Source organism: Piliocolobus tephrosceles, chromosome 3 (assembly GCF_002776525.5).
Source record: "Piliocolobus tephrosceles isolate RC106 chromosome 3, ASM277652v3, whole genome shotgun sequence".
Taxonomy (NCBI): domain Eukaryota; kingdom Metazoa; phylum Chordata; class Mammalia; order Primates; family Cercopithecidae; genus Piliocolobus; species Piliocolobus tephrosceles.
The window spans coordinates 31,860,474-31,932,562 of record NC_045436.1 but is presented as its reverse complement, the minus strand read 5'-3'; positions in this window follow the sequence as shown (position 1 = coordinate 31,932,562).

The window sequence follows — 72,089 nt, the reverse complement described above, 5'->3', positions numbered from 1 at the left end:
CCAAAGGCATTTTAGAAGTAGTTTAATTGTGTAGAAATGAATTATCTCCTTTGTGCTGCTTTAAGCATCTTGATTATCATCCTCTAAATTACTTTTGTGATTTCAAAACAGGAAAGAGATAGCTGAAAGTCAGATATGTTCCTTTTCCTGTTGATTTTTCTGTTTTGTGCAATTATACAAATATACGCAAACTTCATTTAATTTTAAACTATTTAAATGGCATCTAAATATATCAATATAAAATCCATGAGTTTAGCAAATATTTTCCATTAAAATAAACTAGTGTTCTACAATGACACTTAATTATCTTGGTCTATCAATATCTATGCTTCTAGAAAACCCCTAATTTATTGCTCTAGTCCAGTAGAAAGCTGGCAACATTGTTATTTACTCACTAAAAATTTTACAAAGAAAAAAAAGAAATCATATTAGTTTTTCTCTAAAAATTTTTAGCAATAAACCAATTGTTTATTTCCGTGATGATCTTGTTCACAGCAAATATTTATTGTGCTTCCGGTTTACTAATGTAACACCTTTCTTTCTTTCTCTCTCATTCCCCTCCCTCCCTCCCCACCTCCCTCCCTCCCTTCCTTCCTTCCTTCCTTCCTTCCTTCCTTCCTTCCTTCCTTCCTTTCTTCCTTCCTTCCTTCCTTCATCATTCTGTCTTTTAAAAGAGCCTCACTGTGTTGCCCAGGCTGGAGTGCGGTGGCTCCTTGCAACCTTTGTCTCCTGGGTTTGAGTGATCCTCCTGCCTCAGTCTCCCAAGCAGCTGGGACTACAGGCATGTGTCAACACACCCAGATAATTTTTGTACTTTTAGTAGAGACAGGGCTTCACCATGTTGGCCAGGCTGGCCTTGAACTCCTGACCTCAAAAGTTCCACCCACTTGGCTTCCCAAAGTGCTGGGAGTACAGGCGCGAGTCACTGCACCCGGCCTAATTTAACAGGTTTCTTAACTGACTAGTGTATAACAAAAATTTGACCAAAGTCTATGCCATGCAGCAGCTCACAGATTAGGCAGAGGGACATAAGGAGAGGCATAAATCCGACATTAGAGCAACAGAAAAATGATGAAATCAAAATATAGAAACAGGGGAGAGGGTTCTGACATGCTAGACAATGCCAGTAATGTTGTTTTTTGTTTTTAACGTTTGTTTGTTTGTTGTTTTTATTGTTTGTCTTTCATTTTTCCCCAGAGGAGAAAGGAGTTTACTGAGAAGCTTGGAAAGATGGAAGGAGGTGGGACAGAGGAATTTCCAGCAGAGGAAACAGAATGTGTAACAACATGATATACATGAAAGAGACTGACATGGGGCACATATTGGTGACTAATGACTCAGGCAGGCTGCACCAGAGTCCCAGCTCAGTGGCGAAGGATGAATCTTCCCTGATGGAGACAGAACAATAACATCTCATAGACTGCATTTAAGGCACTACAGTTTATCTTGAAACACATAGAAGGGACCATTTTTTAGAGGTCAATTAGGGTAGAATCAGGTAGTGAACTCTGTAAGAAAGTAGTAGAGTGGTCAACAGAATTAAATCTTACCAAAGCATCAGGCAAAAACTGAAACAAGGTTTTTTCATTGTTGTTGGCAATTGTTGTGGATTTTTCTTTCAAAACTAGAAAATGAACTCGATATAGGTTGGCGGCCTCTACTCTGATTCAACTCTAGAAATATCAGAGGAACAAAAGTGGGCATACTTCATCATAGAACTGTCTCTGATACACACAAACACACACACATTAAACTGTGGCAAACTGTTGGGGAGGCAGAGGTGGTGGTCTATCTGTCGTGTATGGGGTGGGAGGCCCAGAAGCAGAAGAAGGTCAGGGACTTTGGAAGGGGGGTAAATGGGGCCGAGTTTCTAGAGAGCCACTTTGCTGGTGACGGATCATTGCCTATTCTGAGCCAGCAGAACTTAGAACTAAGTAGTACCTGAATTTTCCTTCTCACTCCTGTCATTACCCCAAAGGTTAGATGATTTCAAAGACACAAAGATGAGTGAGGTAGAGTGTCAACCCGGTTTGTGTTCCTCTGTGTGTGTGGTGGTTGGAGAGTTGGGGAGAAGACAAACGATAAAGCAGCACAGGGCAAAATTATAAGAAAAGAAGCTCTCTGTCCTGAGGTGCATCTATCACAGCCATGTCGCCCCTCCTTAAGGTCATCTGGAAACTCAAAAGCTAGTGTTCAGGCTTTTAAACTTTACCACTTTACACACTTATGAATGTAAAAATTGATAGCCTCTCTTCATAGGCTTTTCTAGACCATCCGAATGTTCTAAACTGCATACTCACCTCAGTCTCTGTCTAGCCACCTTGCATTATTTACTGCTTAACCCCTTTCAGCATCGGAAAATTACATATTATCAAAAATAAAAAATAAATATAAATACATATAAATACATAAAATATAAATAAAATTTAAAAAATAAAATAACAGACTGGGTCTTGCGATGTTTCCCAGGTTAGTCTCAAACACCTAGGCTCAAACAAAATTCCCACCATGGCCTCCCAAAGTGCTGGGATTATAGGCACGAGCCACCATGCCTAGAATCCCTTTAACTATTTTAAATGAATGTATAAGTTAATTGAAGGCAAAGCCTTTGGAAAATGTGGGAGAATGACCCAGGAGGTTAATAGATAATAACAGTGGGAAAAGCTAGAAGGTGTTGTAGCTGGTTATCATTCATTAAAGGAGTAGAGAATTTTACAGAGGCCTAGAAAAGCAGTATTTTAGAGTGGGCTATATTGACTTTACTAAAACTATTCATAGCTGATTCCAGCCCCAAGGTACATGAGAAGTAGTGACAAGGCAAATAGGTAGAATAATTTTGTGAAGAGGTTAAGAGGATGAGAATATTTCTTGGAAATGCAAGTTAATGAGGACAAAGTGTTAAGGGTAAGTGGGGGGTTAGTGCTAGGAGGATGGTGGGTAGGAACGTTTGGAAATGTAAATGAAGGCACTGCAAAAGTGTGAAGGAACTTGCATGTGGGTTATAGCTTAAGGATGACAAGAATCATTCATTCAATGTAAAAGAAGCATTTATGGGGCACCTAGGAACTAAAAGCAAAATAGTGATATATTTTCAAATTTCAGGGGTCTGGCAAGCCAGTGGGAATGGGAAATTATTTCAAACATCACATTAACAAATGCTTACATACAAACTGAGATAAGTACCTGGCAAAATGAAGACCAAAAAAACATAAAAATACAAAATAAATGATGCTATAACAGCATAATGAGGAAGAGATTTTGACCTCAGACCTCAGAGTAAGAAGGAATTTCCTATGGGGAGAAAAGAGGCAATACATAAAACAACGTGCACATGGTGGTGTTGCAGGGAAAATGGCCCGTTCCATTTCACAGACGGACAATATGACTGGTGGCCAGAAGACCAGGAGGTGGAGTCATAGAAGAAAAAAGCCTAGATAGAAAGCAAGGACCAGGCCATTGAGAGATATTTTGTTTTGTTTTTAACTATATGTAAAGTTGTGGATGATTTCACTTTTTGTTTGTTTGCTTGTTTTTATTTTTAACTTTTTTGCTCCGCAATGAGAATGATTAAAGAGTCAGATCAAAAACGCCAAGTTGTATATTTTGAAAATGTACCTTGCCTGAGATATATACAAGAATGGAAAGGTGGGCAGGATGGATGAGGGAGGCCTGTCAGGACGCTAACATAGTCGTCCAGGATAGAGAGAGTTGGCTTGGACTAGGATGCATTCCTTAGAAATATACAAGTTGGCAGACTCAAAAAGGTATTTAGGAAGGAGAATCCACAGGATTCAGTGACAGATTCGACACAGGACAAGTGTGAGGAGGTGGGAGAGTGTCAAGGACCTGGTGTGGGCAGGAAGATTATGGGTTCAGTCACAGAGCTGCTGAGTTTGATAAACCTTTGAAGCATCCATGTGGAGACTGCATGTTTCGCTGAAGTCTTAGGTAGGGAGAATACGGAGGAAGAAAATATTGAGAGCTCAGAATAGACCTTTGAGAAATTCCAACATTTGCATTAATCAGTGAAAGGAACAAAGCAGCCAGTAAGATGGGAAAAAAACCAGACTGTGTGATATTTAAAGTTACGGGAAGAGACTTTCTTTTTCCTTTTTTAATCAGCTTTATTAAGGCATTGTTGATAAGTACAATTTATAAGTTTAAGGTGTATAGTGATGATTTCATATACAAATATATTGTGAAATGATTACCACTATCAAGTTACTTAATACATTTATCATTTCACCTAATTATCTTTTTTTGTTTACTTTGTAGTGAGAACATACAATATCTATTCTCTTAGCAAATTTCAGGTATTGTTAACTATAGTCACCATGCTATATCCTATAATATCTATTTCTCAGCAAATTCTATGTATTGTTAACTATAGTCACCATGCTATACATTTGATTTCAAAATGTATTCATCTTATAACTAAAAGATTATACCCTTTGAGCAATACCCAAACCACTAAGAGGTCTATTAAAATACCCAATATATACCCAAACCACTAAAATATACCCAAACCACTAAGAGGTCTATTAAAATAAGCCCTGGAAAATTTCCCATGCATTTTAGCCTCTTAAAAGCAACTGGTGCTATTAGAAGTTATAATGAAGTAGATTTAGGAGATAGTAGGAAATAGGGAAATAGAAACTGCACATACAAGTTTCAGGGATTTTACTATGAGAAGGTGATACATTGGAAGTAGTGGGAATGAAAGGATTGTTTTAAACACATGACACACTCGAGCATGTGTAAACGTCTTAGATAAATCTGGATGAGAGGTAGTGGATGAAAATCTGGGGGAAGGATCAATAATAAGTAGAGAGAGGATTGTGAAAGGTGAGAAGGATAGGTTTTAAAGTCCGGGGAGTTGCGGGGGGTGGGATTTGCTATGGGTAGAAGAGATGCTCCTTTACATACAGAGATGAGATTTTAGGGTTCATGTAAAGTTTGCTAGCAGGGAGTTAAAGAACATTTATATCAAATGAAAGCCCAGGTCAACCACTAAGAAGGTGATGTATGCAACCATGGGAATCTTCATGGTAGCCTGGTGTCCTCCAAGCTGCTCCTCCTAGAACATGGAAAAGATCTTTCCTAATACTCCACAGCACAACAGAGATCAGACTGTAGGTGGCATACTCTGAAAGTATAATACAAATTTAACATAAACACACACACGCAATCCTAAGGAAAAAAAATAACAAGTCACAAGCATGGCAGCTATAATCCATGTTTAGAAAAAAATCCAACCCTCTAGGTTCATATTTATGTTAATATGTATATGTTATGCAACATAACATCTCAGCCTTAAGCAACTGCATAATCAAATGAGCCTAACAGAGTTTCCCCGCTCCCTCTAGGCAACCTATTATATTACACAAAATATATTCATTTAATTAATAACATTCTATAATTGTTTAGTTTTCAAACACTGAAGTGACTCGGGCATTTGAGATCATTTAATTTTACTTACATTTGTTTAACTTAACATAGTTATTATTTTTTCATAGCATAAATGTTATGCAAATCCCATCTGTAGCAATATATATGAGATGATGAAATGCAACTGAGCATTTTGAAAAAATACTTTTATTTTAGGTTCAGGGGTACAGTTGCAGGTTTGTTGTACAGATTATTTTGTCATCCAGGTACTAAGTCTAGTACCCAATAGTTTTTTTCTAATCCTCTCCCTCTTCCCACCCTCCATCCTCAGGTAGGTCCCAGTGTGTGTTGCTCCCCTCTTCGTATCCATGTGTTCTTAACATTTATCTTCCACTTAAAAGTGAGAACATGTGGCATTTGGTTTCCTGTTCCTGCATTAGTTTGCTAAGAATAATGGCCTCCAGTTCCATCCATATTCCAAATGCAAAGGACATGGTTCTCATTCTTTTTTTTTTTTTGTGGGGTGTATACTATTCAATGCTGTATATGTACCACATTTTCTTTATCCAATCTACCATCGATGGGCATTTAGGTTGATTCCATGTCTTTGCTATTGTGAATAGAGCTGCAATGAACATACACATGCATATATCTTTATGGTAGAATGATTTGTATTCCCCTGGGTATATACCCAGTAATGGAATTGCTTAAAACAGACATTAAATGGCTATCTAACCAAAAATATTATTAACTACCATGCCTGGCTCAGCATAGTTGTTATTAACTGAATAAAACAAGTATTTTTAAATGCAACAAAATGTCCTAAAAGACTTTTAAAACAATGTAGAGATAGAAAATTTGGAAATAATGAATGACTGACAGAGTATAATACCAAAACTTGTATTTGCTTTGCTATTTTTAAACAAATGTTAAACATTTTTCAAATCCTAAAGGAAGATATACAACATATGGCGGGACTTGTAGTCCAGGAAAGACAATGGGATAGTAAGTGAGCACCTGGGTTAGCCCAAATGAATTCAGATCTAATCCCAGATGGAAAGCACTTTCAGGTAGAGAGGGAAATTTATTTTTATTATTATTTTTGTCCTCATAACAATTCTCTGAGAAAGATAAAACATGAACTGTCTCTCCAGCTCCAGCTCCTATAGTTAATCTCCACCTGTCCCTCAGTGCACTGCTCCCAGAACCACAGGACTCAGGGCTGGCAAGGGTCCTGCAGATCACTTTTATGAATTCTTCTGTTCCACAATGAAACTCTTCCTGGGAGTAAATGGAGTTGCTCAAGGACACCGCTTTATTTCAGTCAAAGTCACTGAAGAACCCAGATGTCCTGATATTAAATGAAGAAACGCTTTTAACTCCAACTTGGTGTTTACTTCTGAAAACTGATCATAATAAACCAAAGTATTTAATTTCTATTCCTCTATTTCTATAACAATTTGAGATAAGTGAAAACACTTGCTCGTGAACTAAAGCCTGGCAAATGTTGTCCATATATAATGTTGTTCACAGGTAAACATTAAGATTAGATTAGCATTCAGGTAACATTAAAATTACAACCAATCAATTTGATGAGACTAAGAGAAACATTTACTTGAAGAAATCACTACTGTCATTTTGCTTACCTAAAAAATTTACCAAACTTTACACAAAAATTATTAACAATGATATGAATTACTTATTGTTTTTTATTGTTGCTACACACATTTAGCACTTTTAAGCAACACAAATTTATGATCTCACAGTTCTGCAGGTCTGAAATTTATTGTTGACACAGTTGATTCCTCTATTTTGGATTTCACAAAGCTGAAGTCATGAGGTTGCCTTGCAGGGTTTTCCTCGAAAGGCTCTAGAGAAGAATCTGCTCCCTAGCTCATTCAGTTTGTTGACAAAAATCTAGTTCCTTATGGCTGTAGGACAGAGGTCCCCATCTTCTTGCGTCTGGCAGCTAGAGGTCTTTCTTTTCTCCTAGAAGAAGCATCCTTGCAAGTGGGTCCTGCATCTCAGAGCCAACATGTCAAATCATTTTCATTCTTGTAATTGCTCTGATTCTCTTTCTGCTGCATTTCTCTTCAGCCCTCTTCCAGGTGGAGACTGTTCTCTGAATTTCAAGTGTTCATGGGATTTGATTAAGCCAACCCAAATAATTTGGGATAATTTTCCTACTTTAAGTTTCATGGTTTTATTACATCTGCAAAGTCTTTCTTGCTATGTAAGGTAACATATTCACAGATACTAGGAATTGGAACAAGGACATCTTTGGAGGGCCATTATTCTTGTTACCACAATTACCTGATCCCAGAAGGAAATGTAATAACCCTTACCAAAATGTCACTGCTGTGTAATATCTTATGTATTGGAGCCTAAAGCCCAGGTTGCAGTCTTGCCTTATCCCACCTCTATTCCCTGCCTCTTCAGTTCTTACTGGTGGTCTTCTACTAGTATTACTGATTGGTTAGTCCACACACATGCACAAATACTGTGGAAGCATGCTGTGACTCTTCTAACATAAGTATGGATAAAATGGTGGGCAATCAATACAGTGTTAGGTGAAACTGAAACTCACTGGTCAACAAGCCCCAGTAAGAACTGGCTATTAACACCTAGTCAGCATGATTGGAAGTCTCTAGCAAAGTGTCACACACAGGGCTTGGACCTTTTCTGTGCTGGTACCATGAAGAGGGTGAAGACATTGTCCTCATATTTGCACGTGATCTAAAATTGGGCACAAAAATGATAGAACAATCCAGATTCAAGCTTATTTCACTAGGCTGGACTGATTGGACACCAAATTAATTAGGAATGAACATTATGTCACACATAATGCCACACTAATAACAAGACAGGATATGATTTGATAGGAAAACCTCTGAAAATCTTCAGAGAGTTTTAGTCTGCGCCATGTTTTCACTTTTAAAAGACTCTCTAAAATGGTTCCCGTGAAAATCTTCAACGGCTCCTCAGTAACCTATTTCTCTTTAAATAACTGAAATAGGGAAAGAGCATGTTACTTTATATTTCCAGAGTATTGGGGGTAGTGGACTCAAAGCATTTCCTTTCCTAAGAGGTTTAATATGTGTCTTATAATAATTAGAGAGAATTGAGCAGAGAGCTGTTCTTCACACCCTCTCTAATTACCAGTACTTGAAGCAAATTAGAATGAATCCAACTGTTTCTTACCTTGTCAAAGGCTATATTGAGGACAGGAATAATTAATTTTCAAATGGAATGGATTTCTAAAGCTTTCGTGTGGGTTGAATGCAAATTATATCTTGAAATACAATGTGCTATAACTTTGCTATCAAAAATGCCATTTTCATGACATTTTAGAGAAAATCAAATAATTTTATTACTTTTACATCACCTTCTTTACTTCTATATCCTAGAAATATAAATGATAAATTAATAATCAGTATGAAAACATGAAAAACTATTGTTAAAAAGATTCTCTTAGTTAGTATTTCCCATAGCATGTATGACCCACTCAAAATAAATGTTTACTGTATAAAATTTTTATTTATAAAGAATGAATTAGGGGATTATTTATATATCTATAATATGTATATAATACATACACACATTGTAGATAATAACATATATAATATAACAATATACATATTATAGATGTATATTTGCTTCACAAAGTGAATCTTGAGAAAACATTGTAACATAATTAGCTTCTCCAATGAATGTACTGTATGATTTGGTTTAAATTTAATTTGTACCATTTTAAGGCAAGATGCTAATTTTTAACTAATATATATCTCTTGGGGCATACTGTCCAAATACAAAGATAACACAATAAAGCAAAATTTGTGATTAATTATTTTTAGGAATATATATTCACACTTAACTACAGAAGCAATTAACGATCATTCAAAATTTGGGATTTTTTTTTCTGGAAATGTGGTCGAGTTAAACTATGGATAAACTATGCTTCACTTACATTTGATGAAGTCTCCTGTTTTTTCCTGTCAATGGCTATTTTAAAATACTGCTATTTCTTTAAGTCCCTGAACTCCCCACTTCCAACCTATATATTTCTCCTTATTAGTTTTACCTGATACCTACACATTGAGCTCTAATAACAATGGTATATGTGCGCATTCCAGTTTCCAGAAGTGGAGAACTCTCCCTGTACCTATTTTCATACTTGGCTCATCATCATTAATTGTAGTGATAAACACCAGTTTCTGGACATAGAAGACCACAATTTTAGATTTTGATAAACTCATCAAAATCACATTGTTCAGTCAATTCTCTATAAAACAAACTGAAGTTTTCTTGGAAATAACCTCAGTCTCACTGGATACATACGATCTTCAACCTAAAGTGACCAAACACATCCATTTAGCCTTATGCTTAAAATATTCCCACTGTGCCTGGCCCCTGTGGCTTCCAGACCTTGTTTTTACTCCAATCTGTAATCCACCTCCTCGTCTCTTTTTATTTTCCACTGCTATCTAATCTCCCCAGAGCATCACCTCTACTTTTTTGTCATGGCCTTAGCATTCTTATCTCCTGGCTTTCATGAATTGTTAACAGCACTATACTATTATGTCCTTCTCTTATTTCTGTAGAGGAGTATTCTTTTTTCTACCAAAAACCCAACGATACTATTAATGTCACTCCTTTAATAGTATGGTTTCTGAAATTCAGATCCATTTTGACTCCCAATTACCCTCTCTCTTATGTACTTTAAATTTTCCCTTCTTCCCTTTCATTCTGACTTCTTCCTAAGAATTTAACACACTCAAGTCTAACTGACCTTAAAAGAAGAAGCAAATCAAATTAACAACGTCAGCAACAGCTTGCTTATCTCCAGATACTGTGTCGGGTTTCCCATCCCTTGACAACCAACCTTTCCCAGGTGATAATTCTTCAGTTCTCTACCTACCAGAATGAAAAAGGCATTACCACGACTCCAACAAAGCCACCTTTCCTTTTCTGAAGATACCTACACCTCACAATCATCAAATTTAAAGTATGTTCTTAAGCCCTTAACGTTATGGAAAATGTCAGAAAAAGCTAATACTGCAAGGTTGAAACAGGGCCAAAACCCTGGCTGTGCCACTCACTATGGATGTAACTTGAGCAAGTGATTTATATTTCTGAGCTTACTTTCCCCATCAGTAAAGTGTACATGAAAAAGATGCCTCATAGTGTTGTTGTGGAGTTACGATATTCAAATAGTGGCACATCATCACCTAATGCTATTGTTGAATTCCTTCTTCCTAATACATGCATTAAAATATGTATTGTACCATGTGTCAAACTGTTGTATGTATTACATGTGACTTGTGGGGGGAATGGTAGATGAAATATGTATATGGGCAAAAAAGAATGTGTTCCTTCTGCCTTCTCCTGACTGGCCGCCTACTGTCACCTATTTTCTGATTAAATGTTGAAATGCCTTGTGTTATAGACCCATGTATCTTTTTCTCTTGCTTCTTATACAGCAGTTTATTATTTCATTCAATAGGTTTTTATGGCATGCTCATCAAGTACCAATAATTTTACCATCTGTTAGAAATAATGGTAAAAGAAAGACAAGATTCTTTACCTCACAGCTATCACATGCTAGTGTGAGGAGAGAGTAAATAAATAAGCAAAAAAAAAAAGGAAAAAATAATATCATATTATAAGTGCTATGAAGCAAATAAACCAACACGTTGTTATGTCACAGTGACAAGAGAAGGCTGGTCACTCTCCAAGAAAAAGGCTGCACTGAGCTGACACTTTCATGATAAGTAATCGTTGACCAGGAGAAGAGAAGAAAGGGAGGCAAAGCATTCCAGGTAAAGGAAACACCAAATACATAAGTCTTAACGGAGCTATGAACTTGAAATGTTGAGAAACAGAAAGCTGAAGAGTTGGAATTTGTAGATAGGGGGAATGGTAGATGAAATATATAACTCAGATTTGTGAGTGTGTAATGAGAAGATGAAAGAAGTTTAGATCATGTAAATGTTTATGATTATATGTGTTTTGACATTACACTTGCCTGCTCACTGAAGAATAGACTGTAAAAGGGCAAGAGTAAGAGCTAGAAGTTCTTGGGGAAGGATATGGCAATGATTCAGGAAAGAAGAGGTGTTTACTTGGAATTGAGAAGTAACAATGAAGATAGCGAAAAATGGACAGGCACTGAATCTATTTTTTAAATAGAGATGAAATGTTTTGCTAATAGCTTGGATATGGGAGATTAGTAAGTGGAAGGAATCAAAGACAAGTCTAGGGTTTGCAGTTTGAGCATCTGGGGAAATGCTATTGCTTGGAGGAATATATTGAAGTAGTGGTCATTAAGAATTTTGTTTTGGCCATGTTAAATATGCAGTGCATATGAGACGCCCAATCGGAAAATCAAAGACAGCAAGCATGTGAGTTTGGAAATCAGTGGAGTTATCACGATGGAAGTACATATTTGAGAATCATCAGCTTAAAAACCTGTGTGACAGATAATATCAAAGATTGAAAAGCATAGTACTGAGTCCTAGGGCACTTCATCATTTATCAGAGCCAGCCAAGAAGACAGGGCTCTAATAGTCAATGTTGTAAGAAGGCAATTCAGTCCAGATGCCTCCTCTGAAGTTCAGATCCATTTTGACCTCAATCTATCCTAAAAGTAAATACATGTTCCTCTGAACCAAACCAGAGAGTCGTCCTTAATAATGTCCTCTCTCTGACAATTCACATTCAATCTATTTCCTAGTCCAATCAATTCTACCTCCCAAATATCTATTGAGTATAGTGTTTCTGTCTCTCTCTCATTTCAATGATTCTGTTTTGGTTTCTACCCTCTTAATGCATCATTTGCATCAATTCTAAGTGATTATTGTCTTCAGTCTGTTGGTTTCAGTCTGTCCTTCCTCTGTTCTTAAGGGTATTTCAAAGTGTAAAATTTATTTTTATCATTCCCTTCTTAAAAGACTTTAATGAATCTATTGCCTTTAAGATTTCAAATTTCAAACTCTCTTGCATAGTTTTATGATCCTGTATAATTTGAATAATGCCTCTCTTCTTTATTTGTCAAATAGGAAGTTAATTAATATGTCTTGAGGCTTCTTTATATTTTTCTCGTATAAAATAGATTGTTCAAAAAGATGTAAAATAATAAAGAAAGTTTTAAAAGAAAAAGTCAAAGATGGAAAATAGAATGTTTATTTTTAGTTTTTTTCAAATTCACTGGAAATGACAGCATGGAGTTTATAATGGTATGAAATAATAAATGGTAGTCGAAGTCTGAAGTACTTATTTAAGACAACAGAGAAAAGATCCCATGGAAAGGCAGTTGAGCTTACAGTGACAGACTCACCATTTGAGAATCAGTTAGAAGGAAGCCAAACAAAGAGCCTGATTAGACACCTGCCATAAGTCTTTAACAGGTCATATCTTGGTACAGTCAATTTAAATAATCTGCTTAATTAAGTCCATTATGAAATTATAACTATAATAATGTAGATAATATAAAGTTAAAATTATTTTGAAAATAGTATACTATTAAAGACATAAATATTAATAACGTTTTGTAGACATTTTAATAAATATTTGACATTGAAAACATGCAATAAAAATACTTAGTGAATTAAGGGCCGGGCGTGGTGGCTCAAGCCTGTAATCCCAGCACTTTGGGAGGCCGAGATGGGCGGATCAGGAGGTCAGGAGATCGAGACCATCCTGGCTACCACGATGAAACCCCGTCTCTACTAAAAAATACAAAAAACGAGCCGGGCGAGGTGGCGGGCGCCTGTAGTCCCAGCTACTCGGGAGGCTGAGGCAGGAGAATGGCGTAAACCCGGGGGGCGGAGCTTGCAGTGAGCTGAGATCTGGCCACTGCACTCCAGCCTGGGCGACAGAGCGAGACTCCGTCTCAAAAAAAAAAAAAGAATATTTAGTGAATTAGAAATATTATACATGTACAAAAATGAAAATAAAATAATTTTTTTTTTACTTATTATCTTTTGAACTTTGAAGATGTGGAACACATCATGTCTAGACATATTATTTCCATAGGCTTTTCATTTTGACTATATAACCCAAAATATAACTAGATTATCTGGGGAGCTTTCAATGGGCTATTCTTAAACATGTCGTATCAATCTGTAAATTTTTTTTTTTTTTTTTGACGGAGTCTCGCTCTGTCGCCAGGCTGGAGTGCAGTGGCGCGATCTCGGCTCACTGTGACCTCCGCCTCCCGGGTTTACACCATTCTCCTGCCTCAGCCTCCCGAGTAGCTGGGACTAGAGGCACCCGCCACCGCACCCGGCTAATCTCTAAGTTTTTGAAAGTTTTTACAGGATTCTCAAGGATTTTCAAGGATTCCTTAAACAAGGAAGCCATTCAATATCTATCACAAAATGCCTGGAGGAAGGTCATTTCAGGTTTAATTCATTCACTCAAGACCCTAGAGCTTTTTTTTTTTCACTGATAAAGTTGACAATGCCTTCACTCATGGCCTCAAAATGCCTGCTGCAATTTCAGACATCATGTCTTCATAGAGCAGTACTTCAGGTGGGAATGAATGGCATGAGTGAAAAAGTTCTCCATACATGAATTACTTTCACAGAAGCAGACACATTTTCACAGAAACAGATTATTTCTTATATCCTATTTGCCTGAAGAGAAACTAAATGCTCATAAGATTTTCATCACTAAAAACATGAAAATGAATTAGTCTGATTAACTTAGACTGATTATGATTTATCCTTTGGGATGGGCCACATTGCCATCCAAACAAAATTAGGATTCTGAGAGCAAGAATGGAGAAATAACTATTGTACCGACAACCAAAAGGTTTTCCATAGTCATAAAAAGCTTAAAACAAAACCATGGAGATTATTCAAACTGATATTGGTTATACGTGTAGGTATTGTGAGAAATGCTCCTGGGTTTTAAAATAAAAAGGAAACAAAATACCCTATTTTTCTTCTTGTATTTGCAGCACTTCTCAACCATTTTTCAATGCACTTACATCTTCATGATGAATTTTACCACTATGAAGTATCACTCATTATCTTTGGTTATAATACACTTTCTCTTGAAATCTGTTTTATCTGATATTAATATAGCTATTCCAGGTGTCTTAAGATTAGGCTCCATGATATATATATTTTCCATTCTTTTAATGTGTGCTTTTGTGTTTAAAGTACTTCTCTTGTAACAGGTTATGGAAGGACTGATTTCTTTTATCTAGCCTGTAGTCTTTGCCTTTTAATTAAAGTATGTAACCTATTTATATTGTATGTAATTACTGACATAATTGGGTTGAAGTCTATCATCTTGCTATTCGTTTTCTTCTTATCTCATCTTTTTATTTATTTGTTCCTCCTTTTCTGCCTTCTTTTGGGTGCATGGAATATGTGTTGGTGTTTCATTTGACCACTTCTGTTGGAAATGTGTTACAGGGTTTCTCTAGGAATAATAATATGCAAGCTTAACTTGTGACACAATATTCTGTCATACCACTTTATGTATAATATGAGAACATTACAACATTATACTTCCATTTATTTCTTTTTCCATTTTCCTACTATTGTCATATTTTCTATATGTATTATAAACTCTACAATACTATATTTTGTGAAAAAGTTTATTATTTTGAAGGCATTAATAAAAGAAAGAAAATTGGTTTCATATATGCCCACGTATTTGCCATTTTTTTGTGATTTTTATTTTTATTTTTTGGTAGGTATGAGTTTTCACCTAGTGTAATTTTTCTTCAGCCCAGAGACCTTCATTTAACATTTTATTACCAGTAGTGCAGATTTGCTGGTAACAAATTCTAAAAATGTTTTTATTTTGCCTTTATTTTTGAAGAATATTTTTTATAGATATAGAATTCTAATTGAAACTTGTTTTCTTTTAGCACTTAACAAATATTATTCCACTGTCATCTGACATGCACTGTTTTCAGTGAGAAGTCAATTGATTTGTTGTTGTTTCTTTGTATGAAATGATTTTTTTCCTCTAGCTGCCTCAAGAACTTTTCTTTACTTTTGTTTTCCAACAATTTGACTATGATGTAGTTTAGTGTTTTTAAAAAAAAAAAAAAATCCTGCTTGGGAGGATATTCAGCATATCTTCCACCATATTTGGAAACATTTTGGCTAGCATTTCTCACATAAGTTTTGTTTCTCAACTTCTCTCTCCTCTCCTTCTGAGACTATAATTACATAATGGTAGACCTCTTGACATTAATCCACATGGTACTGAGGTTTTCTTTTTAAAATATCGCTCCATTTCAGTTGGATAGTTTCTACTGGTCAGTCTTTAAGTTCCCGGATCTTTTCTTCTGCATTATTAGGCCTATCTTGTGATTTTATAAAATCATATGTTGTTGTTTTGTAGTTTTAGAATTTCCATTTAGGTGTTTTTCTATTAGTCCTATATCACAAATGAAATCTCCCAGTTTTTTCTTCACCTATGGTAGCCATCTTTCCCATTAAATTATGAAAATATTTATAATGTTCTTTTCACATTCTTATCATTTCTGAGTTTATTTCTAACAACTGTATCTTTCTCCACGTTATACATTATATTTTCTTGTTTTTTTTATTTTGTATATGTTTGCAACTTTTTATGGTAAATTGAAGTTGTGGGTACTACTCTGCTGAGAATTCATTTTTTTTTTTTTTTTCATTAGAAAGTTGAGATTTGTTCTGGTAGTGGGTGAATTTACTAACGGCTTTTTGCTAATGTTTATTTCAAATATGAAAAAAAGTCACACATATATTATTCAATCACATAGACAAATCAAGATTGAGGAATAATTCTGTTGAAGTGCTCCAAAAAAGTATGCTATTTGATTTTTATTTATACTAAAATGATTGTCTTTACTGTTCATATGTAAATTGGATTGTATTCATTGAAAAGAAAGTATTTTGCTTTTTTAAAAAACTAAAATTATACTAGAAACAGTCTTTGTACATAAGTTATTTAACTATAAAGGGAATTATGACTTGACTTATTAGAAATGTACTCAAACTATAAATCTTTTTAAAAAATTAAAACATATAACTAAGAAAAAACAAAGCTTGGTTTTAAGCTTTGTAGGGCAAATCTATGATAGCATTTACCCTAAGACTAAGGTAGCTCTAGTCTTAGGATACTTCCTGGTTCTCATTTGAATATATGAAATATTCTGCCACAATCTCTTCATTCTGGCTGGCCAGAAACCCCATGTATTCCAGTGCTATTGGACTTCTGAGATGTCTGTTCATCTCACAGCCTTCTGCAGGGTAAGGCTTTTCTTCTGCTAGTACTTATGGAATCTCATCCTGGGCACATACAGCTTATTATTTGGCTGACACTTAAGGCAACTTTTTTTTTTTTTTTTTTTACAGGTTTCTCGTCCCCACCCCCCCTCCCTTTTTTTTTTTTTTTCCAATGCTAACTCATTTTTGTTACCCTACCCGATAAATCCCATAAATCCCGGACCTTAGCAACCCCGGCCTCTGATCTTTGCTTCCTCTTCCCAGAAAAACTGCTGCTCTCTGTTTGGCCTCCACTTCCCTGTGTCAAGGTTGGAAAGGTGCTCCAGGCAATAAGCTAGGGTGACCGTGGAGATCAACTCATATTCTCCCTCTCTCAAGGATCCAGTCCCTGTGTTGTCAGTTTACTCATGCTCAAAATGAATTGCTTCATTTATTTTATCAAGTATTATAGCTGCTTACTGTAGAAGGGTAAGTATAATATCTTTAGTTGGTAATAGCCGGTCCAGAGTTTTCTGATGATCTTATAAATAATATAAATCCTTTGTTTCACTTTTAGCAGTTTGTCCCAGACCTATCACCCCAATTTAGTGCAAGAAAATTCTACTTTTCGTTGTACTCTAGCCATTCACATCTAACTTACTTTTATTTTAAAATAATAAACTTAAAATCAAAAAGATTTATAGGATCTACACTTAAAATTTCTTTGGGGAATTATCTTCCCAAGAAAAAAGCCACACGAAATAAATGCAAGATATAGATTCCTGCCATTGTCTTTAGTTTTATCATTTCTAAATACTATAGCTCCACCAGGATTTGAGACTCCCCACTGACAAATGTACTAAGTTAAAATAATTGCATTTATTTACTGGGGAGCTATGAATTTTGTTCAGCTATAATCCCTATGGTCATTACATCTCAAGGTGCCCTCTTTTGCCTCATTTACATTCTGAAACCTCTCCTGTTCCATAGAGACAGAGTTCAGCTCAGCCCTCCGCAGTTGGTGTTCAACAGCAAACAGTGAGTACAATGAACTGCTAACTTATAATTATTCTAAAAGAATACCACTTGCCACCGAGATAATGGGAGAGAACAATGACATTCAGGAACTTATATAATATATTACTCCTTATTTTAACCTACAATTCTAGTTAGACTGCCTTTGGTTATATATTTATTTGTGGTTATAATGTAGTTACCCAGCATGATTGACAAGGAGAAAAAAAGGAGGGAAATTGGTAGAGAAAAAGTAGCCATTATAAAATAGTCCTAAGACCAGTTACCTTCATATTTCTTTTTTATCACCCAACGGCGCAACACATATTTCTTTTGTTTTTGTACCTATAATTCATTTTCCAGCGGGTGACTGGATGAGTGAAAGTGGCTTCGATTTATTTCTTCCCTGCTTGCCATATCACTATGTATTTATTTGGCTTGTTGTTAAGGTTCACAGTTATACTTTCAAAAACTTTAACAGAAATTCTGACTGAATGAAAACAGCTTGGAAGATATTAGAAAATACAATTTAGAGGAAATATTTTCAATTAAATGATTACTTTCCATTGTAGGGGGCTAGGAATTTAAACCATGAGAACCTGACAGATAACAGATTAATTACTATTAGTCCCATGTTTCAAAATATCAACTAAATAAATAATAGATTTATTTAAGCATTGTAGGTAGTTATGTATATATATTTATTGTTTATCAGATAGTCATAATATGGTGTATAAAAAATAAACGTACTGCTATTAAGTTTTTTCACTACATTTTCTTCATGTTATAAATATATTACCTCAACTTCATTCTAGTCTATGTTCTTTTTTATGCCAACCTATCATAATCACCTTTTTAATTCCTTGAGTACATACCAAAAATCACAATCTCCCTCTTTTTTTTAGTTTTTCCTTGCTTAGAAATCTTTCCACATAGCGATTGCCTACTCATTGCCAAGTATCAGTCTAAAAAAAACAGATTTTGTTCACAGAATCCTTTCTTGGCATCTCTACCAAGAACAGGTCTATTTTTAGTTGCTATATGCTCACATAGGATCATATACTGGGTTTTCTATATTTCTGCAATGTTCATCTTTTTATACATACTGAAAACTCTATGAAGCAGAAGCTAGATTTATTTTATTTGCTGCCATCTACCCTGTACCCGGTATCCAACACATTGCATTGAATGTAGTAGGCTCTCAATAAAAATAGAATACCTAGGGAACACATAAATGAATTTTAGGATTTCCTTAAAACAATAATTTAAAAATATTCACTCCAACCTTTATGCATGTGCACACACACACACACACACATGTGTACACTGAAAGTCCTTTACTGTAGAGCACCGGAAGCTCTAGGATACATGGTACTGAGCCAGAAGTTGTTGATTTGCTTATCTGTAATTGGTCAACAATAATAGTATACAAAATAGACATCAGCACATGACCATGTAACTGAATAAAATATGATAAATTTATTTAATCACCTGGATCCTGGTTCATATAATACTAGAAACAAATAAACTGTTTCCACCTCATGTATTTACTTAATTTATTGATTGTATTACTCAGAAAATTCAGTAAGAGTTTATATCCATTGCAAGTATATATTTAATTAAAACTAAATGGAAGAGACTGACCTCAACTATCAAAGAAGATTTTCATTGTAATGTAATGAGCTTTTTAACGCTCTTATACTAATTTACATCTTTAATTTATGTTAGTAAAATTCTGACATTATTACAGGCATTACTCCCTGAACACGTTTCCCCGTAAGTATAAATATCACACTGGGAGTTTTTCAGGAACCAGGCCTTGGTCAATATTTCTATGCTACCACATGCAGGGTGTTATAAAAGCTAACAGATGTTTAAAAATAGTCCTTAGTAATAACATTTAAATGGATCTTGATTCATGTTTTGATTATCATACTAGTCATTTGAGGGAATTTTGCCATTATTTTCACCAATATTAATAGTTCCATCTTTGCACTTTAAGTCTTACTTTCACTGAGGTAATAAAGATCTGAGAAGCATACTCCGGGCTTGGGTTAATCATAGTAGGACTGCAGGAATCTCAAGGTGGCCTGTTTCTACTGTAACACCTTGAATTTCCCCTCAATTTCCTTCTCTAAGACTGTGCCCTAAGACAAATGCTTATTTTTTCTTAAATATAATAAATTAATACTTTTCACATACTGTTTCATTTAAAAAAATATTTTCATTTATTGCTTCTTCAGTAAGAGTGAGATCAGAAATTACACAGATTAACTATCTCCTGGATACATCTGAGAAATATTTACAGATATTTAGGGAAAAATGAGTCAATCAAGTATTATATTTTTCACATGATGGATGAAAAGAAAATACAAACATTTTCTCTTGAAACAGAGCATATTAAATAATAGCTGTTATGTGTAAAATGAAACCTGCTGTATGAATTTTTTTCTCTTGTACTGAGGAATAATTAAATAAAGATGTCTTTTTAATTAAAATTAAATAAAGCCAAATGCTTCTAAGCAAAAATATTTATATTTAATTATTCTAACTCATTCACGGTATGTTGTAAGGTCCAGGCATCTCAAACTTTTTTATTGTACTGAATCTTGTAACATAGCTGCAAGTTTCTTCTAATGTTTAAGTAGATCAAATAAGGTAACATTGTCCAAATGATCTAGTTTAGTGAATGCAATCCAAACACATCAACCTGTTTTGTATCACGAATATAATCTGCCTTCCTAACTTCATTAAGAAGAAAAAATTTTCCCAATGTAATATTTTTCCCAGTTGCTTAGTTCAAAATGTTTTAACTATGCAAATGGAAAAATTGGAAACTCAAGTACTGGTGATTCTTCTTACATTAACTTTCAAATAGCCAATGTATTTACTATATTTAGTAAAATCAAGGTTTAATTGTTTACATTGGTCCAATTAAAATAACCTTTTCCAAAGATATACTGTCAATGGTAGGTGCATTAATTACAAATGCTGAGCATCACAGAACAGCATGATCTTTCATTTTAAAATCACAGCTCTTTGCCCAGTTAAATAACAAAGCAGCAGGGAAATTTTATGGTTCAGGGACTTAAGCAGTGAAGTAGACGCTCCAAGGTTTTAAAAACAAAAAAAAAAATCTCATCTTATCTGCAGAATGATCTTAGACAAGTCATCTAATACTAGTTAATTCCTCAAGTTTTATTAAGGGAACATGCTAGAAAATGGGAAAGCTTATTTAGCTATAGGTTGTGCAGAAGAATCAGATGTTAAATCTAACCATTACTGTTCAAATTGAATTCTGAGACTACATGCAAAATGAAACAACCATGTTATCTCATAGAAAAAAATCACTATTTTGTCTTTAAAAGAACAACAATACCTTTTCCACGGAAACAATTTTAGCTACAGGTTATTATTTTACTCATCTACATTGGCCTAATTTTATTGATTCAAAACATTTTAAAATATTTACAGATAATATCTATAATAATTAAAATATGCCATGAATTAGAGGAAAAATATACAAACAGTATGATGAAATGAGGAAAGTACAGTATTTGTAGAGGCAAGATCTTGCTTCAAACCCAGCCCTACAACTGGTTTGATGATTGAACATGGGCAGCTGATTGAACATCTTGATTTTATGTTTTTAAAGGGATGAATTGCAAAATAATCTGACTCTCTTACATCTCATGACTGAAAGAGTTCAATGAGAAAATACTCGTTAATGGCAAACCATGTTTGAAACTTATATTGCCATCATTATTATTCTCTATCATTACCTATAAATAATAATTAAAGGAAAGACTGGTCCAGTTACGCCTAAACCAAGGATTCAATCTAACTCTGGAAATTGCTTTTGTTACAGCCAATTATGAAATGTGCATAAGTGATTGTCTCACCCATGCTGGACAGAGATGGTTTGAGAAGTGGGTATGTAAGGAGGGGACTAGGACAGAGATAGAAAGGTTATTAATATTTTAAAATCTGAGATTAACATAGCATAGAAAAAGGACCGGTCCTTATCTGTTGGTGGCTCTAAGCATTCATGTGTTTGTGTGTGATTCTCTCAGAAGAGATATCATTTCATTTTAGAAACATTAGAATCATTAGTGCAGCATGGATCTCAAAGTGTTCAGAGCACCCTTTTGGTTTTTGTGATGGTTTCGATACAAGACACTTCTTGTTACCAGAACCAATTTGCCATAGACATAGGAATAATACCAGAAAAGAAAAGTTTATTTTTTTAGTCAAATGGATTCTTAAGAGAAAATTTACCAATATGTTAATAAGTGTTTTCTGAATGTTTTGTTTTTTGAGTCAAATTGATTCTTAAGAGAACATTTACCAACACGTGAATAAATATTTTCTAAATTAGACTAAACTACTATGGCAGAGCAAAAATTAATACAGTTTCATCTTACTTCTATTGCATTTCAAAAGAAATGTTCACAATTAGAGTGAAAGGGCATAATTCAGTCATCCAGCACCTGCTTTTATTCCCCAGCACAATGTAGAGACCATTGCAAGGGTTCACCCCAACAGAGAGAGTCAGCCATTAATTGAAATTCAATCTTTGATTTTTTTTCTGTATATTTAAGTAATGCAGATTTATGGGTCTTATTTATTGACACAAATTTAAAATTCACCTCATGGATTTCTTCCACAAAATTATATCCTAATATTTGTGTCAAATCTCCATATTCTAGACACCTCCTCTGAACTTTTTAAGCTGTTTATAGTCTTACATTTTTTGACCATGAACACTTTCATACTTGTACTATAGATAATATATGCTAGTACATTATATCCACCAGCAGATTTAATGTTTTTGAAAACAAGTCACTGTATCTACAACACTAGGCAACATGTCAGAGATTTGGCACATGGCAGATTGTCAATAAATGTTTTTTAAAAGAGTAAATGGATGGATGGATAAAACCAGTCATTTAATAATTATTTTTAGATGTGAGGGCATTTCTAAAAGGTTTTAGGTACACATCAAAATAAGCCTTTTTGTGTGTAAGCTTTTATGCATGAAAAAATCAAAAACTTGTTTTGGGAAAAAACAGAATTTCAGTTTATAAAACTTGCCATAAAATTTTCTTGCATAAAGATGTGTTATTTGTGAAATAAATAGTAAACAACATGTTTACAGACAGGTTTAAAGTCAGTTCATAGAAATAGTTAAATGTTACTATTAACAATAATGCCTTTTTATGAAAGAAAATGTTCTTTATAGTAATACAAATTAAACCAGTTGTTTTTTCCAGATCTAATATGCACCTATTTTGTATTATTTTTAATTTTTGTTGTCCTTCTTATATATAAGAGAAAAATAAAGTACAAACCTTCAATATAGAAGAATTCAACTATCTACATTCAAAAAAGAGAAATAAAAGGAAGAAAAATATTTTAAAAAGAAAGAAAAGGAAAAAGGAAGGAAAGATGGAAGGAAGGAAGGAAAGAAGGAAGGAAGGAAGGAAGGAAGGAAGGAAGGAAGGAAGGAAGGAAGGAAGGAAGGAAGGAAGGAAAGAAGAAAGGGAGGGAGGGAGGAGGAAAGAAGGAACAGAAAGGAAAGGAAGAAGGAAAATGATAAATAGGTAGATAGATAATGTAGATAGCTAACCAGGTAGGTAGGTAGGTAGGTAGGTAGGTAGGTAGGTAGGTAGGTAAGTAGATAGATAGATAGATAGATAGATAGATAGATAGATAGATAGATAGATAGATAGATAGATAGATAGAGACTGAGAGAGAGAGAAGACAAATAGAGAGAGAAAAAAGAAAATATTTCCAGGAGGAGTAGTGGCAACATGCCCTAATTCTGACTCCCCATTAGAAAACAAGAAACTCTCCCACAAACAAAGTAATTCTCAATCCTGACTTATCTGATTTTAGTGGAAAAAGACTTCAGTTTTACCAGTGTCTATCACAGACTGGGTATGACCCAATTCTGCTATTCAGAAACAGTCCTCAGAATTTAATATTGCCATCTATTGCAGTCATAGTCTGTATATGTAAATACAAAGGAGAAAATAATTCTGAAAAAGAAAATGCTGTATTTAATTAATGCCCAAGGGAAGCCATGAAAAAGGAAAAAATTGTAGTTGTCATGTCCTAATTTTAAACACTGTTTACCAGATTTATTTACATGTACTGTTCTAGCCACCCACTCAGTAGTTTGATGAGAGCAGAGCAGTTCCATGCAGAACAGATCCTTTGCTTCCAGAACTCAGAGTGAGTAATAGAATAAAAAGACATCTGAAGGAGCTGCATCTTAATACAGCTAAATTTTATGGCTTATGGCAGACCCTTGGTTATAAACACCTGCTCATACACAAGCAGATGTAAAGGATACCATGTGCTTACATTGCCATATCAACTATATTCTTGCAAGGTAATGAAACATTTGGTTAATATAATATAGCCTATACAGGCCTTCCCAGAATTTTTTTGTCAAGTCCATCTTAGTGGAACAGTTTATACATTTATTTTTCTATTCTAAGGACACATTTCTAGGAGAAAAAAATAGAAAAATCAGGTAATTTCTCTTTCAATCTTACCACATGGCTGAAAGAGGCAAGTCTTGTTTCTGACACAGATTGAATAAATGTTAACCTCTACTCACTGGAGGCAGAGATCCCTAACACTGAACCACACCAATGCATTGATATGCCCATATAAAACGAATAGGAAAGAATTACTGTGGGAATTTCTGGGCTGGATGCCTTACGTAAATGTTATCTCATTTGATATTCACAGTATTTAAATGGGGTAAAATTTTATTCCTAATTTATCCATGAAAATGTTTAAAGAATCAGCTTGCCAACCAGAATCCTAAATCAAGTCTCCCTACTCTAAGCCTGTGTTGCTTCCATGCATAATGTGTCACCTAAGGTACAATGAAACTGTTAAATTTATTACTGCTTATGTCCCAAGTCTACCAGCCAGTCCACAATTATACAAATTGTGGTTCTATATTTTCATGGCATACTTCTTCCTCCAGGTCACTCTCTGATGTAATCCCTAACCTTTGGCTTGTACTCTGCAATGCCCCCAGCTCTTCCCAGTATTTTACCATATTACAGATAAGGTGTGGGTGTGTGGAAAAGAAAAACAGATGTACTAGACTGGACGCTATCCCTTCAAAATTCATGATCATCCTGAAATCTCAGAAATCTCAGAGTCTGACATGATCCAATATGACCGTGTCCTAATCAGGAAAGCAGAAGAGGCATAGAGTCAAGTTGATGCCGTGAAGAAGACAGAGGTAGAGGTTGATATGATGTCTCTACAAGCCAAGGAACATCAAGGATTGCTGTCATCCACCCGAAGCCAGGAAGAGACAAGGAAGAATTCTCCCGCAGAGCCTGTCTCTGCCAACACCTTTCTTTCAAACTTCTAGACTCCAAAATTGTCAGTCAACACATTTCTACTGTTTTAAGCCTTTTGCTGTTTGTGGTCATTTGTTAGGGCAATCCTAGGAAACTAATACACAGGGTAACTGGTTTTACAGACTGAGATGCTTATTCCAAATGTTTTTGCTTAATCTACACTGTTGTCTCTTCATGCTTATCCAAGAACAACAATTTTTCTGCTTTTTCATGGAGTCCTTGCTATGGTTTGAATATGTCCCCTCCAAAATTCCTATTGGAGCCTAATCTCTGTGGTGGAGGTGTTAAGTGGTGGGGCCTTTTGAGTTGTGATTAAGTCCTGAGGGCTCCACCCTTATAAATGGATTAGCACACACAAAGGGGCTGGAGCAAACTACCTTTGGCCCTTTTTGTTCTTTCTTTTACCATGTGAGGACACAGCATTTATCCCCTTTTACCCATTCTGCCTCTTCCATAACGTGGGGACAACAAGACAGTGCATTCTATGAGGAACAGGCCTTCGCCACTTCCTGCCACCTCCCTCATCTAGTACTCCCCAGCCTCCAGAACTGTGAAAAATAAATTTCTGTTCTTTATAAATTACCAGATCTGGAGTATTTTCCTATAGTAGCACAAACAAACTAAGACAGTCTTTCTCTGTTCTAGTCCAAGTTCAAATACTTTCTCCTGGATGCTTGAATTTCAAGCACCTTTCATCTTGCCTGCTCTTTGCCTTGTTTTCCCTCAAACCTCTTGAAGACATTGATCCGTAAATAATTTTTTATGAAATTTCAAATAATTTTGCATAATCAGAAGCGTTGGAAGAGAGGTGATGAGTTAAAGATTCCTTTGAAAGGGTGGACTCACTCTCACTATTGCAGTAGAAAGAGGGATGTGGCTTCAGCCCTGCCTGGCGTCTCTCTCACCAAGAGCCGTCAAATGAGGGATTTGACCTGGATGATCTCTCAAGACTAATCATTCTGATCTTAATTCTTCTTTCAGGACAGGCCGCACATAGCGTAGAGAGGGCCTTCCTTCATGATATTTTATGCCACAATGGCTGAAATATTCACAATTTGCAATACCAGACCTAATAGTAGGTGTTAAAACTGGACAATAAAACAAAGAGCTGACAGTCAATTATTTAGGTTTTGGACACCCTTCCCTTTTTGCCCTTTTCATGAAAATAAACAAGGAAAAGATGAACAAGAGCCACCTGCTGTCTTCTGAAGCTTCTTGTCAGGTCGGCTGGCATCATGGGACTTCGCCAGCGTGTTTTGCAGCAGCACAAGGACCCTGCTGAGGTGCCGTCTGCACTCTGAGACCTGGAATCTTGACTGGAATTACCTGCCAATGCCAAAGTCAGAGACAGTACAAGTCTCACGGTTACAGTGACAATATTTTTTACATAACAATCAGGACACAGTGTCTGACAGGTGCAGCTATACATATGGGAACAATGAAACAGGACATTTAAATTCAGAACTGTCCTAGAAAAGCTGACATATATCTCAGCCTAAAGTTATCTGATCTGCTGGGTGCCATAATAATTATGAGACAAAAGTAAAATTGGAGTTCTTTAGTCTAAGAACCAAAAAACCAATGGGTGATTAAAACAACCTTACATTAACTATTTTAACATTGATCTCAGAGTGCTGAAAAATTTTCATATGATATTATTATATAATAAATATTCTATAATTATATTTTATAAAGATCTTTAATTAGACTATAAAAATAATATTTTTAAATGAAAGTTTAAAAATGTTGAAGAGCTGTATATATGCTGATATCAGTAACTTTTTCATATACCGTTAGTATTCAAGTCAGACTCATGAAGGTGATAATACTAATGATGCTGGTCACTATTAACAATTGAGTGCATTCTATGTGCCAGGCATTGTTAGGTAAGGTAACATACACATGAAGCCTTCTACATGCATTGTCTCATCTAATTCTCACACCAATATGTAATGTATGCATTTTACTCCACTTTACAAATGATAACATCTAAGCCCAAAGTCACATAGCTAGAAAAATTGCAGAGCAGGATTTAAACCCAGTTCTATCTAAATACAAAGAATGTGCCCTTTAACACAATGGTAAATAAGCAATAAAGTTCACTAGAATATCACTTAAATGAAACTGTTGGCCTTTCTCTACGGGACAGATAATGTAAACACAGCAAGCATGTCCAACTTCACTCCCACCTTAAGAAGAACCATCAGAGAGTAGGTAAGTGATAATAAAGGGAATAACCAAGTCAACTCTGAATCTGCTCTAGTTTATGAGGGAATAAATGATTTATTTAACCGATTTGGTTAAAAGATTATCTGAAACAAAAGGATAAAAGAATTACTATGAAATTTAAAACATATGTAAAATAGTTGGACATTATTTTTATGAAAGACAAAGATAAAACAGATATGGATCATGACCATTTTCATTTTTAGTGATCAGAATTGTATTCAAATATAGTAAAATACACATAAAATGGAAATATTTTACAATATAGAGATATACTATGGATTGGCACATGTATGTACAGTGGGGGTTTTTATTTTACCAACAAGAAACTATGACTATGAAAACAGATTAATCAATTTTTGTTTTTGTGAGAATCTATTCTGCTTTATTTATTTATCATACTCTAAAATATATGTAATTATATTAGTAACAATATGTGTTGCTTTTTGACAAAGGACAATTTGACTGATTAAAAATTGGGGTGCTGCACTTAAATATGTAGCAGTTACCATGGAAACAATTTTACTTTGACTCAGAGCACATCTTGTTTTAAAGAGAGCAGCCTGTTGTTATGGCAATGGGAACTTGAGCATTTTTCCGAAAAGAAGACTAATGCAGGATAGATAATAGGGTTGCCAGTTATGAAGCATATATAAATACAATTGTGCTCACCTTTAATAACTTAGAGAAATCATGGCTGGTAAAGACAATAGGTACCATTCTAGACTTGTTAGAAAAAGCCCACGCCCTAGGTCCCTTCCTTGTTTTATTTTTAACGATAATGAATAATAATAATGTGTACTTATGCTTAAAATTTTACTCACTGAAGGCATGGATTCAAAATGCTATTTCTATAGCAACCATATATGATGTTTTATTAAAACGTTAACATGAAGTATATTTGAGATATTCAAAGAATCATTTGTCACTTATTTCATGAGATGATGGTGATGATAATGATGATGATGACGATGATGACCATAAAAATTTACAGAATGCTTACTATATGTCAAGCACTGTTCTCAGACATTTTGTTATATTATCACATTAAGATTCTCATACTACTTCTAAGAAGATGGCATTATTAATAGCTTAATTTTACAGAAAAGAAAACTGAAGCACAGAGAGGTTAATTTATTCACCCAAAGTCACACAGCAAAGAAGGGCCAGAGCCAGGAACCAAATCTGAGAAATCTATGCTCCTATTCCCTAATGCCAGCATTTTCAATTGCTTAATATTTTTGGGTTTATCTTATATTAATACTGAACCTCAATCACAACTTAAAATACTAAATTATACTCAGTCTCTAAGTTTTACAAAAACTAAATATAAATTTCATACAGGAATTAACAACATACACCTTAATTTAACTGAACCAAATAAAAACAAAGTAACTTTTCTCAAGAATAACCCTATAATGTTAGTATATTTAATTTGGAATTCATTAATATTTACATAATTTGGGGTCATTTCTGTAAATATTAAAGCCGTATTTGGAGTGAAGAGAGAAAGATTCCTTGAGGGATTAATCGAATATATTTGTAAGTCTGAAATATATATGCAAATACAAAATTGCAACTAAATGATTTACTGCAATTGGACTGTAATTAGAATTGCAAAATATTTTATTTCAGGGGCTTATGCCTTTTCTCATCAGAAATTTTCAACCTTTTAAACCCAAACTATTACTCTTAGTTGTTTATATGTTGCAGATGAATCATGAACTCATCTCATTTTGGTCTACAAGGCATTGATTACATAAGTATTTCAACAACACAAAATGTTCCTTCCATTTAGTGTTATTGAAAAACCTTACGTTGTTGAAAGAGAAAGTATTTCTTCTACTACTTTGTTTCCATGTAGGCAGGTGAATTTTTGATAAATAAGTAGTTTCTAAAAAAGACAATGGTTGACCTGACAAAGGTTATGGATACATTAAAAAAAAAAAAAACTGCAATAAATAGTCTAAATGCAGTCATATTGAAAATATTCCCTTTTAAATCAGGAATAAAACGAGAACGGTACTACTATCTCTATCACTCCTACCACGTTGCACTAGAGACCCTAGGCAGTGAACTAAGACAAGCAAGAGAGTGGTTAACAGAGAGTTAGCAATTGTTCCTTTTACATAAATATTCAAAACATTTAATAGTTCATATTAAGATGTTCTTAAATGAAGAGCACTGCAAACAGTAATTTGCTTACATAGCAATGTAATTTACTAAAAAGGCATTGCTTTCCCTCCTGGCTTTTCCAATGCAAGTGCCTTGGCTAACTCACCAGTGCTCACGTCACAAGCAGGTGTGGACATTTCTGCCTCGATCAGGGCCAGAATTTTCCACCCTCATCCTGCAACCCAACTTGCACCTCCATTACGAATGTTCACACAATTCTTGTTCTCTATTTTCACTCTGTTTTTTAGACTTACATTCACATATGATCAGATCAGATTCATTGATACAATATATGCAGCTTTAACCCAGGTGCTTCAAATTACGAGAGGGAACCAGGAGTTTACTTCTAAGCATGTCTCATGTTCATGGAGACTTTATCATAATTAGGGAGTTGGTAATAAGAACCTGGACCTCAGGGACAGGGCAAAGCTGGAGACATAAGTAGATAGGAATTATTCACAAATTTATACATGGGCATGTGTGTTAACACTATAGTGAGTATGTATGAGGTTGCAGTGTCTAATATAACTCTAGTGATGACTGCCATTTACTGATTATCTATTAGCACATATATTCCTACACCTGGAAACCAGTTTTGCAGGTAGAGAATATCCCCATTGAATAGATAATAACTGAGGTCAAGGGAGAAAAAATAACCTGCCCAAAAAAACACAATTTGTCAATTAGTAATGGAGCTGAGACACGAATATAGGTCTCATAAAAAAAAAAAAAAAAAAAAAAAAAAAAAAAAAAAAAAAAAAAAAACTATTAACTGCACTATAGCAAAACTCCTCTCAAAAAAGCTTTAAGACATTTTTAAAGGAGAATTCTTATATTGTGGAAAAAATGTTTTGCCTAATCAAATTGATTGTTATTTTAGAAACTATGTTTTTTTTTTCAATTTTCCTACAAGACAATCATAACATTCCATAGTAACTTTATAATTTCCAATACAGCCTAAGACTTACTCTTCCTTGCTTCATAATCTTATCTCTTAAATTGCATTCCTTTGTGCACATCAAATCTTCCCATGCTTTTTTCAAGGCTATTTCTGATGGAATCAATGGTTTTATTATAATCTTGAATATATTTACTCTATCTCTGTTCCTGTCCTTTCTTTTTTTGCTCATATTTCTCTCTCCCTTTCTCTCTCTCTGTCTGACTGTGTGTGTGTTTACTTCGCCATCACTGTGAGGAATGATAATAGATAAAATATTCTATGTATTAGGCACATGTAGTCTCTGCCTCCTAATAAATAATATTTTCCTCCTCCTCTTCTTTTAAAAAGTATGATCACCATTTTAACTAGATAAGCAGATTGATCAATTTTTGAATCAAACCTATTTGTCCTACAACAACCCTTTCTGCATATTCTATCTGATTAAAACATTGTATGCAACCATCTCAGAGTATATTTTTTGCAATCATTCCTTTGGTCATTTTACAAACATTTGTTTGAGCTTATTATGAGAAAGGCACTGAGCTAGACTTCGGGTATGGAAGACAATGACACAAGTCTATGCTCTTAAGAAGCTCATATCTTAAGGAGGCAAAGAAATAAATAATGAGTACTTATAATGGAGTATATATCACTTGCCATTATAAAGATATTCAGAGAGTTCTAAGGGAGCACAAATGCAAGTCAGTTTTCTCAGCTGAGAAAGAATTAAACCTGTAGATGAAGCTTAGGCTGAGTCTTTTTAAGAAGATAAAGACTCCACAAGGTACAGAGGAAGATGAGGACTCTTCATGGAAAGGGAACTATTTGCACAAAGACACAAAGTCATGACACAGCATGGGACATTCAGAAGGCCAGTCATTACCCACAGTGGCCGTGAGATTATGGTAAATGACAGTAAAGAAAATATTTACAAACTGGTTTAGAAAGTAAATTATGTACCTATTGAGTAATGAAACAAGGCAAAATTGATGAAATAGGAATGTGTGATTTTAGACCAACATCTCTTTTTAGAAACTTCTTTCGAAGGGAATGAAAAAGAAGATGGTTAGACAGATAGGCATGTTGGATCGGTGGTGTGTGTGTGTGTGTGTGTGTGTGTGTGTGTGTGTGTATGTGTGTGGAGGGGAGCGAGAGAAATTGATAATCAATGCTTCTATAACTGTGAGGGAATGAGATTTGGGTTACAGTAAGATATCTATTCCATTTTGAAGCAAGAATGGTGATGCAGACAATTAAAGTCGGTGGTAAACATTTCTCTGTAGGCTAAAGACAGAGTCACTCAGAGTTAGATATTAGATTATCTCTTCCAATATCACAAATACAGAAAAATTTGTACCTGTACAACTTCATGCAGCTCATAGTCTGAAGTGTTTAATTTGTTCATATTAGAGGATGCACACTTTACCGTCATCTGTTATGACTTATTTTAAAAACTAGCAAATATCTGATTTTATGCAGGAAATGCTTGACTATTTCAGATTCTAACAAGGAGGAGGAGGCAGGGAACGTTCTGCCTTGCTTATTGCTTTATCTGTTTGTATCTTAAACATTATGATTACTCCGTAGACATTGTTAATCAATGAATAAGCGAGTGATCGCATTGTTTAGGGGTATAACTTGTTCCCTGTTTCCTACATTTCGCATTTCCCTCCCATTTCACATAAGATCCCTGGTACCTCTCCACTCTTTCACTCTCTCCTCTATGAAGGCAGAGTGACTGAGTTAATATTATTAAAGAGATTTTAAGGAAAAACTTGACATGTGATGTCCAGCCCCTTTTCCTTTCTTCTAATGACCAGCGGGACTACATTTAGGGCTATTAAGTAAATCTTTCTGGTTCTGGAGTTAAATGAATAAGACCCCATTCATGAATTTCAAGTTTATCAGAAAAATTAAAAAAGATATTATGGTTTTCATCTGCCAATTCTCTATCCTGTTTCTCATTTGATTCAGAATTTGATCGAAAAACTTAGTATTATTTACTGACCTCTTTCAAAGTCTGCAGTAGATATAATTTGAGAAAGCTAAGAGAAAGTAGCTTAGCTTTGGTGGGTTCATAGGAAAATATATATTTCATTATTAGGGATCTATAGAAAAGCCTTTTTCAGAGCTGTTCCTTACTTGCTATCTGATCTTAAAAATCATTCACACTTTGCATAATTCAGTTTCCTCAACTATAATATGAAAATAACCCCTGTCTTACCTACTTCACATAAACATAGAAGTATTACAAGGAGATTTGACTTGGGCCTACTCTTGATAACTATACTGCCCCTTGCTTCCTGAAGGTCACTATTAGCCCGCTTATCAACACTGGGACTTAGTTTGGGCTGTTTTAGAACTTTACGTAAATAAGATCAAGGGAAAAAAATAGATTTTCTTTAAAAAAAAAAAAAAGTTTTATACAGCATTATACAAATGTAAGAGTTTTTTGTTTTTTGTTTTTTGTTTTATTTTTTTTTTAATAACCAGAGCCTGTGCTTTCTCCCAGTTGGTATTACCTTAACTTACTAATACCCTGATTGTATTTGCCCTGATCATACAATAGCTTCCAAAATGGTCTTGTCCTTCTAGAGTGATGTCGGTGCCCTTTGTCAGTGATACTCAAACTCAATAAAAAAGAGATTATCATTGAAGAAGACAGGTTTATCCTTAAAAGTGGAGCCTGAGAAGATGTGTGTTCAGGTAGCTTATCGAGGAAGAAATTCCAGAGAGCAGAAGCGGACAAAGGAGGAAAGACCAATGCAAAGATGCATTATCCAGCGGCCCACAGAACACATAGCAACTAGACGCCATCAGGAACCCACTGCAGAGCCTACAGAATGCTCTCGGAACCCACCCCTCAGATCAACAGGGAAAACACGTCGACCACGTGCTCCTCTTTTTCAGAGTTGTCCACAGGGAGGTTAGCTCCTCCACAGGATGAAAAACAAAAGACAACTGGCAGCTGGAGGGAGCCTGGAGCTGAGACATTGTCAGAGTGAAGTGACTCAAATCCCTAGAACCTTCAAGCAGAGTCAGAATCAGAGGTGAAGCAGAGAAGATATGAGACAGAGCAGCAGAGCTGCTTTGCCTGTCATTTTTATTCTATGGTTATCATGAAACATTTAGAGATGCATTTCAGCATACAAACTGGGGGATTTTTATGAGAAAAAAACATGAAATTTTATATTTTTCTGAGAAAATATAAAAACAAAACCACAGACATTACATATTTGCAAAAACTAAAGTTACAGACTAAGCATAAATGACTGTTCAGTTAATACAGTTTTTTTGTCAAATCGATACCACATGTGTTATTTATTTACGTCACTTACTGGGATTTGTGGCAAAATGAAAAAATAGAAATGTTAAAAATTGAAAATATGGAAGAAAATCTTATAGTTGAAGAAAGTACCAATTTTGAGTTTTTCCTGCTAAACTACTGTTAATTGATTTGAGTAGCTCTGACTACATCAGTCTTCGGGCATGCAGTCTGAGACTCACTAATCCAATCTCTGTTTTGTTGCCAGAGGGATTTTTCTAAACTTCTAATTTGATCAGGTGACTTTCCTCCTTAAAAACATATGCCTCTATCTCCCTGAACTTGCAGTTCCCTAAATATCCTTACCTTGTTCCAGCCGCTTTGCTTTAGTACATCATCCCCTTCCCTGGAAATGCTCACCATGTCCTCTGAGGAAATCTCCCCTTATCCTTCAAGCCCTTGCACAAACCTCCACCTTAGTACAACCCCTGCCCTAGTCCCTCTTGAGGTGGGTGTTCCTGCTGGGGTATTCATGGTTCTTTTGTAAATGCCTTCAGTGGACCATCGGTTTACATTCGTAGTGGGATAACCTCTCTGAATATTAACTGAACTCTAACCTCATCCCCAAATAGGCACATGTGTATTGACTGAAAGGTAATCCCATTCAGGCAGCAGCTGGGCCCATTTCTCTTCACTGACCCAGGGAAATGATTTGAAGTATCAGTTTTCCAACTTGTACTTTAAACCATCTTTAATTACCTTGAAACTAAAATTAATTATTAGAGATGTGGTACCAACTCCATATAATATGACATTCACTGTAGTAAAAGCATGATTTTGAATATAGAGCATTGTTTTTACCATTAATTATTAGGGGAAACTACAAAAGAGTGAAATCTTAAATCAGCAAACCTCGGACTATAACTTTGGCAGATGGTGTTGGGGGAATGAAGTGGAGGATCACATGCTATTTGTAAGCAAGAGAAAGCCAGTAAGTATTTTAGTTTTATAAGCTTCTCGTTGCCGTTTTTAATTCATCCATTGCAAGATTGTTCTTGATGTTGTCTTTGTAAAGCACCACCATTAAAATATTCATTGAGAAAGCTGGGGGGTGTGGATAAAGAAGGGAAACGAGAAAAAGAAAAGAGGGAGAACAATCGGTTTCTAGGCTGTCTGAGGCATAGAAAACTTGGATATAGTTTCAGCAGGGGTGCCATATGAAAGGAATGGAAGTGTTGCTTACCTGGAGGGACGTCATGACAATCAACACAGAAAAAAACAAATGCAGTAAGAAAAGAAAGAAAGCATTAAGCTAAAGTGACTGGAAACCTGAAGATAGATATATTTGATCTGATCAATGCCAAATGTGTAATAATCAAGTGTTATGATACCTGGAATCAACATAGTGACTATGTGTACCTTGGGCTACAGTAAAAATAAAATCTCGAAGATTGACAATCCTGAAAATAGAAATACATTTAAAAGAATTCAGTAATCCAATCATGAGTTAACAGGAGCCTGGACTAACATTAAAAAGAGGTATATGAAAAAAGCAGGCAGGAAAAGTTACAGAACTTATTATTACAGGATGAAGACTCTGATATATAGAGGAAAAATGGATTTGGGAAATTCCAGCAAGGATGATGTCATAACTACATAAATCAATCTGAGGAGAGGGACTAGATTAAAGATATCTACTTTTATGATGCTAAATTTCAGTGCTTTTGTTTTGAGATGACACCGACACAGAGAAAGATGATGGTCTGTATTGAAGGTGGGATACATTAAGGCTGCATGGGAACAAATAAGTAAATTTAATTGGGTATATACCCAAAGGATTATAAATTATGCTACTACAAAGACACATGCACACGTATGTTTATTGCGGCACTATTCACAATAGCAAAGACTTGGAATCAACCCAAATGTCCATCAGTGACAGACTGGATTAAGAAAATGTGGCACATATACACCATGGAATACTATGCAGCCATAAAAAAGGATGAGTTTGCGTCCTTTGTAGAGACATGGATGCAGCTGGAAACCATCATTCTTAGCAAATTATCACAAGAAGAGAAAACCAAACACCGCATGTTCTCACTCATAGGTGGGAACTGAACAATGAGCTCACTTGGACTCGGGAAGGGGAACATCACACACTGGGGCCTATCATGGGGAGGGGGGAGGGGGGAGGGATTGCATTGGGGAGTTATACCTGATATAAATGATGAATTGATGGGTGCTGACGAGTTGATGGGTGCAGCACACCAACATGGCACATGTATACATATGTAACCTGCACGTTATGCACATGTACCCTAGAACTTAAAGTATAATAAAAAAAAAAAAAAAAAAAAAGAATTTAATTCATAGCCTCATCCTTCATAGGAATTTTACAGTCATTTACCCTTCCAGGGATAATCATTATTTTCACTTGCAGAAGAGGTATATTTTTAAAATATCTATTCTATTATCAGGTAACATCCAAACACAGTTGACCAAGCTCTGGAAATATTTAAAATACTACACTAACAATAAACAGTGATTTGTTCCTCGGTAATTAAGTGTTCCTGACTATCATAGAAAGTTCCATCACTACTGACTTGATGCAATGTGAATCAAGCTGTGTTAATGAGGGCACTTGATTTAACAGAAAATTAGGCTGTTTTTTCTTTCTGCCTGTCACATCCAGGACTGTTTGAGGAGAGGGGACTCAAATAGTGTCAGATGCATCTTTGTTCTGTCTTGTATTTGTGGGGTGCTATCATATGGTATAGCACTTGGAGACTGGTCTCTGCAATGGGGGACAGTAGACAGGCTGAAACCAGCAGTGTTTTTAAATGTCAGGTTGAAAAGATTCTTTTGCCCAAAAGCCTAAGGGAGTTTTTACCTTGACAAATAATATGTGACTATCAGGCTGCACTCTTCAGACAACTTTGCTTGTCAACCCCAATCTGTGAAATACTGAGTTGGGAGTGTGGGAGGTATGTTAAAATGGAAAACTACTCAGTACACCTTCACTGGGCTTCATCCTCCACTGCTGCCGAGTCTTAGAGGCTCAGAGTCAATGATGTGGCTTATTGAGTCCCCAGGTAGCTTAACTGTTGTGTTTACTTCTGAGGAGAATTGAGATAATGAAATTAGTAAAATAATAATAATCATAAGAATCTGAAGCACATTCAACTATCTAATTGTCTGACTGTAAGTTTAGTACAGAACCGCCATAGAACAAACAAATTTTTTCTGCCTACACTTTCTCCCATAATCTTGCATATGATCTGGGCAAATCAAACCCAGGGTCACCTAGAATAATGCACACTTGACAAACCACAGACTGCTCCTTCTCAGCAGTCTTGAATGTTTGCTGCAAGAATAACTCTGGCTTACAAATCTTCTCATGCTGTGCAGCTGACAAGCTAAAGGATCTTGTAAATATCTGCCCTTGATCCCTGCCTCTAATACATAAGGAACTTTGCCCAGCGCCTCAATAGATATCTGAATGCTAAGCTTTTCCCTCCAAAAGTACTTATGGATTAGTCACCACAGAAAACTAAACCTAATTATTTTCTTTCTAAATAACTCTACCAATATATCTTTCACAGAACATCATCTCCAGCATTTTCAGAAACCCCTTCTGATGCCAGATCAATATCAGGCTTTTGTGTAGAACCATCAGTAAGCAAAGCACAGGCATGGTACGTTTCCTTCAAGCCTGTCTCAAGTGTCCTTATTAAAGCAGCCACTGGGGTAAAGCTAGAAAGGTTTTACACAACTTCACCACAATGCCACCGCATGTGGAGAGACTCCTAGGCAGTGCTTAACAATTGAAAAAGGAAATTCTTCTCTCCTTTCCTGGCTATGACATTTATGAATGCCCACACATGACAAAATGAGCCTTGTTTTATGAATTTGGTTTTCAAATGTCTCTATAATAGAGTGCTTGTTTTAAAAAGGAAGCCCGATCCATCAGCATATGAGTCACTCCACAATACTCAGGTTTAGTTATTTGTGAAAAAGCTCAAATTTATAAAAGAAAGAACTGGATTTGAACTTTGAAAAATGGTAACATTAAGGGAAATCTTTACAAAAGCTTTACTGATACAACATAAATTAAATGTGCCCGTGTGGTCCAGTAATGTTGTCGTCCCTTTAAAACAAAGCAGTAAGTAGCCTTTCAGTTTTGTGGGTTTTTTTTTTTTTTTTTTTGTCTTTTCTTCCAAGACACGATGATCAACTTGTGCTGATTCATCTCTACTGGCCCACTCAACCTCAGAATTCATGAAGGACCTCCATTTTGTCTAGATATGTTGGCTTTGGTTGTATATGCTGCATAAACTTGGGCAGTTTGTCTGCTGTAAAGGCCACTTGGCTGAAGTAGTGAGAGGAGGCTGAAATGCAGTAGTGAAATGCCCCTGCATGGGGCAGCCAGGGTCACTTTTTCTAAATAATAAAATGATGCTATATAGGCTAAGAGCTGCCCTAGATCCAAAGCAAGGTTGTCAAATGATACGTGTCCCAGGCAGGTTCACAGATTCAAGCTGTGTGGGCTGAGGAAGGAGGGAGGTGTCACGAAGAGCCATCAGAAGGGAGCAGCAGCCACTTTGCTCCAGCCGATTGATCCCAGATGGGGCGTGTGCATATCACTCAGACACAGCTTCTGGTTTCTTAAGTAAAATTAGAAACAGAGATGTTTCCGTTGCATGTTAGCAACAGTAAACATCTAAAAAGGTGGTCTAAATGAAACACTAAGGGTTAGATCTGACCTGTGGGCCACTGATTAGCAAACTCTGAGCTAGAGTTATGGATGAAATTGGGCACACAGTTACTAAGAGTGGAACTATAAAACTCACCAAGGGATGGATCTCACAGCATTGCTTGCCTCCAAGGTCACCGTGCTCTAAATAACTCTGAATTCTGCATATTTTATGGCATTCAAATCAATCTTCAAAATAGGAAAAACATTTAGGGCTCTTTGGCTTGTCTCTTCTGAGTCTTAGAGGTAAAAACTAATTAAAGGTATCTACTTCCATCTACCATGCTTTACAAATTTACAGGGAAGCTATAGTCATTTTGACAAAATGCCAGGGCTAAGCTGCTCTGGTATAATCTGTAAATGGCATAGTAGAACAACGAGGCTCAGGGAGGCAGACATTCATACCTTGGACCTACAGAACTCATGAGCCTGGCATGTTTGACAAGAAGAGGCTGATACGTTTTGATGTAAGACTTTTTTTGAAAAAAATCTTTAAAAGTATTATTTTTTAATTTTTTAATATTTCAATAGTGTTTTGGGTACAGGTGGTTTTTGGTTACATGGATAACTTCTGTAGTGGTGATTTTTGAGGTTTTAGTGCACCCATTACCCAAGCCATGTACACTATATCCAATATGTAGTCTTTTATCCCTCACCCACTTCCAGCCTTGCCTCTTAATATTTCAAAGTCCATTATATCATTCTTATACCTTTGCATCCTCATAGCTTAGCTACCAAATAAGTTAGAACATACAATATTTGATTTTCCATTCCTGAGTTACTTCACTTAGAATAATGGCCTCCAACTCCATCCAAGTTGCTGCAAAATACATTATTTTGTTCCATTTAATGTCTGAGTAGTATTTCATGGTATATTTATATATATAATACTACATTTTTTATCCAATCCTTGGTTGATTGGCATGTAGCTTGATTTCCTATTTCGCAACTGCGAATTGTGTTGCTATAAACATGCATGTGTGTGTGTCTTTTTCATATAATGACTTATTTTCCTCTAGGTAGATACCCAGTAGTGAGATTCCTGGATCAAATGGTAGTTCTGCTTTGAGTCCATTAAGGAATCTCTATGTTATTTTTCATAATGGTTGTACTAATTCATATTCCTTCCAGCAGTATAAAAGTATTCCCTTTTCACCACATCTATGTCAACATCCACTTTTTTTTTTTTATTATTTTTTAATTATGGCCATTCTTGGAGGAGTAAGATGGTATCTCATTGTGGTTTTAATTTGTATTTCCCTGATAATTAGTGATGTTGAGCATTTTTTCATGTGTTTGTTGGCCATTTGTAAATCTTCTTTTGAGAATTGCCTACTTATTCCCTTTGCCCACTTTTTGATGGGATTATTTGATTTTTACTTGCTGATTTGTTTCAGTTCCTTGTAGATTCTGGATGTTAGTCCTTTGTCAGATGCATAGTTTATGAGTATTTTCTCCCCCTCTGTGGGTTGTCTGTTTACTCTGCTGAATATTTCTTTTGCTGTGCAGAAGATTTTTAGCTTAATTAGGTCCCATTTACTTATTTTTGGTTCTGTTGGGGTCTTAGTCATTAATTCTTGGCCTAAGCCAATGACTACAAGAGATTTTTGACGCTATCTTCTAGAATCTTTATGGTTTCAGGTTTTAGATTTACATCTTTGATCCATCTTGAGTTGATTTTTTCATAAGGTGAGAGATGAGGATCAAGTTTCATTCTTCTACATGTGTGTGCCTTGCCGGTTTTCCTAGTACCATTTATGGAATAAAGTGTCGTTTTCCCAATTGATGCTTTTGTAAGTTTTGTTGAAGCTTAGTTGGCTGTAAGTATTTGGCTTTATTTAAGGGTTTTCTATCCTGTTCCATTGGTCTGCATGCCTATTTTTATACCAGTGCTATGCTGTTTGGGTAACTATATAGCCTTGTAGTGTAATTTTAAGTTGAGTAATGTGATGCCTCCAGATTTATTCTTTTCCTTAATATTGCTTTGGCTATTCTTTTTTGGCTCCATATAAATTTTAGAATTGTGTTTTCTAGTTCTATGAAGAATGATGGTGGTATTTTTATGGAAATTGTTTTGAATCTGTAGATTGCTTTGGGCAGTATGGACATTTTCACATTATTGCTTATTCCCATCCATGAGCATGGTATGTGTTTCTTTTTGTTTATGTCATCTATGATGTCTTAAAAAATATTATTTTTCAAAAAACTTTCAAGTTTATGAACAAAACAGAAAGCATCCTAAACCCATAATTCTACAGGCTTACTAAATGTCAAAAAGGTTTCCTATCAAATGGCTTGCAAATAATTATTTTTTAAATAAGTCATTTGTTTCTCTAGAATTGAAAAAGTTAAGTTTCTAAACAAGCAAACAAAAATATGTAGGGGAAATTATGAATATTTGAATTATCTAGTTTTGACCTTTTAATTTTTACAAAAAATACTAGTATAACAATAAAATTATGGACTTATTGAGTTGTAATACAATGGAGTGTAATATGTGAATTCACAAAGATAACCATGCCTCTCCAATATCAGTCAGATAATAAAATTAAAACATGATGAATTCCTATCTTCATTGTAATATATCTATTTTTACATTAAGAGTATTATAAAATGTTAAGTCTCCACACAGCTGTACACAGTAATTTTTTGACTGAGCATTTACAAAGCCAATAATGGGCCTAAACTCAAATTAGAAGCAATACTTTCCTATTTGACTTCCTACATGATTGTCTGTATTTACATGGGAATCTTTTTAACACTGTAGTCTAAATGAGTATGCATGATGTTAGCAAACTGTCTACTCAACAGTGAATCAGTACTGGAGGCAAGGAATATTGGAATGGGAACTAGTTCAAGAAAATTTCCCAATCCTTCCTTCCTTTCTTCCTTCCTCCTTTCTTTCCTTTCTATCTTCTTTCCCTGCTTCCCTCCTTCTTTCCATGAGATGTGTTCCTAGAAGTTGATTTCTGCTTTATTAGAGCTCTGTAAGGGAAATTCTGCTAATCCCTGTACAGTGATTAAGACACCTGTTCCCTCACAGAGAGAATAAACATAGCACAGTAGTATACACACTTGTAACCAAAAATGAACAAGCAAATAAAAATGCAGTGTAAGCTGGGCATGGTGGCTCACAGCAGTAATCCCAGCACTTTGGGAGGCTCAGGCGGGCAGATCACGAGATCAGGAGTTCAAGACCAGCCTGGCCAACATGGTGAAACGTGTTCTACTAAACATCTCTACTAAAAATACAAAAATTAACCAGTTGTAGTGGCACACACCTATAGTCCCAGCTACTTGGGAGGCTGGGGCTCAAGGATGGCTTGACCTACAAAGTGGAGGTTGCAGTGAGCTGAGATTACGCCACTACACTCCAGCCTAGGTAACAGGGCAAGACTCCATCTCAACAACAACAACAACAACAAAGAAGTCATATGAAGGAAAAAAATGCAGTTTATTTTAATTAGCAGTTGACAATTTAGCAAGGGACATTTCCCACTCCAGGCCTAGTAGTCTCAATTCCACTGTTTACAGTGCGTCTGGCTTCTGTAAAGATAATTTCTGGTCTCCAGCACACAGCAGCTTATATTACTAAATATTTTAGATGAGCTCTGTAATCTTGAGGTCATTTCCATCCACTTCAAGATGACTATTTCTCCTGAAAGCTTGTGAGAGGAAAGAGTAAATATAGTACAAACGTAAACCCTTCATATTCAAGCAATTTCTAAATAAATATTTGTATTTCTTAATTTGATAGTAATGACAATAGTGGCATAGGAAAGTGGTTATGAAAATGACATTTTCACTATAGTAAACTATGAATAAAAACATATTACTGTTTCTGTTTTTGGAACAGGAAGTTTAATGTGCAACTTGGGTTAAATTGGAATGTTCTGTTAATGTACAATAAAAAATTTAAAATGCCTCATATTCTAGTAATGGGAGAGACAATCATATCTCCCCAAACAACAATGCATTGGCTATCATTTCACACGTATATAGCCACTCAAATTTATTTCCTTGGATTTAATATATATACATCTGTCATGTTATTGCTATCAATTCGTAGGATTAAAAGTTTTTATTAAAAGTACAATTTCAACTTTCACAGAAGGAAAGGAATTAGAGAGAAAAGATAAACGTGAAAATGAGAAGTGAGAATCTGACTCAAACTTTTTTTCTCTCTCTTTTTTTTTTTTTTTTTTTTTTTTGTGGAAATGAGGCCTAGCTATGCTGCCCAGGCTGATCTCAAACTCCTGGGCTCAAACAATCCTCCCACCTCAATCTCCCAAATTGCTGGGATTACAGATGTGAGCCACCATCCATGGCTGGGAGAATTTGGAAATCAAAAGAAAGAAAAAAAAAAAAACAAAAAGGAAGTTGAGTCCACCTGTGTATGGTCCACTTAAAATCTGGGGAGGATCCAAAGATGGGAAAAAAAAAAAAAAAAAAGAAATTTGGTCCCAGTCAACAAGAACATAGTGACTAGAATTGCCAAGGCGAAGCCACAGCCATGGAAAACTCCAACATACAAAAGTAATAATGTATCTTTGAATTGGGCACGGTGAATGTTACTCCAGGCATACGAGATTTACAGAAATCTAAGCAGATTTCCAGCTGGAGGCCAGTAGCAGGACCCTGGTCTCTTTGAATTGGGCATGGTGAATGTTACTCCAGGCATATGAGATTTACAGAAATCTAAGCAGATTTCCAGCTGGAGGCCAGTAGCAGGACCCTGGTCCCTAGGAAGGTGAATGGAAGGGAAGCCATCTTCTAGAGGCACTCGAGTACCAGGCAGATTACCAAAATGGGTATTCAGTTGCCATAGTGATACATAAGGAGAGGAATCAATTTGGGGGAGTTTCATTACTAAACTAGAGGTGATTATAAGGTATTAAAGGTGTGAATTTCGCTCAACACCCTCCCAAAACATTACTAAATTGACAAGAAAGGAAGAGGAACAACTCTTTAAATCCACAAAGACAAAAGAATAGAAGAGAGGACAACAGTAACTGATTTATATCAGCAAATTTTGGAAAGCCTAAAGTATCTAATAAATCCAAACATTTATCTAGCACCTATTTACCTGCTGGATATTTTTGTAAATACTTTAATTGTTGTGCTAGTCCTGTGAGTGAGGCAATATTATTATCTACAATTGACTGGTGAGGAAGGCACTGAAAGGCTGAAGAAGTTATCCAAGATCATTTACTTCACAGGTGGCAATAAAGATTTGAACCAAGGCAGTTTATCCCCAGAGCCTGGACACCTAAACACTATTTGTCATGTTGCTCTGGGTGGTAAATGACTCACAAGGATGCAGAAAGTTCTCATCTACCTGCCTGTCTGGGGAGAAAACTGCAAGAGTTAATTTATTATGTTTGGGCCACAGAATCTCAGAAGGACTCAGGAATTGGAGGTATGTACTTTTGAAGCAGGTGAAATGGGTGTCTGTGGGATAGCAGGGAAGCAGAAAGCAGAGGACTGGTTAACTCCACAGCCCTCTCTGTGCATGAAGTAATTAGTCCTGCAGACCTGGAGACACACATTAAGGAGAGCTGATGTGCTGTACCACAAACTAGAGAAGTCTACAGACAGAATAACGAGATTTCTGGCCTCCTCAGAACTTTCAGCTTGCAAATTGCAACAACTAAACCAGAGACTTAGATGGAGAGACCAAGAGAAAACCACATATTCACACTTGGAAGTAGGTTTACTCATTGATATGCCTTAATACTTAAGCCTATTCAGGTACGCAATGCTTCCTTTTACTCTGTAATATGAATGAACAAGCAAATAAGAACAGAGAAAACTTTTGTAAGATTAGAGATAGAAACCAAAGAGAGAAAAAAAGGAATAATTTTATAGGAAGGAGAGACAATGTGGGGAACAGAAGAATTTTTCAGAAAACCTGCAACTACCATTCTCAGAAACATTAGGGGGAAATATTGCCTTCATGATGCAAGAACCTAAGAATGGATTGGGCTTTTAAGCAGAAAATGGCTCAGCTGGGAAGGGAGGAAGGCTGCGGAGAACAGAAGTCAGAAGGGCCTGATGAGAACTATTTGGAAAGAAGGGCAAAGGGCCACTAATGACGGTCAGAGGTGGAATGCAATAGCTCCGGTAATCGGAAGCTTTACTCCAAAGTCCACTATCTTTTGTGAAAATATATTTCTTCACATTATGTACCAAAAAAAAAAGGAAGCAAAACTATGTGTCTTTTCCCAATGCTGTTTCTGCAATGAAAAGAGAAGGGAAGGTGCTCACTATCACTTGAGAAACAGAAATGTTATGTGTAGGGAGGAGGATAGAAATTATAATTCTGCAGCATGTCTTAACAGAAGGAGCACCGATGATGGGAAGAGACATAACTTGGTTGAAATGACAGCTCTAGTTCAGTCATGTTGTTTTTGCTCTTTGTATTTGTGTCATCACTGGTAAATGGGGAGAATATCGTGTACCACATAGAGTAGGTTACATGAAATAGAAAATGTGAAATGCTTTTCGAATTCTAGTTATATAAGAAAGATGATCCCTCCTCCATGGATACTCTACATAGCAACCAAACAAAATCATGACAACTTGCTATTTCCTTGCTCGTTCATCAATGCACTCTTCAGTATATATTTTTGACTGCTGCTAATGACCAGGTACTTTTCTAGATACTGAGGGCACTGTAATGAATGGAACAATCAGAAATCTCAGACTTCACTTTCTTCTGGAGGGAGAGAATGAATCAATCATAAGACAGGTAGCATTTCAGACTGAGATAAATGCTATGGATTAAAACAGAGAACAAGAACAGGAAGAGCAAGGTGGAGCACTTACAAGTTTAACTAAGACGGTAAGGGAAAGCCTCACCAAAAAAGGTAATATTTAAGTAAAAGTTAAAGGAGTTGAGGAAGAGAAGTACATAAATATCTTAGGAAAGGAATTTTCAGGCAGAAGAAAAAGTAAGTGGCAATGCCCCGAGGCATGGTCTGGTCTAGCTGGCTAAAGGACCAACAAAGAAATCCGTGCAGTAAGAGAAGAATGAACCAGGGTGATAGTAATAAATAAAGTTGGAAGTGAAAGGGTGAGGGATAGAGCTTGTGGGCTTTAGCAGGGATTATAAGACCACTGGCTTCTACTCTTCATGAGAAGATATGCCAAAGTTGGGTTTTGAGCAGAGGAGTCGACAGTCGCAATTATTTGTTACAAGGATCACTATGGAAAATCTATTGAGAATAGACAGTTGGGAAACTAGTTAGACATTTAGTGCAATTATTCAAGTCAAAAGTGATAGTGACCTGGTAGTGATGGAGGCGATGAGGAGTAGTTGGATCGTGGATGTATTTTAAAGGTAGAGCCTACAGGAATTGTTGACTTCAAATGAGGTATGAGACAAAGGAAGGAGTCAAAGATAACATCAAGGGTTTGGGCCTCAGTCACTGGAAAAATAAAAGTTACTATCAACTGAAAGGAGCCAGGCTATGATAAGAACAAGTTTAGAAAGGGAGGTGAAATCAGGGGTCATATTTTGGACGTGTTAAGTTTGAGCTGCCAATTATAAATGCAAGCAGAGATACTAAACAGGTAGCTGGATATATGGGTCTGGAGTTCAGGGGAGAGGACCAGGCTAGAGATACAAATTTGCAGTTGTCAGCATATACAAAGAATTTATAGCCATGAGACTGGATGAGATCACTAATGGCATTAGTATAAAGGGAAGGAAAAAAAAAAAAAAAAAAACAGTTGGAAGGACTAAGCCCTGGACACTGCAATGTTACAACTAACTAAATCAATGGAGATAGAATCAAGGAAAGCAAAATTATAAAGATTTTCTTCCATGAATAAGCAGAGAAAAACTAGAACTGTGCCTGGACAAATTGTTTGCCTATGTTGAACAAGCAATTAATAGTATTAAATGTGTAAACACATCCAGTCTGCAGAGAGAAAAACAGAGATCTGCAAAGTCAGGTTAAGACAGAGAGAGGCAATTTTCCTGACAATTTTCCAATTCCTGTGTGACCCAGCTGTATTTTATGTCCTACATTTTTATGTTCTCCGTGGATTCTTTCGGTTAAATCTCTTATTACCCAAGCTAGTTTGAGTGGCCTTCTACTCTTTATAAACAAATTACCCCTGACAACAAATTATTTTACCTTCTGCACCCAAAAACCACTCTAGCTTAAATTGTTCTGTGTACAACTTCGATAATGGTATAAGCCGAATACACGCAGCCTCATCTTGCACTCAGGCTACAGCTGAACATCTGACCCAAAAGGAATCATAAATACTTTAAGCCAAACGTTCTGTCTCTGGAAAATTTAAATGAAGGTCACAGACAAGTAAATTAAGAGTCACAGTTCATGTGACCTATAAACTCACATGGCGCTATAGTGGAAATAAATCAGAACAAGCCAGAAGCATATGCAACAGGAAATTAAGGGAAGCAGAGAAGTCTTTTGTAAGCAGAGAAGTCTTTTGTAAGCAGAGAAACTAGGCAAGCACAGAGAAATTAGATGGCAACTATCTAGTCGGGTGGCATAGATGCACAGAGAGAAGCAGAGATAAAAGACTCCAAGACTTCACAGTTCTATGGCAAGGCAAGGGGATCCTCTTAGATTGGACTTCCAGCCTCAGCCTCAGAGGGCTGACTGTTCTTTGCATTTTGTTTTTGGATATTTACAAACTTTTGTCATTCTTTCAACAAACCTTTGGAGGGACTGCTGTTGCTTTCAATTACAGCCTTGACCAGCTGAGGAAGACTTCAAGGAGCTTCATGAGTTTGGACTTGAAGGATAAATTTTTGCTTGAAGGATGATTTTTTTTTTTTTTTTTTTTTTTTTTTTTTTTTTTTTGTATTTGGAAAGGTAAGGGAATGGCTAGCAATAATAGTTACCAGGTACTGAGTACCTCAATGTGTGCCTAGTGTTTACAAACATTCTCTCATTTAATTCTCACCACATCCCCATGGAAAAGGTATTATTATCTTCATTTGACAAATGAGGACTAGAAAGGTTTAATGAATCCCTAGATTATACAGTCAATAACCGGTATTGTCCGGGAGCCACCTCTGGTCTGTCATACTCCAAAATTCTCTTAAACATTCTGCTATAATGTTTCCAGTTTGGGGAAATAATAACAACAAAAATTGGAATCAGGCTTATGGGACAGCCAGTGACAAAGCTGGTCTAATCACAGGAACAATTATCTATGTGCTAGGAAGCAATGGAAAATAACATATGAATATGAATATGTCTGAAAAATGGTAAGACAGTAGATAATATGTGCTCTCACTACAAAAATGACAACCATGTGAAGTAATGCATTTGTTAATTAGCATGATATAACCATTCCACAATGTATATGAACTTCAAAACATAATGTTATACATGATAAATACATATATTTTACCCATTAAATAATCCATTTGAAGTAAATAAATAAAGCAATTGAAAAAAAATAAAAAATACTACAGGGTGCCATGAAAGCTCAGTAGATGAGCTTCTACTTAATATTGCATACTATTTAGTATAGCTATTTTAAGTTATTAAGTATGAAGATAATTGATACCATTAAAGCAAATTCTTAAATGTCTCAAATGGAAGCAATAAATGTAATGTCTTATTGGAAAAAGGGACAAGATGCCTCTGAAGCCATATTTATATCTCTACCATTGACTTTGCCCTTAAATTTTAGAATTAATTGAACTTGGCATCACCACTTAAATGTCTAATGGCTATATAAAATATAACATAACCAAAGGAGCTTTGATTATGTGGCCAAACACACGCCCACCCTCTACCTCGTCTCCCCATTCTCAATGTTCCCACCATCCACCCAGGCTCTCAATTCCCAAACATAAGAATTACTCTCATATCTTCCTTTCTCTTTCCCTCCTCCTTTTCCAGGCAAAAGAAATCTCGACTGACTCTACCTTCAGATAATTTCGAATCTCTCAAGATCTCTCTCACTACTACCACCAGGCTATTCCAAGTCAAATGGTTACTCCACTTAACCACTGCCGAAGCTGCTATAGTGGATATATGTCACCTTATTCTACGTGTAGCTTATGAAACATTTCTTACATTTATAGCATGCACCATGAAAACTTGCTTCCTGCTCTAGGAGCTGAAATTACAGGATGCACATTTCCATAGCTTTTATTCTTATAGAACTTCAGAAACCAAAGACAACTCCCGGGACCTTGAGTCCAAAGATAGTGACCCATAGAAGCAGACAGACTAGAACATCTCTGGGGAGGAGTCAATACCCAGAGACAGAATACTGCAGGGCTTCTAGGTATGCAGAACTGGGTGAGACCTCAGCTGCAGCCTGGTCTAGCAGCTGGGTGATGTAATTCTCACTGTGTTTCTGTCTGTTTCTCCAGCCTTGCTGGCAATTCTCCAAGTTAATCAATATACTGACCAAAAAATATAACTTTCTGCTTAAACCAGCCAAAGTTGATTTCTTTGCTTACACTTAGGAACTCATTGAGTAAAGCTTCCTTATTCATATTCATCCTACACAGAGAAGCCTGAATGAGTGATCTGATCCTGTCACTCCCTGGCTTATACCAACCAATAGAATCCCAGCACACCTAGAATCAGAGATGGCTCCTTAAACGAAATCATGTAGGGCCTACAAGACCAATATGATCTGACCTGAATGTGTCCTACAAACTTCTTCTTGCCACTGGGTCATTTGTTTCCTATATATCATTCATATTGACTTTCTTTACATTCCTCAGACACAAATAATTTATTTCTTCTACAGATTCTTGCAGTTACCCCTCACTCTGGATGAATGTCCTTCCACAGATTTTCACATCCTCAGCTTTTTGGTAACAGTGATATCTTACCTCACATTACACCTCCTCCAATGAGCTTTCCTTAACTATCCAATCCTATCACACTCTGAAAATTGCCCAGGTTTCTTTCTTGGCACTTATCACGGTTAGAAATCACTTTGTTCTTTTATTCGTTGACTTAGTAATGTCTGCCTTTCCCTGTCCCACCTGATGCACACATATAAGCTTAAAGAGTGAATATTTTGGTCACATCTATATTTCTGGTGCCTAGAACAGTGTCTGGTCCATAGGTTGGCACTCCGTGTTGATAAGAAGTAAATCTGAAAGTTTATAAAGCCCAAAGGAAAACATAGCAAATTTGATATCTATTTGACAAAAAGAAAAGCTTCAATGCTTATTACCTACAAGGGGGTAGTCAAGTAGATACAATAAAAGATGTTCCATGGGATATAACACAGAAGAAATGGGATAATGGTGCTGTCAGTTTTTAAATGGATATTTTGAAGCCCAAAGACTCTGAAACATGAGCACCACAGTTTGGGATTTTATTTGAGTATATTACCTATAAGAATTTATGGTATTTGTAAAAGAAAGTCGTAGGAAAAATTTGATGAGAAAAAGACTTTTAGAAATGCACACAACATAAAGAATTTCAGACAGTTAATATGTGCAATCAATCAGGTTTGGATGCATCTTTACAAAGGAGAAGTTTAGACACTTAATCTTAAATGAAGACCCAGGATCCCTGGAGAAATTCACAATGAATGAAATAAGGGAAGTCATACAATTCCAGGCAAATTTTTCTTGTGGTTCATACCTAATCCAATTCCTGAAATAAATAGACATATTTATGCACATATGATTGATCACCTGGTAAAATGCTCAAGGAAACCTTCGTTCTTCTCTGGAGAAGGAAGAAGAGGAGGAGGAGAAGGAGGAAGAGGAGGAGAAGAAGGGGACAGAGAACATTTTTGCTGCTCTCCTTGTAGGTACATACTTCCATAAAGCCAGAGTTACAGCTCTAAATTTCTTCCTCCTCATTTTTCTCTCCACTGAAACATGTCTTCCCTTCCAAAGAACGACAGCTTCCCTTTTAAGTATTTGCGTCTGAGTTCAAAACTCAAGCAAACTTCCCCCCCCACCCCCCACTGGTGCTTCTTGTTTTTTGTATAACAGAGCACACTGTGCATCTTAGAATAAAAGCATAGATTCAACTCAACCTAATAGAATAAAGATAAAACATTGGCTTACTTACATAAGCAATTTAGTTGATAAATTTAAAATAATGCATAAATTGCAGATGTTCAACCAGTACTGCAGAGATACCATATGTCAGCTTCCATTCTGATTCTTTAGATAATCAAATTTGGAGTAAAGGGAGTAAAATTAGCTGCTAATAAATTAAACATGACTAGTATCTCATATCTTGAGACAGACCGAAGAACACATCCTATCCATTAAGCATTAGCAGTGAAAGTGAAGAAAGAAAATAATTTGCAGAGTATGTCACAACAAAATAGTTCAAGCGGATCCTTAGATTTATGAGATGGCTTCCTCTATCCTTTATTTATGAATCAAATCCAAAATGGATGAAGAAATTACTTGTCAAGGGTAGAGTGGAGGTAAATCGGAGCTTTTTTTCTTCTGCTATCTGTCCCACACAGGCAGAATGAAATCAGCTTCCTACAATAGTTCTATAAACAGATCCATCCAGCATATGCAACTTACTGACAACAAATCAATATGCTTTCTGGATTCAGATCTGACAAAGCTTAATAGCAAACAAAAGATAATATTTCTCTGAAACAATTCTATACAATAGTACAAAAGATCTTTATCAAGCTTTTCTTTCTAAATACCATTCATATCCTACCTCTTTCAAAACCGCTGACATTCTGCAGATGTCCTCTGATATAATCTCTATAAGCACCAAATAGCTTAAATTTACTTGTATATTACCCTAAAATTGTGTCAGCCTGTAGAAAGCTCTATGTAGTTTGCAGAAGCTAACATGAATTTTTAAAGATTCTCACATCAGTTTGTATTTACGTACTCCTTATTTGAAAGAATGGCATTCAAAAATCCATGCATACAGTTACATTAAAGGTGGGATTTTGCTAGGTTTATGGTTTACCTAAAGCTCAGCAAAACCTTTCATCTCAATTCCAGGATTCCCATTTCCACTCTCCTTCCTCTTCATGCTTGCTCCATTGTCCTGGACTGATTTGAGCTCTTCTTGGACTCATATTTCCACCACCATAAACCATAAACCTAACCATAAACTTCAGAGGAAGTGATTTCATGCCAAAGATAGACATTTGTAGTTAAATCACATGTAGATGCACAGTGTCTAGAAATGCATTATTGTCACTAACCTGCTGTTTCATTTTCTGCCTCAGAATGTGAGGAGGAACTTGGAAAAATCCCCTTGCTAAGTATGAGGGGAAAGGTTTCTGGTGCCATCTGTTAAGTTTTAAAGTCCTATATTGTACAGAAGAAAATATTATAAAGTATGTTCTTAATACCAATCTATCTGGAAATTCTGAGAAAGGCTCATCTTTGTTTTGAAATTTCACTGCCCACCACCCCCCCCCCCCCAAAATAAACTTAAACTTTGCTAGGAATTTTCACACTGCCTGCATGAGAGAGAAGGTCTACCAATGCCCAGATTTGTAAATGAATAAAAAACAACACTGGGCATGGGGTGGAGGGGGGCCTTGTGGGAAAGCTAAATAAAAATTTCTAAATTTAACTGAGAGCATGTTTGACACTGAGCAAACATTATGTTGTATATTAGAGCACCCTTTTATTATAGTCTACGGACATTACAAAAGTAGTGAAGGACATTTTGTAGTATTAAAAAGGAAAATATTATTTTGGCCCAAACCATTACAGCTAAAGATAGAAGTAATGCAAATGACACGGGAAGTTCCATTGATAACTGGGGTTATGGTAAGAAAATGCATTGTAACACCAATTAAAATAAAGTCAAATGTGCATAAAAACTCAAAATATATACCTTGAAACAGATGAAATAAAAAGTTGTCATAATAAAGAGAAATAAGCCCAAACTGTCCTCCAGCAAGGAACCTGTGAGAATAAAGGTGTGAGGAAAGATCTTTATAGACAAGCTTGGATGAAAGAAAGTTCTAGTTTTTCACCTCTGAGCAGATACTGTTTGTCTGAAGACTTTAAGAGAGGCATAGCTATCCGAGCCCTCTTCTCTACCCAGATCATAGGCCATAGGAGGGAAGCTCAGCAAAACCTTTCATCTCAATTCCAGGATTCCCATTTCCACTCTCCTTCTTCTTCATGCTTGCTCCATTGTCCTGGACTGATTTGAGCTCTTCTTGGACCCAAATTTCCACCACCATAATCCTGGCTTTGACATCCATTTGTGGCCAAATTTAATTTTATGACTCTCTAAAATTCTTTCCTGTATTCCTTTGCCTTTTCTGCATAGATTTTGCTTTCTCGACCCCTTGAATTCTGGCATCCCTCAGATAAGAAACATCTGCCTCAACTTTCAGCACCAAGGAAGCCTACCTGCATTCAGTCAAGCCTCATGTCTCAAAGGGACTGACACAATTAAGATGATGTTTACAATAACATTTTATATCAGTTGAGACTCTTTCTTTGCAAGCTAGAGATCCCATTCTAAGTAATTTATATGAAAACAAACTTACTGGGAGCAATTTGGGAACTCACAGGTCAACAGGGCATACTAATGCATCAGATTTGGAAATGCACAGAGACAGAGACTCACACCCCAGGACTAGAAAGTAAAAATTACGAGCAAGGTTTTCTAGCAAGAAGAGTCTAGTTAGCATGCAACTTCCTGTATAGATAAACATCAATCTTTTTTAGTCTATTATTCCCCTGTTTAAAATTGATATTCCATAGAGGAGGAGTCAAGTTGCCTAGCTTACGGGATATGACGACTGGATTACAGTGTCATGAAGGTATGTTCAAAGGGGAAAACGTAAATCCACAAAATAAAATTGAGATGCTCCTTAGAAAGGAGAAAAGGTCAGATGAGCCAATAATAATATAATCATCCATTAGGCATCTAAAGAGAATGGTGGCCTGACCAAAGACTGTATCTAGTACCTATAATTACCTTAAAATTATATTTGTGAACTATTTCTTCTGTGTCTGATATATTGTTCAATTAGAATTTCAGGAAACCCCGTTAACTCCCCAAATTCATACACATTCTAATTAATCAAGGCCAAATATCTGACAGCTAGAGCAAGGTATTTTCATTGTAGTGGTAAAGATTACAAGGTTAAAATGGTAATGTGTATGATCAAATTAATCACTTAATATGAATGAAATTATATTATTCAAGTTAGGCAGTTCTGTATACCTACTTCATTTAATTCCCACAAAATCTCTGCAGGTAGGTATTACTAGACATCTTTAAAGGTGGGAAAACTGAACTTAGAGACCTACAATACATTTAAATTCCTAAAGGCAACAGTATTTGAACCTAGATGTATCTACCTGTAAAGGAAATATTAGTTCCTGTGGACTAAAATCAAGAAGTAAAATCAACATGTGACACATGATCGTGGATCTGACCCAAAGGAAGCTAGGATATAAATTGATAAGAGGATTTTTCAGCAGATTTAAAAGAAAAAAGCTTTTGCTTATAAATTTAAATTGGGAAATACAGAGATATCAGTCAGCTGGCATCCATGTAGCCAACTGCCTATTTAACATTTCCCCTTGCATGTCAAATAGGCATTTCCAAGTTAATATGCCAAAAATGAGACTCAGTAAATGGCACTATTATCAACCCACCTGCTCAAAAAGCTCCACCATTAAATATGTGTATTAAGTTTTTATTTTGGAACCATCCTTTCAAAAAATAAGTGTCAAGAGGCTTGAGATGATTTTATCTTGTTAATCATTTCATCCCAGCTTCTTGTGACTGGCATAAAGTAGATGGTAAATAAAATAGGTCTCATATTAATAAGAAGTTATGATTGGGATTATGACCAGAGCATCTTAGACTTAAATGTAATCAAAAGCTGGGCGATGGAAAAGTAGAGTCAAAAAAGTGGTTATGCAAGAAGTTAGAAGACATACTAAAAGAATTAGAATTAGAGACTGAGAGCACCTGCCTTTTTAACAGAGGATCTTAAAATGAAGGTCCATAAACTCCTCCTCCGAGGGTCCAGATCTTTCAGTTTGAAGGACCTGGATGCTCACATTTGTTACTCTAGAATTCCCATGATTCTCTGCCTCCCATGTTTCTTTCTATTTATTTAAAGCATTCCCTGCCCATAGTACTTAAATTTCTGTGAGAGTCTTTGTTCTTTGTCAGGCATGCCTGTAAATCCAGCACTTTGGGAGGCCAAGGCAGGTGGATAACCTGAGGTCTAACATTCGAGACCAGCCTGCCTAACACAGTGAAACCCCGTCTCTACTAAAAAAACAAAAAATTGGCCGGGCGTGGTGGTTGGCACCTGTAATCCCAGCTACTCAGGAGGCTGAGGCAGGAGAATCACTTGAACCTGGGAGGAAGAGGTTGCAGTGAGCCAAGATTGTGCCATTGCACTCCAGCCTGGACAACAAGAGTAAAACTCCATCTCAAAAAAAAAAAAAAAAAAAAAAAAAAAAAAAAAAAAAAAAAAAAAAAATTGCAAGGAAGAAGGAAGAAAGAAGCTAAAACGGAAAGGTGAAAGAGGAAGACTTTTTTAAAATGATATTTTGGATAGGAAAGAAAGAATTTCAAGAAATAAAGAATTTCTAATGTGATATTGAGAGATGAAACGTGCTAGCAGCCCTCGCTTGCTCTCAGCGCCTCCCCGGTCTTGGCATCCACTCTGGCCGCACTTGAGGAGCCCTTTAAGCCTGCCACTGTGCTGTGGGGGCCCCTCTCTGGGGCTCGCCGGAGTTCAGAGCCAGCTCCCTCTTCTTGCAGGGAGGTGTGGAGGGAGACGCACAGGCGGGAGCCGGGGCTGAGGGCAGAGCTAGTGGGCCGGCATGGGTTCTGGGTGGGTGCAGGCAGGATGACGGGTCTGTCTCTTTCTCACTTCCCCTCTTTTCCTCTTGGCTGTCTGGGACGAGGTCCCTCTGGGTGGCCAGAGTGCCCAGGCTAGGTGCCACAAAGTACTGCAGCAGGTGCCAGTGAGAGGTGATGCCAGCTGGGCTTCTGGGATGGGTGGGTACTTGGAGAACTTTTCTGTCTAAAGATTGTAAATGCATCCATCAGCACTCTGTGTCTAGCTAAAGGTTTGTAAGTGCACCAATCAGCCCTCTGTGTCTAGCTAATCTAGTGGGAACTTGGAGAACTTTTCTGTCTAGCTAAAGGATTGTAAATGCACCAACCAGCAGTCTGTGTCTAGCTAAAGGTTTGTAAATGCACCAATCAGCACCCTGTCAAAATGGACCAGTCAGCTCTCTGTAAAATGGACCAATTAGCGGGATGTGGCTGGGGTCAGATAAGGGAAAAAAAAGCAGGTTGCCCAAACCAGCAGTGGCAACCCGCTCAGGACCCCTTCCAAACTGTGGAAGGTTTGTTCTTTCGCTCTTCACAATAAATCTTGCTGCTGCTCACTCTTTGGGTCCACGCTGCCTTTATGAGCTGTAACACTCACCCCGAAGTTCTGCAGCTTCACTTCTGAAGCCAGCGAGACCATAAACCCACCAATTCGGGACACAATATGTCAAAGTATAGTCAAATGTGTAAAACTTTTAAAAGCGCCTAATGGATATACAATTGGAAAGTTGTAAGTGTGACCGTGTCTATGTGTGTGAGTGCATACTGTATATGCATATGTTGTGGTGGTGGCAGTAGCAATGTCAGAAATAGTTGGGGGGGGGGAAACAGGAGCTAATGACAGATTGCAACTAACTTAAATGCCAATTTTGTTTTAACTCTTACAATAGATTGAACATATATGATTTTTTTTGTTTTACCCTATCTTCAAGAATGTAAAACATTAAATGAGATCTTCACAATCTCTTCTGAGATCTGTTTGCACTTTTCCTAAACATCACTAGCAAAATCATTTCTGCAGACACCTGTAAGTTTGCTTACTCATTATATTAGTTTTTTATTGTTGTGACAATTTAACACAGAGTCAGTGGCTTAAATTCACATGGAGTGTGTTACCCTATAGTTCTGTAGGTCAAAAGTCTGGTACAGGTCCTAATGGGCTGCAAACAGGGTTTCAGCAGGGCTCTATTGCTCTTTGGAGTCACTATAAGAGAATCCATCCATTCACTGGCCTTTTCCTGCTTCCAGATCAGGCTCTCATTCCTCAACTCCTAGCCATTTTCTCCAACTTCCAAGTAAGTAAAAGTGCATTAAGTCTATTTCACATCACGTCACCTTGACCTCTTCTGCTTCGCTCTTCCACTTTTAAGAACCGTTGTGATTACATTGGGCCTACGTGGATGATATAAGATATTCTCTTCATTGAAAAAAAAAAAAAGCAGATTAGCAACTATAATTCCATGTGGAACCTTAATTTCCCTTTGCCAGATAACAGCGATTAGGATGTGGATGTTTTGGAGACTATTGTTCAGCTTCCCACATTTATATATCTCTTCAAGGGTGGTGCCTCAACTCCATCAATTTCAATCCATTCAGTATAATATCTAACATTCACTGAGTGCTACCACGTGATAATCAGTGTGCCAAACATGTTATGATTTTAGTAACCATATAGAAAATGTGTGTGGGGAGGGAGGGTGGAAAAGGGGGAGTTCACCTTGATTTTTATTTGTCTGCAACTTCCCACTCATACTTCATCTCAGCATGCAGTTCACTTAATTTCCCTTCCTGCCTTCAGGGTTTTGGGCCAAAAGAAAATAATGTTCTTCTTAGAAACAATATATGAAAATACAATTTTCCTTCCCCAGCACAGTTGCACTTCACTGCAAGTATATGCCACATTGTCACTGCTCCTGGGCATGTGGCTACCTATAATCTTTTTTTTTTTTTTAATTGTTTTTGTTTGTTTTTTGTTTTGTTGTTGTTGTTGTTTGTTTTTTTGAGACAGAGTCTTGCTCTGTCGCCAGGCTGGAGTGCAGTGGCGCGATCTCGGCTCACTGCAACCTCCACCTTCCGAGTTCAAGCAATTCCCTTGCCTCAGCCTCCTGAGTAGCTGGGACTACAGGCACGTGCCACCATGCTCTGCTAATTTTTTATATTTTAGTAGAGATGAGGTTTCACCGTGTTGGCCAGGATGGGTCTCAATCTCCTGAGCTGTGATCTACCGGCCTCAGACTCCCAAAGTGCTGGGATTGCAGGCGTTAGTCACCACGCCCGGCCCAATCTGTTTTTAAAAGAGTAGTTTGTTCTATAATTTGATTTAAAAAGGTTTTGATACTCTAGAATTTAATTTGAATACCTTCATAGGATTGAACTGTGTGGCTGCAGGACCATGCTTTTTTATGGTGTTTTCTATTTCTGTTTCCAGGTAAAACTTTGTTATTATTATTAATGTTGTTTGGTTTAAAATATCATTATGACCATAATCTGAAAGAAAAAAGGGAGGAAAAGTTGGAAGATGTGGGAATCTAACCTTATAGCAAGAGGTAGATGTTAAATATGTTTTTTTCATTGATCTTCCCCTAAATCCTTTCTTCAGTTTCCTTTCTTTCTTATCCTCTTTTTTCCTTTTTTTATTTCTTCCCTCTTTCCTTCCTTAATCAAAACATTAATAAAGCCCTCTTATATTCAGAGCTTTTAAAATTCTACTCTTCTGTTTTGAGAAACTTGTAAAAATGAGAACATTTTATTTAGAAAAGTTCTTAAAATAATAAGCTAAACAAAGAGATCAAGAAATATTTTTCTACATGTTCAGATTATGGTCATGATGGTATTTTAAATTAAAACATAGCATGCACAAATTCAATTCCAGTTCAAAGACATAGGAAATAAATATTTTATGTAAAAAAGATTAAATTTAAAAAATGGATATTTATGGTCTATTACATAAAATTTGAATTTAATTGGAGAATTGAAAAACAAGAACTAAATCAAAGTAAAAGCTTTTTACCATTTTTCCTGGCAGTAAAATGTCTTTGTCATAAAGTAATCAGAGTCTTTAAATTATTTCCATTTTCTGAGATCAAGCATTTCATTTAAGCACAGACTTCTTTCTCCTAAGGCTGTTAATTATTACCAAGGATAAAGAAGTTATCTACAAATCAGAGATGCACATTGGCACAGAGGATAAAATTTTACATCAATAAATTAGAGATCAAGCAATTGTTACTACAAAGATTTAATATTTATTTATTTTTCAAACCAAATGGAATTGGTATTATAAAACAAAAGGTCAGTTTTTTATAACAACCAATACAGGACCAGATATTAAAAAGACTCTCATTTGATTTGATGTGCAGGTGTTATTTCATTCTGTGGTACAGCAATCGCAAAATCTATGTATTTCTGGAGTTGCCCTGTACTTACCCTCCCATCACAATGCAGAGAACCCCAATGCTTGGTTAGTCACTCATGACTCCCCAAAGGCCAACTTTCAATGGTACTAAGTGCTGCTTGCTTGTAATGCCCCACTGTCTGTGATTTCTCTCCCTCCCACCATCTTTTCCCACAAACATTTCTTGCTTACCTGATCCACATCAGGAGCTATGTGCTGAGGATTCAAATGTAATAAGGTTGTAAAAAGATTGGGCTCTTTCCCCCACAGAGTTCAGTCAAATGGAGAGAGACTTATAAAGTGGTAAGTGGTTTCCTACAATGTTTTTCCAACTTTTCTGAACACTCTCCATAAAAAAAAAAAAAAAAAAAAAAAAAAAATACATCGTTTCAATATACAGGTATTAGATACCTGTATCAGGAGAAAAAATAATTCACAAAGCATTATTTATTATTGTTATGCATGATATACTCTGATATCCTCTATTTTATTTTTCTATCTCTTTTCTTCAAGCTAATCATTAGGAAATTGTTTTAATGGCCCACTGTGTTACAACTCAACATTAGAGAAATATGGCTCTAGAAGATGCATGCAGACAAACAATTCCAAAAGATAGAGATACAGTATTTTGTATTTACCATGGCAACTCCAATTGTTTAGAAAACTCTGTAGCATAGATTAGCTATCCAACATCCACTAGTCGAATGGATTAATGGATGGTTGGAATAAATGTTTTCATCACTCCCAAACTTTTTACAGGTCATCAGGAAAAGTTTTACTACAGAGGGAAGACTTAGGAAAGATGTGAAAGATTAGCTGTGTTTTTCAGATAAAATTATTACCTAACTGCCTGTAATGATGGAGGCATGAGAAAACATGGAATGTTTGAGATGTAACAAGTAAATCAGAATGACTACCATTTTCCAAGGTGATGAACTCATTCAACCCCTTAGCTTTAAAAAGCTTTATTGTATTTTTTTATTATTATTATACTTTAAGTTCTAGGGTACATGTGCACAACTTGCAGGTTTGTTACAGATGTATACGTGTGCCATGTTGGTGTGCTGCACCCATCAACTCATCAGCACCCATCAACTCATCATTTACATCAAGTATAACTCCCAATGCTATCCCTCCTCCATACCCCCTCCCCATGATAGGCCCCGGTGTGTGATGTTCCCCTTCCCGAGTCCAAGTGATCTCATTGTTCAATTCCCACCTATGAGTGAGAACATGTGGTGTTTGGTTTTCTGTTCTTGTGATAGTTAGCTGAGAATGATGGTTTCCAGCTGCATCCATGTCCCTACAAAGGACACAAACTCATCCTTTTTTATGGCTGCATAGTATTCCGTGCTGTATATGTGCCATGTTTTCTTAATCCAGTCTGTCACTGATGGACATTTGGGTTGATTCCAAGTCTTTGCTATTGTGAATAGTGCCACAATAAACATACATGTGCATATGTCTTTATAGCAGCATGATTTATAATCCTTTGGGTATATACCCAGTAATGGGATGGCTGGGTCATATGGTATTTCTAGTTCTAGATCCTTGAGGAATCGCCATACTGTTTTCCACAATGATTGAACCAGTTTACAATCCCACCAACAGTGTAAAAGTGTTCCTATTTCTCCACATCCTCTCCAGCACCTGTTGTTTCCTGACTTTTTAATGATTGCCACTCTAACTGGTGTGAGATGGTATCTCATTGTGGTTTTGATTTGCATTTCTCTGATGGCCAGTGATGATGAGCATTTTTTCATGTGTCTGTTGGCTATATGCGTGTCTTCTTTTGAGAAGTGTCTGTTCATATCCTTTCCCCACTTTTTGATGGGGTTGTTTGTTTTTTTTCTCATAAATTTGTTTGAGTTCTTTGTCGGTTCTGGATATTAGCCCTTTGTCAGATGAGTAGATTGCAAAAATTTTCTCCCATTCTGTAGGTTGCCTGTTCACTCTGATGGTAGTTTCTTTTGCTGTGCAGAAGCTCTTTAGTTTAATTAGATCCCATTTGTCAATTTTGGCTTTTGTTGCCATTGCTTTGGTGTTTTAGACATGAAGTCCTTGCCCATGCCTATGTCCTGAATGGTATTACCTAGGTTTTCTTCTAGGGTTTTTATGGTTTTAGGTGTAACATTTAAGTCTCTAATCCATCTTGAATTAATTTTCATATAAAGAGTAAGGAAAGGATCCAGTTTCAGCTTTCTACTTATGGCTAGCCAGTTTTCCCAGCACCATTTATTAAATAGGGAATCTTTTCCCCATTTCTTGTTTTTCTCAGGTTTGTCAAAGATCAGATGGCTCACAAAAATTAGCTGGGCATGGTGGTCTGCACCTGTAATCCCAGATACTCAGGAGGCTGAGGCAGGAGAATCACTTGAAACTGGGAGGCAGAGGTTGCAGTGAGCTCAGATCATGCCAATGCCCTGCATTCCAGCCTGCGTGACAGAGCGAGACTCCGTCTCAATAAATAAATAAATAAATAAATAAAATGATATTTTTCAAGACACCTAGCTATGTGACATCAGAGTCAGGACCTAGGTCAGGTATCCTGGTTCTTGAGTCAAGGCTTCTTTAACCGCATTATTTTCTAGCAACTGAAAAATAACAAAACATACACTTAATTTTATTCATTTTAGCATAATATTCTTCTTGCTTCAAAGTTATTCTTAAAATTGTAAGTTAAGGTACTTTGCTTTTTCAGACTGTAAAGGTTTTTCTGTATTTGACTTATGCTTTTGAATTTGTTACAACTTTCAACTCAGTAAAACTTTCAGTAATCACATGAGGAAAATTAAAATGATTTTAAGAAAACTTAAAAAAAAAAGCTTTAAATTTTGTTTGTTTGTTTTTTTGTTTGTTTGTTTTGAGACAGACTCTCGGTCAGTCGCCCAGGCTGGAGTGCAGTGGCAGGATCTAGATTCACTGCAAGCTCCGCCTCCAGGGTTCACGCCATTCTCCTGCCTCAGCCTCCTGAGTAGCTGGGACTACAGGCGCCCGCCACCACGCCCAGCTACTTTTTTGAATTTTTAGTAGAGACGGGTTTTCACCGTGTTCACCAGGATGGTCTTGATCTCCCGAAATCGTGATCCGCCCGCCTCGGCCTCCCAAAGTGCCGGGATTACGGCCGTGAGCCACCGCACCCGGCCTGAATTTTATCCATATACCGATGATGCCCAGATTTATTGATTTAGTCCTGACCTCGCCCTGAGCACCAAACATTCATTTTTAATTATCTGCTTAAACTCTCCATTTGGATATCCAATAGGCATGACAAACGTAACATTTCCAAGCAAAGACCCTTTATTTCCTATTTTTCCCAACTTACTCCCCTGCCACCTGATATTTCTCATCTTAGTTAATGGGATTATCATCTACACATTCAGTGAGCAAAAATTAAATCTTCCTTAATAGTCTAATTTCACAATCTATTCTTCTCATTGATCAACAAATCTGTTATCTTTACCTTCAAGATACATATGAATTTCACAAATTCTCATAAGCTTACCTACTACCATTTAGTCCAAATCATGACCATCTTTTGCCTGAATGACTGCACTTGTCCTTTAACTGACCCTTCTGTTTTCATTTTTGTAAGCACACCCCCCTCAAACAAACACACAAACTCTCCTACATAGTGGCGAGAGGGATCCTTTTGAAGGGTAAATTATATCTTACCTCCCTTGCTTGCTACTTTGCATTAGCTTCCCATTGCATTTAGAATAAATTAAAATACTTATTTAGTCTGTTAAGTTCCTACATATAGTGTAGAATGATGATTACAACTACAGATTCTAAAGTCAGACTGCCCGTGTTAGTGACAGATTTTATCATTTACCAGCTATAAGTTTTATTATGTGATCTTAGGCAAGCCATTAGTTTTCTCTCTGCTCCATGTCCTGACTTGCAAAATAGTGGTTAATAATAGCTCCTTTGACACACAGATATTGTTAAGATAAAACTAGTAAATACTTTTTTGAAATAGTGTTTGGCATATTGTATATTCGTTATCATTACTGTTATTGCTCTTCTTGCTAAAAGTTATTATTATACACTACCTGGCCCTACTGACTTTTCAATTTCACCTTAAACCAATTCTCTCCACCCACCCCTGACTATGTTCCAGCTACTCTGAAGTTTTTACTGTTTTGAAGGTCTTTCCTCATGTTGTTCTCTTTTCTTAAGACTTTGCTTATCCCAGCTATTTGTATCGATGAATTACTTCAAGTCTGAGTTCAGATATCACTTCCTCTGGAAGATCCAGCCTACCGAAAATACGGCTTATTCCATCTCCACACTTTAGTCACTCTATTTCATATCCTCTTTCATTTTCTTCAGAACATATTACCATATTTATTGTTTTAATGAATTGCTGTTTGTTTTGTTTTGCTGCTGCTGTTTATTATTCATCTCTGACCATGGAAATGTAAGTTCCTCTAACAAAAAATGCAATAGGTGTTCAGAAAAAAATTGAAAAATGACTATATATGTGTAGATATATATGTATAATTTATATCCATATATGTATATATACACACACACATATGTGCCACATTTAATTTAAGTCATGAGACAGAGAGGTAAGAATCATGGCTAGACAGGTTTATGGCTTTTGAAAATAGATTTTGTTTTATTCTTTGTCTTTGGATGCCACTGAAGGAATTAAAGTACTAAGGAACTGTAATAACCTAATCAGACTTTTAAGTTTTAAAGACAATTCTGGAAGCAGAGTTAAGGATGGTTTGGAATGGACAAGATTGAAGAGCGTTATATCAGTTACAAGTTTTTGAAAAAAAATTTGAGAAAAGTGTCTAAACTACAGCAATGTTAGTAGAGATAAAATCAAGAACAAGTATAAAAGATACTTAAATGCAATTGCTAAATTCTCATCCTCACTTGACAGTAAGTACAAATGTGTAACATTTATGATAATATTTCAAATCTGAATACTTCATAACCTGTATGCTGACTCATTAAATACTATTCCCAAATATACCTTACTCAAACCCAGAGGTTCAATAAGAGTGCATATGGCAATTAAACATGTAAATTGAATGTAACCTGGTAATTTTCCTTTTAAGAATCAAAGGTGAGGGCATATCAATTAAACCGAAGCTTCTATCTTTTACTGTCATTTTTTATCAGCATCATTGAACACTGTTGTTTTACTCAGTCTACATTCTGCCTTCCGTAAGAGGTGAAAAGGTCAATCAAGCAAGGAATATGTTGAGCACATTTCACATTATAACTGGGACCATGATTCTTTGACATCTCCAGCCTTGCCTCTCAGTATAGCACAAATTCCAACTTATTCATCATGACTTATTTTACAGATCCTCTTATTTCTGTCTTCAATTTAACTTTCACTGTCCCCCTCCCCATCACCTATCAAACAAGTCTGAAATTCATAGTGGACCATGTTCAAATTCTTTTTCATTAGACTTTTAGTCACAAACACCTTATGGAATGGGCTCACCTTGTGTTTTACCATTCCTGTCAATGAATAAGATACAAAATGTAAAAAACTGGTAGGTCCAGAATAGCTTGAGAACCTTTAAGGAAGACAATGTTGCCTAACTCATTATATTGATCTTGGAGTCTCAATGTGGGTGCTGTCAAAATACCACTAAATTAGATTTTAAAAGTTGTTGCAGGATTCCCGTATTTTTGGCTAACATGATTAGATGGAGGGTAGAGTCATTCACAAAGAGGTAATAAAGGCACAGATTTTTAGAAGATTTTTTAAATATTTACTTTCCAGAAGACTTGAGATTTCTCTGTAGAAATACATATCTCATCTTTTCAAAAGAGATTTACAAACATGTGATTTGTCATTTACAAAATCCCTATGATGTAGGCTTCAAAGTTGCTACATATCATTCCTATTTTGTAGGAGAAATCAACCCAAACTAAATGTCAACATTTTTAAGTGTACACTTACAGTTAGAAACCAGGAGTTTTGCCTTCTACTGTAGGGTGGTTGTGTGTGTGTGTGTGTGTGTGTGTGTGTGCATGCTTCTACTATATCATGCTGGCCACATTTAATCTCACATACCTAACTTTCACATTTTCCTCATTTACTTTCTCGACAATAGAACTTCTGATTGTCCTCTATCATGACTTTTTTTCAACAAGAAGCCAATGTGTGCAGGATTAAGAGAATAATAAGTAAAGTGCCAGAACACAAGCGAAAGATCCTCAACCCCACAGACTGCATGAACTCTTTATGCTCTGTCTCTTGGTCTCATGAAATACTGTAAAATATCTATTATTTTTAACCCTATAAGTTCTACTTTTTTGTCTCTATGCTCACAATGTCTTTACTATAATTTCCTTATAATAATGGATAATTCAGTGAGATCTTAACAGTTCTATATTTACTTTGGCATTATTGATATTCAGACAAAATCCCAATCATGGGTCAAAAGAGGAAATAAAAAAGGTTTATGAACTTTATTTCATGAGTCATATATTTAGATGCAGACATTTTCTGTGTAATCTCTTAATATAGATTTGGAAAGAATACCTGTGAGGCCACCATATGTCTCTCACCTTCCTCTGGCAGTCACTGCTTCAGGGATGATCTCACTCTTAGCAGTTCCTGGAAACCATCAAATGCAAAACCTGGCAGAAAAAGAGACAGTGCACTCATACCTTATAGAACAGGGGAAGCAGCTTGGAAGAGTTGAATACTAGTTCATCCCAATGCCTAGACTAGCAAAATTGTTACAGTTAGCAAAAACTGTCGTTATTTGAAAGCTATTGCCAAAACATCTGGAAACTTAATAGAAGTTCCAGAAGCATTTGACCAAATGTGGCCCTTTGTAGCTACAAAAACTCTACCATGGGCCTTTATAAATGATCTATTAGACTGACGCTTGGCAGTGAAAAGTTAGGATTGGTTGTGAAGGAGCCTTGCTCCTTTGTTGAGGTGCACATTTCACTCCGCAATATCTGACTGCCGCTTCCTCCCTGAAGCTTCAGAAAATAAAGAGTCCATTGTATACCTCGTGACCAAATTTAAAACAAAGTAAAACAAAGCAAATATGCATATGTTCAAGCTCATCAAAATGCATAAACATGTGCAATTTTTCTATATCAATTGTGCCTCAATAATGTTAAAAAACAAAAATATTCTCACATTTGCATTTTATATTTTACCAGCTACAACCTCATGGGGATCTTTAAATTTTGTCAACACTGAATATTATATATATATCTGATTTTTTTAGAATGGTTAATTATCAATTCTTGCTTAATAAATAAATACTAAAATATAATGCTAAACCCATTGTAAATCTTTGTGGAATGTAATGCTGGATTTCAAAAGTTGAATCAATCAACTGAAGTTGAAGTCATGTTTCTGATTCTCAAAACATGTATTTGATTATTATGAACCTCAAATTTCACAAGTTTGTATGTATATGTAAAATTGTTTTTGAAAGATGTCAATAAATACAAAGAAATCAGATTTGCTTCTTCTCTAATAGAATACATTCTTGACTCAGTTCAGAAGTTGTAAGACTTGTTTTGCAGCCAGAAAAATAAGGGAAGAAGTAATAATAAATTCATTTTCACAAGAATTTATAATGTAAATTTTCTCAGTTGATAAAGCATATTAAGTACTTACGGTGTGCTAGGCACGAAAGTTTATGTTATCCTATTGACAAGGAACCAGAGGCTTAGTATGCAAATTTCCCAAGGTTATTCTAAGAGTAAGTAGTAACACACAGCCTATCACAGCTATCTTTGGGAGTTGGAAGTAAGTCGTATAGAACACACCCACATAGTCCTATACAGGTAATCCTGTACATCTTGTCATCTTTGCTTGATTCTTAAATTAGTATTTTTTACTTTAGCCATTCAAGTGGGTGCAAAATATTGTCACCATGTGGTTTTAATTTGCATTTTGTGTGTTACGGTGGGTATACATTTTACTTTTATGTATGCTGAAACCCCAAAATGCATGGCTACTATTTTTGCTTTTAATAGTCATCTATCTGTAGAAGCAGATAACAATAATAAGAAATGCCTTTTCTATCCAACTTTATTTTAACTATTTTTGGAGTTCTGTATTTCTTTTTTACAGATCCAAATTTCTATCTGGTATCACATTCTTCATGACACAGAAATTTGCTTTAACATTTTTTGCAGTAAAGATGCAAATTCTCTTTGCTATTATTCTTCTGCAAAATTTCTGTGGAGAAAGAGTCTATTTCTCCTTAATTTTTGTAAGGTATTTTAGCTGTGTATATCTAAATTGACAGGATTTTTCCCCCAGTATTTTAGAGAGTCACCTCCCTTGTTTTCTGTCTTGCATAGTTTCTGACGGGAAATTTACTCTTACGCTTGTATTTACTCTTCTATAGTAATCTGTTGCTGTATTCTGGCTACTTTAAATATTTTTCTTTATTATTTCATTCAGCAAATTGATTTTGATATACCTTGATATTTTTTAATTTGTCTTTATCTTGCTTGAAATTAGTGAGTTTTTTGCATCCCTTGATTTATAATTTTCATCAAATTTGGAAATTATTATTTCCTCAAATAATTTTACCTATCTCTTCTTTCTGGAATTCAAATTAAATTTATACTAGATTACTATTTTCCCAGAAAATTTGAGTCTCTGTTAATTTATTTTCAGTCTTTATCTTCCCCTATCTTCTTCATTTTGGATAGTTCCTATTGCTATGTCTTCAAGTTGAAGAATCTTTTTTTCCTACAGTATTTCATTAGCTGTTAGTTTTTTCCGGTGAAATTTTTATTTTATGTACTGATTTTTAACTCAAAATATGGTTCATTTTTGTATTTTTCATTCCTCTTCTCACTGATTTTTCCTATAAGTCTTTAAGCATATTGACTATATTTATAAAATCTGTTTTAATGTTCTTATTTACTAATTATATCATCTACATCACTTCTCTATTTTTTTTATTATTTATTCATTTATTTATTTATTGAGACAGAGTCTCCTCTGTTGCCCAGGCTGGAGTGTAGTGACGTGATCTCCACTCATTTCAACCTCCGCCTCCTGGGTTCAAGTGATTCTCCTGCCTCAGCTTCCCAAGTAGCTGGCACTACAGGCAACTGCCACCACACCCAGCTAATTTATTTTATTTTGTATTTTTAGTAGAGACAGGGTTTCACTATGTTGGCAAGGCTGGCCTTGAACTTCTGACCTTGTGATCTGCCCACCTCAGCCTCCCAAAGTGCTGGGATTACAGGCATGAGCCACCATGCCTGGCCTCTCTATTTCTTTAGAGAGATTGAGTGTTTTCTTGTTATTATGGATCACATATTCCTCCTTTTTGCAAGTCTAGTAATTTCAGGATTGTATGCTTGACTTTGCAAACTTTACGCTACTGAATGCTTGCTTTCATTTATTATTTTAAAGAGTTTTGGATTCTGCACTGGTAGGTAGTAAAGTGACTTACAGATGTGTTTCTTATCTTTTGGAAGCTTATTTCTTTATTCTCCTAATGGGAATATTAATTTGATTTATGTTTAATGTAAGATCTCTTATCATTGGGTTTATATATAACATGTTAATGTCTATTTTCTCTGTGAATCTATTTTTTTGTAATTTTTTAAAGGGCAGGTCTTTGGTGTTCTTTTTGGCTTGTTTGGTCCCAATAAGCCTGGCCATTCAGAGGGCCTACCTGGAAAGCCCCATGTATCCAAAAGTGTCTCTCAATTCTGGCTGCTGGAAACAGCCATGATTCTTGTTCCTGTGAGAGCACTAGGCAGTTTTCTCTTTAGAGGTCAATAGTACTTGTTCATTTCCTAGAACTACTTTTTGACTCTACACATTTGTAGATTAACATAACTTTCTATGAGATTTCTGGAAACTTTTCTGTTGGCAGCTTTGTCCTCTTGGTACTTTTCCTCACCAGTTCTACCTGTCTCAACCTCCCTAAACTCTGATCTGTGTCTCATAAAACTCATGATCACAGTAGGCTCTGTTTGGGTCCTTTTTCTCTGTGTCACAGTACAAAAATTACCTCCAGTAGCTGAGCAGTTGCAACACCTGACTCATTTGTTTCCCTTCTCTTAGGGATCATAGGCCTGCACTGCCGATTGACCCTTGTCTTAAAACAATGATTCCACATTTTGTTGAGTTTTCTATTTCCTGATAATGGGACAGTGATTCTGGTCTTCATAGGTTTGTCATGAATGCAGCACATCTTGCATCATTTCTGTCAGAGGTGGTGGAGGGCACACAGACTCTGGAGAGAAATGGCATACATTTCCATTTCAGATCCACAGAATATTGCAATCACCCAACGGTTCATATTGCCTGCTGCCCTGAAAAGCCACTGTACTGAGAACAGGTTTTTGCAATAGAGAAAGGGTTTAATAAATACAGAGCCAACTAAGCAGAAGAACAGGAGTTTATTATTACTCAGATTAGCCCCTCTGAAAATTCCGAGGCTAAGGATCTTTTGAGGACAGTTTGGTAGGCAGAAGGCTACAGAATGGGGAGTGCTGATTGTTTGGGCTGGGGGTGAAATCATGGGGAGTTGAAGCTGTCCTCTTTCAGAGTCAGCTCCTAGGTGGGTACCACAAGACCAAATGAGCCAGTTCACTGGGCTGGGTGGCATCAGCTGATCCAACACAACGCAGGGTCTGAAAAATACCTCTAACACCAATCTTAGGATTTACAATAGTGATGCTATCCATAGGAGCAACTGGGAGGTAAGGAATCTTGTGGCATCTGGCCATGTGACTCCTGAGCCATAATTTCTAGTTTGTGACTAATTTGTTCATTTTACAAAGGTGGTCTGGTCCCCCAAAAAGGAGGAGGTTTGTTTTGAGAAGAGGCTGTTATCGTCTTCATTTTAAAGTTAAATATAAACTAAATTCCTCCCAAAATTAGCTTGGCCTATGTCCAGGAATGCACAAGGGCAGCTTGAGGGTTAGAAGCAAGAGAGAATCAGTTAGGTCACATTTCTTTTACTGTCACAATTTTCCTACATCAGGTTTTTCTCACTTTCACAATATTTGCAAAAGCAATTTCAGTATTAATTCTGACAGCTTAAGCAACATATTAACCTTCCTGTGCCTCAGTTTCTTCATCTGTAAAGTAAAGGTGGTAATAACAATAACTACTTCACGGATTTGTTGTTATGATTAGAGGAGTTATTATGCGCCAAGCTCTTAGAAGAGTGGGTAGCAGGTACTAAGAACTATGTAATTGCTGTTTTTACACAGGCTACTTCCTCCGTTCCTTGACCTAGTTTCCCAGAATGATTGCTTCTCTCTTATTAAAGAGAAAGTAATCTGCAAGAATTGACAATAAACTTCTTACTGCAATTATGCCTGAGGGAGGGCTAGAAGAAAATGTGGTAGTGATTAAAGAGAATTTAACTTTCATTTGTAATGTTTTGATTTTTTTCTGAAGAGAATAGATGTTTGTGTTAATTTTGTAACTAACTGTGCTTTTTAAAAGAAGAAAAAGCAACAATATTTCTTCCATGTTAGAGACTGCTAGTGATTACCAAACTCCAGGCTCTTATCTTTCTCCTGTTCACATCAAGATTCTATTTCCCAGCCTCTTCTGTTATTAGATGTAGCCATAGGACTAAGAGCTAGCCAACAAAGTTTTACTGAGGTTCCATGCTCTACTTCTGAAAATATACTTTTTTTTTAGGGCTGAAGAAGCCTAAGGCAATGTTTGGTGACTTAAGATCAGAGGGAAACTATCCCTAAAGGGATGGTCCTATTACATAGATCCTGTGAATGCAGAGTTCATTTGGAAAAAACATTTGTATTTTAAAATGTTAGCCCTAACTTTCAAGTTGTGTTACTGCTTCAGTCATATTGCTACAACTCTGAAAACAAGAACACCATTTGTTCTAATATTATTTATCCTCTTGGTATTTGGCAAAATGTCAAGGACATCAGACGCACACATATAACCTTCATGTTGTTTTTTTTATTTCCTCACATAGCTATTTCACTGAGAATGAAATATTTTGAGGATTATTCTCTTGTCATTTTTCTTTATGTTTAAACCTTAGCTCCTTAAATTCAGAGTGTTCACAAAGGATAGCCTGCTACAAATCGTCAACTGCTTCCAAATCTCAATTGCATATATTTTTCATTTTATTGTTTAACACAAGTTTAATTATCATATCCTAAACATGTCTTTTACTAGAACAATGAAATATCTCTGATGGCCAAAATAATTTTCTCTACCATTAAAGATGGATAGGGAGACTACCATATAAATAAGGGAGATTTAAAACGCTATTAAAATCAGAATTGCTTCTTATTTCTTATATGCAAATAGTGCATTTCTCTTTTGGTCTCATGCAACCAATTGATTAAAAACAACAATAAGATAAGGGGTGGAGAATCTAAAGGCAAAATATTATCATAAAATTTATGAGCATGTAAAATATAATTAAGTTGAATTTAAACATTCAAAGCAGAAGAATCATAGAGAGATTAAAGGAGCAAAAAGAGGTGGTGTGTTATTTTTGTTTTAGACTTTTAGAATGGATGTATTTGTTCCAAATATAATTTTAAATTTTGCCAGCTTTAAAAAAACTTCATCAAGGCCAGAAAAAATAACACGTTAAGAAGACATACTCTTTTTAAGACTGGGAGAATATATTCATTTAAAAAGAAGTATGTGGGCTAATAAAAAAATCCAAACCTCAATTACACAAAAATTGCCAAAAACTAACCCATTATGTTGCTTATGTGACATTATGTAAAATGGAAAAATCATAAGGACCATGGTGTATTATTTGTCCATGAAAACCAACAATAGAAATTAGCAAATATTGAAAACTTGCATCTTTAGAGACTCTTTGACATCTGTTACTTTAAAATTTCTCTTTATAAAATGGCTCTGGAGCTTAATTCTGTGTTTAAATCCATATACCCAACCACTCTCAGAATAAAATTAAAGTTATTTATATACAAAATTAATTAGGAAAGTGTCAATGTTTTCCTGTCATTTATTTGCTAGTTTCACTGTGAACCTTAGTGCTTCTGCTGCATAAATTCTATGAGGAAAACAGACACACATTGACAAATGAAAATAATTATTTCATAATTATTCCAATAATGTATTATGAATTTAATGCTATTACAGAAAGTCATTTCATATACCTGGAAGCCATTCTTATTGCTTGTGTTTTGTTTTTATCTTCAAACTGGATAGTCATAATTTAAAGGACCTCTATAAAAGATAATTTTGTTGACCACAGTTAATTTTGACTGTTTCAGTCAGCTAACTACATATCAGTGTGCGTGCTTTCCCTTAATGGCATAGAGCTTTTGCTTGGAAATTAGTTATCAAGCCAGGACTACATTCCCCAACATCACTTGCCTCTATGAGTTTTCACATGAGACTTGTTGTTGCCAGTAGAATGTGAGTGAACGTGACAGGTACTGTTTCCTTTCCAAAGAGTTCTTTCCAAAGTGATCTTTCCAAAGCATTTCTTTCCAAGGTATTCTTTCTTTGTGCTCTTTTTCTGCTCAAGGCAAATGACCTCAAAGGTATGGTCATCCA